Below are 72,089 nucleotides of genomic sequence, written 5' to 3'. Positions count from 1 at the left end.
CGCAACACGCCTGGGCACCCTTCCAAGGGCGCTGAGCACCACTCCTCTCACAAGCTCGCCCGGTTTCCCTAAGTAGGGGCGTTTTGCGCCAGTGTTATTGGGCTTGGACTTTATTTTTGCTCTATTTAAGAACTTGCACGCCCTAGGGTTGGTATCTCTTGATGGCTTGAGCACAGAAACACACGTTTTGCCTCTTTTGAGGCAGATTTGGGGATGCGGAAGCTCTCCTCTTCAGTTTATAGGGTTTTTCTATCTCTTTCATTCCATTGTACACCTAGTTTCTTCATGACGATGGAGAACTAATCTTATTTGTTGTTGGGGAAGATGTAACCTCTAAACTCTCATGTATTTGAATTTGTTCTGAATTATTATATGCTTATTTCATTAATTGTTAGGGATTTTCTCCTTTGCTCTATGCTTATTATATTTGGCTTTCTTTGTTATTGGGAAATACCTAGAAACCAGGATCTGGAGAATTTCTCCAAAAAGCAATATTGTCCAGGGATGGGGATAGGAAGTTTGGTTGTCTTAAGCTTTTGTTCGTAATGCAGAATTAATTATTACGAATGCAAGGGATTGTGGTGTAATAATTAAGGATAGGCTTTCTTTGCCGTGGGATCGGGTTTTAAGTAATTTAGAGAGTGACGTTAACAATTTAATGAAGAAGATGAATTCTTATATGCATGAAAGTAAGGATGGTGAAATCTAAACCCCAACAACATAATCATCTCATATCATCAACACCATCCATTCATTTGTGTTTTAGCCTCAATCGATCAATTTGCATTCATATTTACTTTTGTTACATTTGCATTTAAAAATCAACAAAATAGCTTTTTAGTCTTAATTAGTTAAGTAATTACACGATTGTTTAGTGTCGTGAGTCTTCTAGGATACGATACTTGGTCTTACCATTTTATATTACTTGATACGATTTGGTACACTTGCCAATGAGTTAACAATTTCCACCAAAACAGAATTTACATATCAAGTACCTTCCTAGACCAACACCTTTAGAATTCCATTAATCAAAAACCCCAATTTTAGACTAGAAACCAACCATAATTCCCACTTTTCATTCTACCAACATCTAACAACAATTTTCACCCATATACCATAAAATTTATCAGCATAAAGGATCAAAACAAGTAACAATTATCTAGCACTTACAACAATACTTTTCCAATCTATATAACACATACAATTCAATTTCAAGCAATTATACCACAACACAACATAATCTCAAACAAACTCAATCTCTTAATCAAACTCAAGCATACCAATTCAAATAATCAAAGCAATAAAATAATTACAACCCTTACCTGATAGGAGCTTAAACAACTCAAAAGGACCTAAAACCACTTCCTCAGCTCAAAGAGCTCTCTATCTACATCTACCAACCACAAAACTCATTATCAGTGTACGCGATTATAACCATTGATCATTAGAGAATATATTAGAAAACTAAGAAGACACATACGACAAACCAAACCTCACATGCATGGAAGATACGTATAACTCAAGAAAAAATAGTAGAAACTAACTTACTTCTCTAAGAAAACTGATCGACTAGATTAGAAAACTTTACAGTAGTGATAACTTTGACACCCTCTGATCTTCAAACAGATAACTCAGGAAGTAAAATATATAGAAAAAAGAATGAGCTCTAGAGGAAAGGTTTTTAGAGAGATAGTATGACTTGAAATAATGAAACTCGTCTTATATAACATTTATTTATACTTTAAACGTTTAACATTAAAATATTCTAATCTCACTAAGAACAATTTTAAAATTGTATGGATTCTTACATTCATTCTTCTTTCTTTTTCATTTTGGAGAGAGAGCGTGTGTGTGACACCCGGGCACAGAGACGAGGGCGGGGAGTGACGCCGGTGCAAGAAGCATGGTGCAGGGGGCACAGACAAGGAGCGGCTCCTGACAGCTTCGGGTGGAAGGGGTACATGGACGAATCGAACATACACCGGAATGAGAGGGATCTGGAGACTGTATAGGTATGGGACTATACGGTTGAAGGATAGCTTAAAGGAATTGATTTGACTACTCATATCACCAAATGCATTTGCTTTTCGGTAGCCTGACTCATAAGAACTCCGTGGTTAAGCGTGCTTAGCTTGGAGCAATTCTGGGATGGGTGTCCTTCTGGGAAGTTTTCCCGGAAAGTGTGCGAGTGAGGACAAAGCACACTGGAAAGCCTGGTGGTGATCTGTGGGGCAGTCGACGGTCCCTGTAGGCTGCCGGGGGGCGTTACAGATGGTATCAGAGCCTAGCCTCTCCCAGTACGGTGTGGTTCGAGGACGAACTAGAGCGGAAGCTGGTGGGCATGTGACACCCGGGCACGGAGACGAGGGCGGGGAGTGACGCCGGTGCAAGAGGCATGGTGCAGGGGGCACGAACAAGGAGCGGCTCCTGGCAGCTTCGGGTGGAAGGGGTACATGGACGAATCGAACATACACCGGAATGAGAGGGATCTGGAGACTGTATAGGTATGGGACTATACGGTTGAAGGATAGCTTAAAGGAATTGATTTGACTACTCATATCACCAAAATGCATTTGCTTTTCGGTAGCCTGACTCATAAGAATTCCATGGTTAAGCGTGCTTAGCCTGGAGAAATTCTGGGATGGGTGACCTTCTGGGAAGTTTTCCCGGAAAGTGTGCGAGTGAGGACAAAGCACATTGGAAAGCCTGGTGGTGATCTGTGGGGCAGTCGACGGTCCCTGTAGGCTGCCGGGGGGCGTTACAGATGGTATCAGAGCCTAGCCTCTCCTAGTACGGTGTGGTTCGAGGACGAACCAGAGCAAAAGCTGGTGGGCATGTGACACACGGGCACGGAGACGAGGGCAGGGGGAGACGAGGGCGGGGAGTCGACGGTCCCTGTAGGCTGCCGGGGGGCGTTACAGATGGTATCAGAGCCTAGCCTCTCCCAGTACGGTGTGGTTCGAGGACGAACCAGAGCAAAAGCTGGTGGGCATGTGACACACGGAGACGAGGGCGGGGAGTGACAGTGTGCATCCTCTTACATGGCTATTTCTTTTTTTTATCTTCCCTATTTTATATTTTAGATTCTACAATTTGAAAAATAAAATAATAAATATATTTTAAATTTTATAATAAAAAATATAAATATATTACGGAATTTAAAATATTGTATTTTGATTATACGTTCTGAAAAATAATTTCAATTGTATATTTTTAATATAAAAATTAGAATTTGAATTATAATTGGACATATAAAAATTTATGAAGTACATGAAAAAAATATATGGAGGTTTAGATAGAAGTTGTCTTTACATGTCAGAAAAAATAGGCTACGGTTTTTTATTTGTACAATGTATTTTAGACTGTTTGAAATATAAAATTTGTATTTCGCATTGTGAAATTGCATTCCGGAACTCTAAATGAAAAGGTGATAATTGAAATTTTACTTTTATTTTAAAATATATGAAGGTGTAAAAGAAATTATGGAGGTGCAGTATGAAACCTCATTTATTTATGATATACTCTCAAACTGGGTTTGGTCAAGTGGGTTTAGAACTTACAAAACTTACTTTCTGCACTTCCATGATTTTCTTATTATTATATCTTTCTAAGCTCTGAAAACTACATTTTTTGTGCTTCTTCTCCACTTATGTTCAGCAGATGCTTTGGACATTAAGGTTTTGGTAAAGGACATTTTTGAAGATTAAAAGTTTTGAAGAGCTTGAATGTAAATGATTTAATATGCATTATTTTAGTTTTTTTTCAAAACACTTTTGAATTATAGTGAGTTTGTTACTAATTGTTGTGAAAAAATGTTACAAATTTAACAATTTGGAATAGAAAATTTTAGTTATAGATTCTACTATCTGAAAGTCAAATAATATATTATGAATTTTATAATTTATAAGCAAATATTTAAAGTAAATTTGTTCTTTTAGATTTCTGAATTCAAAACATAAAATTTGTTCCCAGAAAACAAATGGATGATTGAATTTAAAATAAAATATAAGAAATTGATATGTTGCCTGGTATTAATAAAATTAAAAAATATCCTAAATAATGAGTTAACAAGAGATGAGTTAGATAAAAATGATTGAACTAGAAATAAATTACTCATCCATATACTCTTCCATGTAAACAAACTTAATAATTAAATAAAGTAAAACTTAAAACCCTTTTTACGTTTCCACATTTAATGCATACATATTTTAAAATTACTTTTATTATTTAACTACAAATTTAATTCAAAATAAACTGACTTCTGTCATTAATGTAAACTTAAGTTTTCAGTATGATTTTTATTATTTAACTACAAATTTAATTCAAAATAAACTGACTTCTGTCATTAATGTAAACTTAAGTTTTCAGTTAAATAACGTTATAAATAATTACCCATAGCTAAAAATTTTAAATAATTGTCTCCGATTATATCTTTTAACTAATTTCCAGTAACCTAAATTTTTATTTAAATTAATTTTTCCCTCAAATATTAAAAGATGATTGAAACGTGATGGAAAAGAAAATATGGAAAACACGTTCTATATGGTTGAGAGGAAAAGAAAAACTGAGCTCATATTTTGAATCAATTTTTTAAGTTAAATAATACAAATAGTTTTTAAGTTAAATAATACAAATAATTTTTAAGTGAAATAATACAAATTGGTTCGGTAGGGATATGTGTAGGGCTCATAGATGTACTTTTCTGATGTAATTTTCCTATTTTTCGATGCCTGAGTCGTGTGCATCACTCTGTTTCACTCTTGACATCGCTCAGCTGCACTCTTGACCGGGGAAGGTACCTATAAAAGGCACTCTGACACTCAAGTTAGGCGTAGTTTAGTGAATTGTTTATCACAATTGAGTATTTGAGTTATGGTCGAATGTACCTAGCTTTTGGCATTGACCTTATATTTATAAGTCATCTCATGAATCCTAAACTAGCACAGATCCAATAAAATAAAAACAAACTTACCTTTAGATTCGGTTATATACTCATAAACAGCTTATCAATATCTTTAATCAGATATCTTTGATTATTTTATCGTCTGTTGGACTATTGACCCAATAATAACTTAAACGTTGGCCTAATTCTGGCCCAACATTGTTGATGTAGCATACATATGTCCCCCAAGTCCTGAGTGTTAATCGTTCGGTCTACACTATATACCATACATATGCTCCCCAAGTCCGAGTTAACCGTTCGGCTTTAGTCAAGGTTAACTATAGGACTTATATGAGCTTGAGAGAGGTCATTCTCCTGGTGTTGGGGAGTTTGTTTTCAATATGCTTTTGGTTGTTGCTCATCTCTAAACCAAACGGCGGACTCTAGGAGATGGAAGTTCTTTCAAAAACCTTTTCCCATGTTGAGTAGTAGACGCTAAGATCCTGACCAAATCCTCCTGTACGAGATATTTCTATTCGTAGAAATGTGCGTTAAGTAAACCAATCGAATCAATGAAAAGTCATTAGAACCTGGCAAGGCTGAACCAAGTAGTGAGTGATAGGAGTTCGTTTGGAACTTTTTCCCATGTTGATTGGTGACTGATAATATCCTGTTTATCTGTTCTGAAGAAAAATAATGATCAAATTTGAATTGTCAAAAAAGAATGTAAACAATTAGACTAACCCATTTTATAAGGCCGAACAGCCAAGCAAGCGAGACTGTTCAGTTGAAGATGTTCGGATGAGAGTGATTGTTCCTCAACTCTTGCCTTTTGACCTAGGAGTTCCTGGAGAACTTCGCAGTACACGAGAATGAACATCCGTGACCTAAGAGTTCCTAGAGAACTTCCCAGTAGACGAGAATGACCGTCCGTGACCCAGGAGTTCCTGGAGAACTTCCTAGTAGACGAGAATGACCATATGTGATCCAGGAGTTCTTGGAGAACTTCCCAGTAGACGAGAATGATCGTACGTGACCCAGGAGTTCCTGGAGAACTTCCCAGTAGATAAGAATGACCGTCCATGACCCAAGAGTTCCTAGAGAACTTCCCAATAGACGAGAATGACCGTCCGTGACCAAGGAGTTCCTAGAGAACTTCCCAATCGACGAGAATGATTGTCTGTAACCTAGGAGTTCCTGAAGAACTTCCCAATAGACAAGAACGATTGTCCGTGACCCAGGAGTTCCTGGAGAACTTCCTAGTAGACGAGAATAATCGTCCGTTGGGGACGTTCTTCACTTCTTGGTTTTGGACCAGAAGTTCCTGGAGAACCTTCCCTGGGTTTTGTGAATGACCCGAACGATAAACTCTGGATTGGCCAAACGATTTGTATGCAAGATCCTGTCATTTGCACGGAAGAAATATAACAACTCGAATTTTACATGGTGAGAAAAAGAGTAGCCAATTAATCCAATGCATTTACAAGTTAATATCAAAATAGCTTCTGCTATGGGGCTGGACGGCCAAGCAAGTAAGACCGCTCGGTGTTCGGTTGAATGTTTGGAGACCAAAACTGAAATCCATATTAGGATGTTACGAATGAGCTTTTAGGTGTTTTACTACCTTCCATCCTATATAAAAGAATAAAAGAAGATTTTGAAGATTCACCTCGCCAAAGGTTTTCATATTTGTAAGATGTTAGTTGTCCCAAGTGCCTTTGTCTTGTCCGCTTGTCATCTGGACTGTGAGGCGGAATGGCCAAATGGTTGAATGGTTGAGGACTTAATGTCAAACTTGGCTAAAGTATCTGAGGCCATGGAAGGTTGAGTAGTTGAGGCCAAAGGGTCGAATACTTGTGATACCTATGAGGCCGAATGCCTGTGAGGCCGAATGGTCGAATGTTTGATCACTTGATTTGAATAAAAATTGTTCGACTTTATTTACTCCAACAAAAGACTTTAAACAACAAAAGTCTATGTCTTAAGAAATTGAAATAAAACGTCATAGTAGTGTTCAACTGAAGTAAAATTTGGGATGAGTCGCTTTCCAAGTGTTAGGGACAAATTTACCATTGAGTAACTCGAGCCAATAAGCTTTACTCGTCAAAACTTTCATGACGTAGAGCGCCATACGAGAACTCCTTCTTCGAAGCTTCTTGTTTTGACCTTGGTATCGAGGTTAACCTTTAGTTGTTTCCGCTCCTCTTCTCTTTCTAGGGGGAATGAAAGGTGTGACTTTTAAGCTAGCAATATGGAATTCTTGGGTTGTTCATTGATCCGCCCACACAGTACATACGGTTCCTCTATCCGATGGAAACTTCATAGTCAAATGAGGAGTAGATACCACAGCTCTGAAGGCATTCAAGCAGGGTCGTCCCAATAGAGCATTATACAGAGTATGTGCTTCTACTAGTAAGAATCTTATTCTAAGCTCTTTCGCCTCTCTCCCTGTTCCAAGCCAAGTCCTCAAGTCTAAATATCCACGAGTATCGACTCTGTCCCCTACAAAACCCATAATTTGTTCATTAAATGGGGCTATTATATCTTCGGACAAATCCATTCTCAGTATTATTTTCCAATATAGGATATTGATCGAGCTGCCTTGGTCAACCAAAACCTTATTGATACTGTAACAAGTTATCTCGGTTGTGATGACCATGGGATCATCCTGATCAAGGTCAAGAGCATGAAAGTTTGCATCCGTAAAGGTAATAGGTGGCCAAGATTGAGGCTTTCTCTCCACCATGTGAACATGTTGAAAATAGAATGGCTTAATTTCTCACACCAAGAGGGGGGGTGAATTGGTGAAATGTAAAAATAAAGTTTTCTTTAAATCTTTTTCGCACAGTGGATGCCTTTAAATGCTTTCTTAAAGTGCAAGGAAAAATATTTTTTTATGCAGCGGAAATTGAATCGATTAAGTATAGTAAGAAGTCGACTGAATAAAAGAATGTAGGGAGAGAAAGATAAAATGTTGAGTTTTTATACTGGTTCGACCAAGCCTACATCCAGTGTCCTTCCAACCACAAGAAGCCAATGCACTATAATGATCAAGGTTTTTACAACAAGGCTTTTATAACGGCCTCACGTCAAAAATATAAAACACCTCCCTAACCCTTTAATCAAAATATAGGCAGTATACAAACAAATTAGTAGAAAGAATCCCCTCTTCTGCAGTCCAAACCCTTTGAGCCACCCTCAAAGTCAAGAACGCAGCACGCTCTTCTTCCTGTAATCACAACAGGGAACCTCAATCCAATCTTCACAAGATTGTAGCCTCTGATATCTCAGTTACACCCAATGTGCAGATATGATCAGCCTTTGTAAGTGCAGTAAACTTGTTCTTCAAGAATCGACAAGTAGATGACACTAGTACAAAAATCGCGTTCAACGTCGAATATTTTGGACTTTTAACGGCGAATTTGCGAACAACGTCATATCAGGAGACGTTAAATTGACGTCGAATTTTAAAAAATTCAACGTTAAATTAACGTCGAATTTTGTCAATATATGACGTTAACTTAATGTCAAATTTTGTCAATATTCGATGTTAATCAATTTTTTTTTATTATTTTTAATTAATTGTGATCCTTTTTAACAACTCTACGAGATCTGAAAAGCAGAAAAATATCAAATTTCAAGTTTTTGGTATTTTATAAAGCATGAACTTTGATCAACAACAATCAACAATAACCAACAACAAACAAGTTCAACCAAACAACAACAACAAGTTCAACCAAACAACAACGACAAACAAGTTCAACCAAATAACAAACATTAACAAGTTCAAAAAAAAAATACAACAAACAAGTTCAACAAATAAGTTCTTCAAAACGAAAACAAAAACTAACCTTCAAAAGGTGAGTTCATCGAAATAAAGTGTCGTGACCCGTGAGAGAGAAAGCAGAATGCATCAATGAAGGACAAGAACACGAAAATAATTGGTTAAAACAAACGAAAATCATACATAAAGTAGTTAATGATCACCATGATCACTTCTTGTTTCTTGGAGCTCTTTCTCTCTTTCTGTAAGAATGCACTTTCTGCAAAAGATATGATAACTGTTAGATTCACAAAAGTTCTTACAGAAATCAAATTCGCGTCAATTTATAATAAACACAACTCTAACGCATTTTAATCGACTAAGCTACTAATATAGTCGAATACAATAATTCTGTTATTGCAGTTAGCAACAATCAATACAGTTAATTGAATGTACAATTAATGCAGTCGAATCTCATTTAATTCTTGGTCAACATATTTAAAAATATAGTCGTTGTACCATTTAATACAAGCATTAACAGAATTTCAAAACTGTAACAGACTTAGTCGAATGCACATTGCATGTAATTGACTATGTAACACAGTTAAACAAAGTTTTGAAAAACTTTCACTTTGAAAATCTCACAACACACTTTGAAAATGGTTTGTGCAAAGGCACGAGTTTTAATTGACTCACCCCATAATGAAGTCGACTTAAAACTGTTTGTTTGTCACACAATTAAAAGTTCAACATAAGTGCTGGTGATTTTCCTTTTTGAAAACATCAGACATGCATTCACCAATAAAATCAATTATATAGCATAGTGAAATGCAATGTATCAACACAATCATGTTTTCAATGCTATAAATAGATTTATACAATGATTAAAACATATAACATGTAAGCAATAGAACATGTAACACACATAATAACACATGTGTTATTAATTATGTTGTCATCATGAAAAACCAGAAGCTTTGAGATTGTAGGTTCAGCTAAACCAGTGCTCCCCTATCAACAATCTCAATAATCTCCCCCTTTTTTATCATGCACAACCATGATTAATAAACAACCATGTTGTACAAATCAAATCATATCAATGGTAACAATTTTAAAATTCCTTAGGTGCTTTTTGCGGGCCGAAGATGACGCCCCTCTTCTAGCAAAACCTGTAGAAATGGTATCGATACGCCCACGGACCAAGCGGTCACGTTCATGACTACGACTGTGACTACGATAGCCCCTTTGACTTTGGTCGTCCCTTTTTTATAATCGTTCGAGACTTCTGCGTAGAGATTTTGTTACCAATGAGGAGCATTAGTGCTTTGAAGATCAATGATTTTGATGATGCTGCAAGAAATAAACTCGAAGAATCAAGTTATAATTGTTTTAAAATCACTTTTGTAGTTTGCAAATGTATTAGGAAAGATTTAAAACATGTAAAACTTAGAAATCTCGTATCTTTAAGATAGTTACGTATATAATCGATTATGTGGTGGAATAATCGATTATCATGAGCTTTCCTAAAGAACCATTTCGCTCTGGAATAATCGATTATTACTTCAAATAATCGATTATCATTGGTCCTGATGAGAACTACCCAAGTCCCTAGAATAATCGATTGTTCCTCAGGATAATCGATTACCACTTTTTGAAAAACCTATAACGGACTTGAATAATCAATTATCACTAACAATAATAGATTATCACTGGTAGTTATAATGTGTCCTTTCAATTTCAAACTAGCTGTCTATATATAGTTGTTTTAAAACCCTTAGAGGGTTAACCTAAGCTTTTTGAGAGTACAGTGTAATCTGAGGAAATTCCAAAAAGTTATTTCATTGCTTTGTCTGGTCTTGTGAATAGGAGAAGCTCACGCTTTGTGTGTCAAAGGTCGGAGCGGTTCTCTTCAAGTTGGCAAAGCTGCTATCTTCTAGCTCGTTGGTTGAAGGAAGATTGTTTCTACGTTGTTCCGGTTCGTTGGTCAAAGGAAAGTGTAGGTTGTTCGCTTCTGATTTGTTGGTCGAAGAAAGCTCCCTTCCGGTTCGTTCTTCGAAGGAAGGTTTCATCTTTACATTCACTTTATTGTAATCTGTTGAACTAATTTTAGTGAAAACATTAATCACTTTTTATAGTGATTAACAACTAGACGTAAAATCTTTTTTATTCGAACCAGGATAAAAATTCGGTGTGTGAATTTTTATACTTCCTACACTCTTTATATTTTCCGCACATCAACTGTTCAATAAAATTTCTCAAAGAAAATAAATTTTCTAAAAACGGACTATCGTAACTTGATTTGTGACCGTAACACGCTTTCCGCTTATCTTATTCTATTGCGCGACTCGACGATACCGGTTGTCCTGATACTGACAAATTTTCCTCTAGGGGGGGCTTCTTATCTAGGCCACTTCTTCCTTTACGTACTGATGGAGATGGCCTGCCTGGATGAGCGTTTCTATTTCATCTTTCAATACTAGACACTCTTCCATAGTATGGTTGTGGTTTTGATGGAAACGATAACTTATTCTCTCGTCTGCATTCTTGGGAGTTGCCTTCCTCCGGAGTGTGAGAAGTTCAGTATTGAGAGCTTCCTCGAGAACCTTAGCCCTCGGTGCATTGAGGGTTATATAGTGATTGAACATGGGTATCCGAGGAAGATCCCTCAAATATTTACCTCTATTTTTGTCGTTGTTGCCAAATGATCGCTTTCCTTCCTTTTTGTTCCTTCCTACGGAAGTTTCCTGCTGTTGCTTTTTCCTTGAGTGTCTTACATCTTCAATACGGATAAATTCAACAACTCTCTTCTAGAGTTCGTCCATAGTTTTAGGCGGTCGCACGTATAAATTTTCAGCAAACGATCCTGTCTTTAGGCATGAAGACAAATTGTTGATGATGAAAGTGTTATTGATGTCTTTAACACGCCGTGCGGTTTTCATTATATCTTTTCATAAAGGCCTTCAAGGTTTCCCCCTCATCCTATTTAGTGTTTACCAATTCCGCTGATGTTAGTTCCTGTACCCGACTGGACGCGTACTGTCTTCTAAAAAGAGTTTCCACAGTAGTGAAACAATCTACTGTGTTTAGGGGGAGGGTATTGTACCATGCTAATGCCTCCCCCTTCAGTGATAATGAGAAAGCCCTACACATGATCAGGTCGTTGTTTGTGTAGAACGCTATTGTGTTAACGAACGCCCTAAGGTGATCATCTGGATCATTTGAGTCATCATATTTATCTAATGTAAGAGAAGTTTTTTCCGGCATTGGAGTTTGTATGATGGTCACCGTGAAGGGGAGTAAATTGGTAGGCCGAACGGTTTGTAGGGGCGTTGGTTCTCTTCCTCCTCGACCGTTCGGGTTGGTGTGATTATGGCTTGCTTCATTGTCATTCTCGCGGTTGTGATTCCGATTGGCTGTCGACACCAAGTGTTGAGCAGATTGCTCATAACGACCTCGTTTTGCCCTCAGTGTTGCAATCTCCTCTTCGTGCTTCCGTTGCATCTCCAAGAACTGTGCTTGCACTTGTGCCTACATCTCTCTAATCAGCTCCCTAGTGCTTTGTTGCTCCTCCATGTTTCTCGCGGTCACCATTGGATTTCTTCTGCTTCTTTCTCGGCCCCACGGTGGATGCCAAAATGTTTCGATAGGGATATGTGTAACGCTGAGAGATGTACCTTTCTGACGTAATCTTCTTGTCTTCCAATGTCTGAGTTGCCTGCACCACTCGGTTGCACTCTTGACACCGCTCGGCTGCACTCTTGACAGGGGGAGGTACCTGCAAAAGATTCTATGATGCTCAAATTAGGCGTAGTTTAGTGAATTGTTTATCACAATTGAGTATTTGAGTTCTAGTTGAACGTACCTGACTTTTGACCTTGACCTTATATTTATAAGTCATCTCATGGATCCTAAACTAGCATAAATCTAATAAAATAAAAACAAACTTACCTTTAGATTTGGTTAGTTACTCATAAACGGCTTATTAATATCTTTAATAAGATATCTTTGATTTTTTTATCGTCTGTTGAACAATTGGCTTAATAATAACTTAAATACTGACCCAATTATGACCCAATATTCTTGATGTAACATACATATACTCCTGAAGTCCTGAGTGTTAACCATTAAATCTATATACCATATACTATATATCATATAGTTTACAATATAGCTGTATCATTAAATGCAAGAAAGTAACGAATATTTTAAACTAAATTTAATTAATTATTAATTATTAAGTTATAATTGTTTTGATTGAAATTTTGTCTGGATCTGTGGTGATTGGTGTCACCTATTCTGTCTGGCTTCATGATAAAGGAGGAAAGAAATCTACGTGTATAACGGTTCCGACACTTAAACAGTAAATAATATTTTGTGGATGGGAAAGTAAAAATTAATTATTGAATTAGATTACTTTTTTACTGCAAGTATTTATATATTTTTATGATCTTAATATAAAAATAAATAAAATAAATTTAAGATATAATAAAAAATTAATAAATATAATATTAAGTTTGGTTTACTGTAATCTGAATTATATTTATATTATTATAAATATTATTTTTTTCTATTTTAAAGATATTAATATTTTATATAGATTTCATTATTTGATTTTATATTTATTGTGCTATTTTGAATTTGACAATAATATATTTTAAATTGAACATATGCAACTATCAATTATCTCTAAGAATGATGTGTTAAACAACATATTTTAATAAGATTTTATTTTATGATTATATATATATATATATATATATATATATATATATATAAATAATGAGTACTATCATTTAATTATTTGTTAATATATTAGGCATATGTATAATGTTTTTTTATCCCTCATACTCTTTAACAACTAATATATGAAATTGAAACTATAATGTAAAATATTAAGTTTTAAAATTTATAATTTAGAAGACCTTACTTAAATGTATTTTAAAAGAACCAAATTTATATTAAAATTTATTAATTTTTTATTTGAATTATATTTCTTCATGAATATTCAATAAGTAATTAAATAGATGATAAGACAGACTTTTTAAGATAGATAGATAAATGCTATCTATATCCATCATCCTAACTAATGATATATTTTGTTATAAAATTTGTTTAATAAATATTAAATAAATAGTTTATTTAGTATAATAAATGTTAAGATGTTTTATTTTAGAGTAATAAAAAGAAATTACAATCTTATTATAAAAAGCCTAATTTTATTAATTTATTATAAATTTTTTTAATAATTAAAATAATTAAACGTCTTTAATAATAATAAAGTGTATTTATTACATAAAAAATAAATTTTGTAAGAAGATCAACTAAAGTATTTCATGTTTATTTAAATATTAGTTATATATGGATATTAGTTTTCTTTTTAATAAATACATTAACAATAACTACAAATTAAACCTCTCTTTAATTATATTAATTATTAACAGAATTCAGACACAATTAAAATTATATAATTAAGAATGTAAATTTTTTTTTTAAATATATCAATTCTTTACCTTACTAAATGAAGTATTTACCAAAATGTTTTATATGATTATTGATATATTCTTTTTACTAACAATACTCTTCAAGTCTATTATGAACTTAGGTAGACAACCTTAGTAGTAATTATGAATTTTGGTACAATTCAGTTATATATTGTAAGAAAGAGATAAAAAAAAAATCTAATTTTGAAAGGTGGGGGTAACAAGTTCCAACAACCTTCAACAGCCTATGGTAGAGACGGCGTTGAAGTCAAACAAACCCTTCTCTCTTACAAATTCCAGGTCTTCTTTCTTTTTCCCTTACCTTCTACTCATTATATATACACATTTCTCTCTCTTTTGCATAAGTTCTAGAAAGATCCATTCCAATCCCAAATGGACGGTGCGCCACCATCCGCCGCCGCAGCAGCAGCAGCAGCAGCAGGAGGACCGGCGCCGTTTCTTCTGAAGACCTACGACATGGTTGACGATCCCTCCACCAACGACATCGTTTCGTGGAGCTCATGCAACACCAGCTTCGTCGTGTGGAATCCGCCGGAGTTCGCTCGCCTTCTTCTCCCCACCTATTTCAAGCACAACAACTTTTCCAGCTTCATCCGCCAGCTCAATACCTACGTGAGTTTCTTCGATTTCTGCTGCTGCCTCTGTTTTTCCTTCCGATTGATCATGCGCTTGCTTTGTTTATCTTGATTGTAATTACTCTTTGATTACTGCTTCTAGTTTAATTGTTTGATGCATTTATTGTTTGCTCAATTTGATTGTCCCCTTGTTAAAACTCATAGCCTGATTTGACGATTTTGTTTAGTCGTTGCTGTTGGATATTTGCGCTGTGCTGAATTGGAATGTTGCTTGTTTATTGTGAATGATGATGTTGTGAGATTGAGAAAATGTATTGTGAGATAGAGAGAGCTTCAATTTGGATCCGATCGAGCCTATATGGAGATGTAATTCGAGAGTTTTCTATATGCTCCTACTGAATGAGATATAAAATGCATTTACTACATGCCATGTAAAGCATGTACGAGGATGTTGTTGTAGGGTTCGAATTGTTCACAAGTTATTTAGGGTTAAAGAGACTGTCAAGCTTGAAAGACAGCGAAAGGTGTAGGATAGCGTTTTCTTTTTTGGTGTGAATTGGGGTATAGGGCACATCATTCATTCAGGAAGGTGATAAAAGAATCTTCTTCAAGTACTTTGAGCTATCTCTTGCTCAAATAAACTGCCAGAAAACTTAAGCCCTCTGCAGGAGGTATAAAACGGTTTTGACATATATACTATTTTCCCTTGGTTCTCCAAAAAATAATTTAATACCACCTAAGTTTCAAGGTCACCAGAAGCATGATTGGCTTGACAGTTTTCATGTATTGTCTTTTCAGAGTTTTAGGTGTTTTGTAAACCATTGGGAGTTTGATGAGCATGAGTGTTGTGTGAATTGTGATGAAAATATTTTAGTTGAATTACGTATAATCAAATAACCGAAAAATTCATGCTAGAGCATGTTTTGTTTATTTCGTGGAGAGGACATGTTACGCATGCTACCTTTAAACTCTCTTCCTCCATCATAAATGCTCTTTATCCAGAAAAGGATGTCTGGTGGAAGTTCATATCAGTTCAATATGACTATAATAATAAGAAATATAAAGCATTTTTGAAAAAATATATATGCTTTTCTTTTGGTCCTTCAAAACTGAATTTAGTAAACCCAACTTTCAAGTTTCCACATCTTGTTTTTACAGAGTGATATTTGTTAATGTTATATGTTCTGGAAACCATTGGGAATTTGAGGGCAAAGACTATTTTGTTGTGGTAAAAATATATGATCTGTTTCAGTGGAATTACTTATCATCAGATAGCCAAACTTGAAAAATTCATTCTTGAGCATGTTTGGTTTTCACTGGAGGATATATTACACTACCTCTGAACTTTCTTCCTCCATCATAAATGTTGTTCATCCAGAAAAGAGATGGGTGATGGAGATGCATATTAGTTCAACGACTTTTATATTATAGGAAAGTATAAAGATGTTTCAAAACACACACACACACACACACACACACATATATATATATATACACTTTTCTGTTGGTTCTCCAAAGATGAATTTAATACCACCCAAGTTTCATGGGTCACTTGATTGGTTTGTCAGTTTTCCTATGTTGCTTTCAGAGTGATTATGTTATATGTTTCGGGAACCATTGTGAATTTGTGGAGCACGAATATTGTGTGAATTGTGACAAAAACATGGTCTATTTCATTTGAAGTACTTATCATCAAATGACCAAACTTGAACAATTCATGCCAGAACATGGATAAGGACTAAAAGGATGATTTTTAAGTGTAAGGACTGAAAGGTAAATCTTTTCGGACCATATGATTAATTTACCGTATTTTTATTTGCAACTAATTCATTTTATTTTAAAAAACCCAATTCTTCCCTCATGTACCTTATTTGAGCTCTCCAATCCATGCTATAAATCATCATTTCCATCGAAGCTCATGCTACCATGAAGCTACTGCTTACTTGTTTGATAGCTGCTATTGTTATGCTTGTAGTTGAATGAATTATTTTCTTTATGAATAGACTCATAAAGGGACACTTGGTCGTTAGTTTTCTGTCTTGGGGAATACTGTGGCACCCTTCTAAAAGGCTCTATTTCTCATTCGGTGTTAGCTATGATGACTTTTTAAGTTCATTCAGGTTGCATTTTTAAGAGATCCATGATATTCTGTGGCTCTGTGCTATTATGGACAGTATTGAATTTCAACTTTGAATGCAATCAAACTCTAGAAAGTGTGTTGCTTTCTCTTGCTAGAATTGCTTCTTGTTTCCTAAATCCCTATTTTGTGTGAAGCTAGTAGTACTTCTATCATCGTGCTTCATTATTTTTATTGGTTGCCTTGGGGATGTAGTCCTCAGAATGTTTCCATATATTGTTCACCCTAACCATAATTTCGGTTCTTTAATTCTACTTTCCCTTTACGTTCTAAGCAACTCAAATACTTCATATTTAGAGGTTCTTTTTTGTAAAGATTATCATTTAAGGATTTAACAGTAAATTATTGAATGAAAGTTTTAGATCTTATTGCTAGGTCAATAAATTATTGTTTATGTGCATTTATTTTTCTGAATATATAATGTGTATTTCCTAGCTTTTAATAAACCATTTTTTGGTTATTTTTGTTTCGTTTATTGACACTCTTCTGTAATCAGGGTTTTCGAAAAATACACCCAGAGCGCTGGGAATTTGCAAATGATGAGTTTGTGAAAGATCAGAAGCATCTCCTTAAGAATATACATCGCAGGAAACCTATCCACAGTCATAGTCATCCTCCGGGTTCTATTGTAGATCCAGAGAGAGCAGCATTTGAGGAGGAAATTGAGAAACTTTCCCGCGAGAAAACTTCTCTTGAATCCAATATTCATAACTTCAAACAACATCAGTCAACAGCAAAGCTTCAACTAGAAGATTTTCTGCAGCGGTTAGACACTACTGAAAAGAGGCAGAAGCAATTGCTGAACTTCTTTGAGAAGGCTCTTCAGAATCCTAGTTTTGTTGAACATCTTTCACGCAAAATTGAATCCATGGATTTATCTGCGTATAATAAGAAGAGGCGATTGCCTCAAGCTGATCATGTTCAACCAGTTGCAGAAAGCAGCTTCGTGGACAGTCACAGCAATTTTAGAATGGAATTTGGAAATATTTTCCACCAGGATTTCTCGAATAAACTCAGACTGGAATTGTCACCTGCCGTGTCAGATATGAACTTGGTATCACGTAGCACACAGAGTTCAAATGAAGATGGGGAAAGTCCACAGAAAAAACTATCTGAAGTAGAACCAAAAGGAGTGCAGACAAGAACATCTCTTACATTTGCACCTGAAACATTAGAACTTGCGGATACGGGGGCTTCTTTTACTTTTAAGATGGATGCATGTTTGCCGCGAAAAGCAACAACTGCTGAGAACTCAAAACTGATCTCTTTGGAGCCAAGTAGTGAAGAAGGCGATAGTTGCCAGTTAAATTTAACCCTGGCATCTTGTCCAGTGCAAGTAAACAGAAATTCATACTCAGCCAGATCACCCCAAATCGACTGTCAAGAAATTGGAAAATTGGCAGAATCGAGATTTTTTGCAAGTGTAAAAGAATCTGAAAGTGGTGTTTCCTCAAACCAAAATCTAGCTGCTGAGGCCGCCAATTTAGCTTCACCACAGGAGGCTCCAAGTAACAACCAAGTTAATCCAGCTCCTCCGGACAGGGTGAATGATGTTTTCTGGGAACAGTTTCTTACCGAAAGGCCAGGCTGTTCTGACAATGAAGAGGCAATATCCAACTACCGAGCAAACCCATATGATGAGCAAGACGAAGGACGGTCAGTTCATGGAATATCTAAAAACATTAAGAACATGGATCAACTCACACTTTGAGTTCATCATGCCGTCTAGGACAACAGTTATATTATTGTTATATGAAATTTTCATGAATGATATACAACATTTTTCAAAATTTACTGCTGACGACAAATTGTGTCGCATAGGGCTGAAACTATACTTTCTGGCTTGCTACCTGATGGATACAAATGTTAATTAACTATTTGGCTGTGTTGTATATTTTCAAGTCATGATTAGCTTTCAAACGTACAACTGCAAACTCAGCTCTTGATTTTTGAGCTTTTCTTGGTTGAGTAGATCGAGTTTCATTACCTGATGGAAAGTTATGATAGAAATTATTTATTTAGAAACTACAATTGATATAATTGAGAAAGGTGGTTTTTAAACTTCTCAAGTAAGTACAGTGAATTATTTGGTTGAGGACAAAAGTTGTTTTGATTAAATGAAAACCAAGTTGATTGTTATTTGTTTAGTTTAGAAATAAATTCAATTTATACGCGTCTCTTCAAAGATAATTTATATTTCTTTATACATGCCTGTTTGATCCAAAGTTGGTTTTTATTTCGCCCTGAAAGTATGATTTAAGTTCTTCATTTTCTAGTAAAATTTGTTTTCATCTTTTAACTTTTAAAAGTATTATTTTTGTTTAAAAAATTTGGATTGATAATATTCTTTTTAAACAGTGATCGATTTGAGGGTTTGTTGGTTCTGGATGACGAAGATATTTTAGGTTTTGGCTAAAGGTTTTTGAAGGCATGGAGATTTTGGCTTTTGAAGGTTAAGTTCTTGATGCATTTAGATTTTTATGAAGGGTGAAAGGAGGGTTGAGGTCTTTTGCCTTTAGGTGGGGACTTTGGTTCTTTTGGTAAGAATTTTTGTATAGTCTTCCAATTGATTGGTATTAATAAATGTTATATAGGAAACACCTTTTTTAACATTAATTTTAGTGTGCTTAGCTTTGGAGCATTGAACACGATTTCCTAACAATTGTTTTAATGTTATATAGACCTGTTTTAATGTTAGACATAAATGATCGGGTCTCAAACAATTTTGGAATTTGTATGATCCTTACACTAATTATCTGATGATAATAAATACGATTAAATTATAAATTAAGATATATTCAAGTTATAACAAATATAAAGGATTTTTTTCAATTCAATTAAATACAACTAAACTAAAACTTTGCGTTAGTTGAAGTTTTATGCTCTAAAATAGAAAACTTTCTATTTTCCATACAAACGGGTTAAAAGCTCTTGACTTTAGATATAAATATAAATGTTTCATTCAACCTTCTATGTATGATGTTCTATTAACTTTATTGCTTACAAGATTTTGACTTTGATAGAAAGCATGCTTTTGTATGTAATGTGTGCATTTGTGTCAACTAAACATACTACACGTGTGCAAAATCACTTTTGCATCAGAAACAGGTTTATTTTCAAGGATAAAGTGTAATGCCGTGGCATAATGACCACTTTCTCTTCCTCTCTCTCTCTCTCTCTCTCTCTCTCATGAAACTGTTTTTTTGTTTTCTTTCCATTTTTTTCACTTTTTTCAATCTTTTCAAAATTTAATTGCATCACAGTACGATAAAATTGAGAAGCTAAGAAGTGTTTTTAACTGATCAAATTTTAAAATAAAATAGGTTTATATTTATTATATATCATCACTTTTCTAATTTTTATGGTTATCAACCTTAATAGAATAAGTTGAGAAAAGTGATTATCTTAATTTATCAAATTTTGTTTTTTTTGGATAATTTACTTTAGGTTTTTAGTTTTGAGTAACAATCCTTCTTAGGTTAAAGGAGTTTTACAATAAGAAAAACTAATTTTGGAGACTAGTGTTATTTTATATATGTTAATGTTTTGATTTAATAAACTGAAGTATGTTAGTGATATGCTGGTATGAATAAATTGTCGATAAGATTAGTTGAAAATAAATTGAAATTATGTAGGTATATTCAATTATTTGTGTATTGCTGGGATTGGAATAGTGGTGTAATTGTATTTGTACTAAGATAATTTGCCAAGTATAATTAAGAATATGAATTTGTATGATGACATGAGTTGTTGGTTCGTGAAATATTGATATTTTGTATGATTTGATTGTGAAATTTTTGATGGTTAGAGTTAATGATTTTATGTAACTAATGGTAACACTTGTGATGATGAAGAAACTGGAAAAATTTAATTATAAGGCTATCTTGATTCGGTTTTAAAATTTGACAAGGAACTCGTTATATTTTAAGTTAACTTGAGTAGTTTGTTCATCTGAGTTGAGATATCAATTTGGTAGATTAATTCTAATTGAGATTGTTTTGAACTAAAATGAAAGTCTTTTGGTACTAGAAAAAAGTTGAATTGCTCAGATAGAATTCCTTATATATGGTGTAGAAACTTTGCATTTGCATTGGGTGATATATTAGTGTTGTTGGGTAGTACTGGGAATTTGAATTCTAACGAGCTTCGGTGACCAATGCTAGGTGCCCACAAGTACGACTAGATGTCACATGGAAATTGAATTCTAGTAAGCCCTAGTAGTGAGTACTTGAAAAACACTAGAAGGGAGGTTGAATAGTGTTAATAGAAAAATATTTACGCAACCCTTATAATATAGCACGCCCGTCGAGTACAAGATTTATCAAGTAATTGTCAAATGCTCGACTTTATAAGTGATTATAAACGATAACTTTTTTTATGTGCTATTTAGAATATACACTGTAGTGTTAATAAGAACTCATTTCGTTAAAGAACAATCATTAAGTATGGGAAGTTTCTTGTATGTAAAACTAAAATACAACTACATGTTTTATAAAAGAAGTGTTTAGGCATAAGTAAATAATAAATGCAAAGATATTTTTTATACCCGTTCACTCCAATTGAGCTATGTCCAGTCTCTTCTATCCACAAAGGGTTCCATTATAATCTTCAACAAAATTCCAACTGAGTATTCTCACTACTCTTAGTATCCATATATACACTACCTAGTTGAGTTTCATATACTCTTGGTAGTGCAATATTTTTCACCATTCATAGTATCTCTAGTAAAAAATAACCTTTCGTTAGCCTAGACTAGTTGAGTATTCGCACCACTCTTGGTACTAGGCAATTATGATATCCTCTAATATGTTGCCTAGATTTCCTTAACTCCTTAGAGTTTCAACAACAAGTGTTTTAATTCTCTTCAAAATTGTAATCAATGATTGCTTACAAGTCCTTTAAACTGTTACTCTCATAGAGAAGATATATGTACAATACAATACAGTCTAGAGACTCACTAGTGTTTCTCTCTTTTCTCTTTTTTCTCTTCTTACAACAGTAAGCAAATACTACAATGAAACTCAAGAGTATTGCTTGACTTTTCTTCTTTCTCTGCTTAGATATTCTTTTTTTTTCTTGAGCTTTTATGTGCTTCTCTTCTAAACTCTTTTCGTAGGATTATATTTTCGTTGTAATCTTTTCTCTTGGGCTATCCTCTTTATTCTTCCTTTGAATGATCTTCTATTTAAAGGCTCCTTGAAAAGATATCCGTTAGACTAAGCTCTTGGCCTTGATTCTTGTGTCTTCTCTTTTCTTCGTGTAAAGCCGTTGTTGGTTAAATTCAACTTGTCAAAGCAAACTTGCTTTTTTAGTACTTTGCTTAAAGTAGATTGTACTTTCTTTCAAACACTTCTTTTTATGAAGATAACATTCCGTGAATGTCTCTTTTGTCTCTAACGTCCACTTCTGATATATTTCAAATAAAATAGTGAATGTGTTTAGTAGGCTATCTACATATAATAGAGTAGATTGTGCACGCAACATATATGTCTTATCTCTTATAATTTTTGTTGTTTTTGAATGTTAAGCATTTAATAACATTTAATGCTTGTTCAAAACAACAAAGTGATTTTTCCATTTTCTACCGTTAAGGTAGCATTTATCAATTAAGTTTTTTCTCTAGGATACTAAGCATTGAGTTTGAACTTCATCGTTGGACGAAGTAAAGGTTTTAGCTCATGGTATCATTTAGTCTGATGTAAACGCTTTTTGGGATATTGCTTTTTAGAGTTTGAGCATTTAGCATGTTTCTTTTTTTATAAGTTTTCAAGCTTTGTTTAAGGCTTTTAGAGGGTTTAGTCAAAGACATTGTCTCGACACCTTTTTCCTAAGAATTTTCTATGTTGATGGATGATTTGAGAATCTTGTTTCTAGCATTTGCATTTCTACTTATCCTATTCTTCAGGTTTAGGTGTTTTTATTCTTTAGGTTTAGGTGTTTTCAAATTCTTATCTCATTTTAATGTTATTTGATTAAACTTTAAAAAATGAAAGCGTTTAGATGTATAGACGATTTTTCCTTAACATATAGGTGCTACGCGCTAGTTGCCTAGACGTTGGGCACTAACCTTCCTGATGTTAGTCGTTGGTTCTTGGTGCTGAACATTAATTTGGAAATATGAACCTTTTGTTTTGATGAAAAGGTGTTTCATATGTTATTTTCTTGAAGTAATGATAAATGTGATATGTGAATTGTGTAGTGATTTCTTGAGAAATGAAAATTTTTAAAGATAAAGGATTTTATACAATGTGAATTAAGTGTGAATGTGAATAGAATCAAGGTTTTTTTGTGATATAAAATTACTGGTTTGAACTATTATATTTTATGAATGGACATATTGTATGAATGAGAATAGAAAAATGATATTCAAGTGGTGAAAGTGATTATTTCCTGATTATAAGAGGATTGCAAATGAAGATTTTGGTTTATTTATGAATTGTATGAATGTAGTTAATTCTCTAGTGTTAGGATATGTATTATGAGTCTCAATACTCATAAAAAACAAGGTTTAGGTGGTGAGAGTTGAATGTTTCTATAGCGATATTTACTGTGGGAGAACACATTTTTAGCTAGACTATAGCGAGTTAATCTTGTCATGAGGAATTATATAGACCTAGCAAAACTAGAATTGATCACTACAATGCTTTACAAGGTTACATGATAGGTAGGGTGGGAAGAGCTAGAGTAGGAAGAGCTAGAGTAGGGTTCACGCTCCCTCCTGGGATTTTCCTTAGGGTAGGAAGCGCTAGAGTAGTCTCTTTTTGAAGAAGTTTTCCTCTTTAATTGTTGTTCTAGCTTAATGCTTAATTGAACCAAGTCATTAAGATCTCTAAATGTCAAGAGTTATACTTTATCTCTTATTTCATAATTAAGCCACTTTGAAACCTCGCAATTGTTATTCTTGGTTCCTTCCTAATCCCAACCCTTAACATTAATAGCTCCATATTTTGCCTATACTCTTCTACACCCATATTATTTTGGTGGAGTCTTTGGAGCTTGTCCAGACATGCCTATTTCTAAGGACAATGGCTAGCTCATTCCAATAATGGATTTGAGGAAGGTTATTAAGACGCCTATCTTGCACCAAGGTAGTCCACCAATATAAGGCTGATTGTTGGAAGCTAAGGGTGGCTAAAGTAACCTTCCTCTCTTCACTAATCTTGTATCACTCAAGCAATTACTCTATCTTCATTTCCCAATCTAAATATTCTTCAACTCTCTCTACCATAGAATGGGAGAGGGTCAAGTTTAGGTTCCTTAGGAATATGCTATTTTTCCCTTTAATGTCTCCTAGGTAGGGATTGGTAGGAATCTTCATTTTGGTCTTCAATAAAACTAGGTGAGGGGGTCCTATTGTACCTTCTCCTTATGGATGATTCGGCATGTTATTTCCCTTTGTTTTGATCTAACACTAATTTGGTTAACAACTCCTTAATCTCACTTATTTCCTTCTTTTGTTAATTAAGTTCATTCCTAAGCTGTAAACCTTCTTGACTATCCTTCACACTACCATGAACACTAGAATGGTGTAATTGATCACTCATGTTGTAAAGTTTCAAAGTATTTTCACAAGGTTTTCAAAACACTCTACAATTATGAATGAGAAAAGATTTCCACAATTAAGCTTTTGTTTTTGGTCAAGGATTTCAAAAGAGAAACAATAGAGTAAAGATCTTTCAAGTAACTCCCAGGAAAGAGAGGTGAGTCACAATAGACAAGCTTATAAACTAAGTCTTTCTTAGACAGAGTGTCCTTGAGTTAGCCTTACCTAAGCTTCTAAGAAAAAATCTTCTAAAACTTTTTTAAATGTTTATGAAAGAATTCTCCTAAAAACCAAATAAAGGTTTACTTAAATGCTTTCAAATGTCCGAAGTACCACACAGACTTAAAAAGGAATAATAAAACAATGTATAAAAGGAAAGTAGAAAGGAATTGAATGTTATGGAAGTAAGTAATGCTAGCGGCCCTATGTGACTATGTAAATGACACTTAAGAGTCACTTGACACACTTATAAAAGTAGGAAATAGACTATTACACAAAATTAGCAATGGCGTTAAATTTGCTATCTGGTGGCATGCTGAGCAAACAACTATTTGTGATGTGACATAGTGAGGTCACCTTAGGTGGAATTATTTTATTTTAAGTTTTAAATAAGTTTTAAATTTAATGAAAAGACAATGTTTTATTTATTTCTCGAAATGAAAATAAAACGTATTAGGGATAACTTAGGGATTTTGTGGTTAAATTGTTGAATGTGTGCAAAGTTAGGGAAAATTAAGGAAAAATAGGGTTTTAGTGGGTTCCATGTTCTAGTTCGAAATTGGGGAAAATAGGGTTTTACGATTTTGGCGTCATCTATCGGTGGTTTTTCGGTGGAATCGGCAAGTTGTTGGCGGTGAATCACGTATCGTGAAGTTGTTCGTGGTGAATCATGTGTTAAGTTTAGTAAATGCTCTGTTGATTTAATTCTTTGATGATTTTGTCCGTTTATGGTTTTTCCATTTTGCAAACGTCGATGTGGGGATATTGGGGTTGTCTCACAATGTTGCATGCTCATTCCTATGTCCTTGTTGATTGTAATGTGGTCCCCCATGTAACATCCCATTTTAGAATGTCATGAGTCAATAATTTAATAACTTAAAAGAACATTCATATAATTCTTAGACTGAGAAATTAAATAACAGTCCATTAAAATACCAATAAAAAGACTTTTAATAAATCAAATTAACCCAAAATGTTTGAAAGTAAAACAAAAGAAATCTTTCCCAATTTCTTCCCAATCTCTTGCCGCTCTAATCATCAACTAGAACACCTGTAACGTATGCTCCCGTATAACAACACAAATTATACAATCATTGCATTCACACACACAAACAATAAGGGTAAGCTATCATATTCAACATCTAATAACACATCAATTGTTAGTCAACAAGTAATATTGTTAACATGTACATTCAATCAAGTATACCATAACCAAAAGAGTCCAAAAAGACACACATTGTCCTTTTGTACTTTACTATATGAAACTTGTTCACCAAAACAGGACACCTGTTCACCAAAACAGGACAGTTCGAGTCATCCTCCATCGCAGTTTTCAGATCTATCTCTCTTGCTCCTCAAGACTTATGAGTAAAAACTCCGCTACTTTCACAACGGCACTATACTCAGCTTGATTGAAAACCTACGGGCGAGACATCCTACCCTTTCTACCCCTCGAAAGAAGAAAGAGTGGCACTCAAACCTTGTCTCTTCTACCGCCTCTTAAAGAGGAAGAGACTTACCTTTCTACCCTCTCGCAAAAGGAAAGATACTCAGTAAGAGTACATGTTTCAAATATTTCAATAATACTTATGATACCGCTAATATAATATTATCACACATTTTTAATCACCATAAAATGCATTTGTGCCAAACCTCTGATATTTTATCATAGCCAAGATTATATTAAAAGATTAAGCAGTACTCGCGCTACTGATCTAAAAAAACCGATACCAAGCAAGTCGGTATGTGGAAAATTCATGGACGTATACATACACCAGCCCGCAAAAGTTTCCGAATTGGCCACATCTTTATTCTCTCTAATCTGCGTACCACCTTTCAAATTTTAAGGCACCTAACCCATACTTTATTTGGCCATTATTATTAAAGAATTAAAATAATGTGTGAAGAAAAGGAATTTGTTACGTCAACATACTCTGTACCACTTCAGAAAATACCCTTTATATATCCTTCTCATATAATATCTAATATCATTCTTACACTTACCTAATATAATATTATTTATATAACCTATATAACATTAATTATAAACTAACCTACGCAACGTGTGATATTATGATTTAACCTAATATTATATAACGTCAATCATATATCGTCAAATCATAAACTAATCTAATAACCATCATTCACAAATTAACTTAATATAACATTATCTATAAATTCATCCAATATAATATCATTTCAAAGACTAACTTTCACATGCATTAATTCAATGGTGGAACCCAAGTAACTCAATCCTAGGAAAGAAGGCTATTGCACCCAAAACATATTATGCATTATCTTCCAAGAATTTCATTATAGTCTCACTTTATACATTCAAAACTGATAAATATTAGCTTCCAAGATTTACTTGCAGACCCACATTGATTATATGTTCTTTCATGTTAGTAAGTTAAAATCACGTTCTCTCAACTAATTTAATCACTAGAAACAAAAACAGTGCAACCCAATAGAATTGTCTAAACTTTTTTGACATAGCATTTCTTCCCAGCCTTCAAACCATCTCCCATGTAACACCCACATCAGGTTCTTAAATCACTACTGTCAAACCAAATAATAACATGGCATGTACCTCATCACTACACGCAGGCAAGGCATATACATTGCATCTTGATAACACAACAAGTAACATCTTGATAACGCAGGCAGGCAAAGAGTCACAATAATAATATCAATCACCAAACACATAATAATGTTAAGCTTCCCTTACCTTTTAAACCGCTGGTTAGTTTGACCTTTTCGTGCTTCTACAACACAATCCAAGTTTTTCTTCTTCTTTCTCACTCTGTGACCACCCTAACCAAAGTTCACTGTTTTTCTTCTTTAATTCTTACTGTAGGTTCTTTTTGGTGTAAAGAATGGAACTCCCTGGTTACCCTCTTATCTAAGCTAACATGAAACCCTTAACTGCCCACAAATCCTTGCTTTTAGGAAAAGAAACTACTCCCTTCAGTTTTAGATATTTCTTTCCCGAAAATCCAGGTTTCAGTTGCCTATCTTTTCTCCTCTCTAGTTAGTGCTTATTTTAAAATTAACCAAAAGCCTAAAATGTGACGTGGCAAAACATATCAGCCACACTGAAAAATAAAACACAAGCAAATATGCACCTAGTAGGGTTTGAACACAACACAACCGGCTCACCCACCAAGAGCTTTTACCAATTGGGTTACACAACATCTTGTGAAAGCACGTTTTCTCATAAAAATAAAACATTTAGCAATATCAACATCATTCTCTTATTACATTTGAATTTCTCGGGTCTTACACTCCATGTTTAAAGTATTGTTGGAGTGTCTTTTTCAGTGGATTGTGTTTTAAATTTGTTTAATTTTTGTTGTCGTTGTTTTATAGGATAAATATTTTATACTGTCCTACATCATGGAGGATCATTTTAAAGTTGCTTTCCACTAGAGGGGAAAGTTCTTAAATGATGGACCACTTAAGTATGAGGAAGAAACTACAACTTTATCTTTTTGACCCACACATGTGGAGCTACTTCCTTGTAGTCAGTGTAGTTAAAAGGTTGGGATATGATAGGTTTAAGGACTTGTGGTACTGTGTAGGAGGGGATTCTATGTTAGATAATAGGTTAGAGCCTTTGTGTGATGACAGAGGAGCCACACACATGATTAACTTAACTAGCCTAAATGGTCAGGTTCATTTATTTATTGTTCACATAGTCTCTGAACCTAAGGTTATACACTTGTTAGAATATGTTCCTCATAATAGATTTGAAGTACAAGTTGAAGTTGTGATGCCTGATAGTGGTGAGACTGTAGGTATAGGTGATGGTGAATGTCAATAGGAGAATGGAATACAATCTGAGGTGCCTAGCATTGAAGGTGAGAGAGGTGAATGTCATGGCCATGATGAAGGTAAGAGTGAAAGACATGGTCAGGAGGGTGACTGTGAAGAAATTGTTGTTGTTTCAGAAGAAAGAGGTGAGGGTGATCATGTTGTTGAAGGTGAAATTGAAACATAGGTTGATGTGGGTGAGTGTGAAGGAGATGGTGTTGATGTTTGTAGTTGGAGTTGTAGTGGTGAGGATGGAAATGTTGATGGCAATGTTGATGTTAATGATGATTGTATGGAAGGCCTGGTTGATATAAATGTTGACTATGATATAGAAGAGGAGGTAGGAGATGGAGTTGGAGATTGGTTTGGTAATGTCAAAGTTGATGTGCAATATGATGGACCATCATGGACTCAGATGTCTGATAGTGATCTTGATGATGGCATAAATAGTGATGATGATAGATGTTGTCCGATGATGAATGAGAATCCGAAGAATTAGTTAATGGAGCAGAAAGTGATGGAGAAGATGATGAAGAAGAAGGTTATGGGAATTTTGTAACATTTTGTATGCCTAAAACAATGGTGGATTACGAATGAGATTTAAGCACTTATTTTGCTCAGAAGCAAGATTTTTTGGATGCCATAAAAAGTATGCAGTAGAAAATGGTAGAAATATAAGATTTCTTTAAAATGATAAGAGAATTAGGCTAAAGTGTTTGGGTGCTAAAGGAAAATGCCCCTGGATGACATATTTTGCTTATATGGATGCAATACATACATGGTAATCAAAGACTATTGTTGACAACCACAGTTATAGTAGAGAGCACAAAGTAAAATTACTTAATCCAAAATGGCTGAGTAAGAGGTTGGAGAAAACTATTAGAGAAAATCCGAAAGTAAAAGGAGTGGAAATTCGTGAGAAGATAAATAAAAATGGAATGTAGGTATATCCAGATGCATGGCTTATAGGGAAAAAGCCATTGCTTCAAACCATGTTGATGGGTCTTTCAAAGACCAATATAAAAGGATATATGATTATGCAAATGAGCTACTAGCTCGTAATCCAGGATCCACAGTTAATGGAGGAGCCTAAACATTAATGAGGATGAGCCTTTAACTAACTAGCCTAGCATTTAATGCAAATTCTCCATATAACTAACTCCTTTAAAAACCCATTTTTAACCCATTTCTAACCTATTTAGGCATTATTTTTTTTCTAAGGTCTTATTGGTGCATAAATTCCATTTTTAACCCATTTCTAACCCATTTAGGCACTAGTTTTGAGAGGTTATACTTTATGTTTTGGTTTAATCATTCACTAAGTCCCTATTTTCGCATGGAATCTCAATTTTGTCCCTTTCTTTCTGAAAATATCAATTGGGTCCCAATTTTATGAAAATTGCAACAAATGGATCCTTTCCGTTAAATAGTGTCAAACGGCGTTACGGTGTGTTTGACGTGGCACGCTGTTGTGGACGTGTTATCTGACGTGGTTGATTCAAGAAGGAGCAGTGGGGCACGTGGAAATTGAATATTTTATAAGTAAAAAGAAAAGAATTGTTTTAAACGAAATTGGGGATTGAGGTTTCGTGCAGATCGGATTAGGGATTCTTCTCAGTACTTCTAGGGTTCGGTTCGTCCAAAGTTGATTTCATTTCAGAAAATTGGGGTATCAATTTGGGTATTTAGGGTTGAATCGAGGTTACCTTCAGAGAGTGTGCAGTTGTCGTCCTCATCGGAGTTGTGGGACCTTCTTCAGTTGCAATCTGGAGTGGCCAGGTCAGTAAAAGTTTGGTTTTGTTAGAAACCTTTATTTTGCGATGTTTGGTGGTGGTCCCCGTCTATGTATTGTGTTTTATTTTTTATTGCAATGTTGTGGTCCCCTTGGTCGGATTGTGTTCCATTTTTTATTGCAATGTTGTGGTCCCCCCATGCCCCCCATGTTTAAAGTGATAATTTTCTGTGTGTGTGAGTGTGTTTTGGTTACGGTTTTAATACATGTTTTGTCGTGAATTGATTATATTATAGGTGTACAAATACTTATATATAGTGTTTTGCATCATGGACGAGGATATTGAGGTTGTCTTTCACCATGGAGGGAAATTAGTTAACGATGGGAAGCTTAAGTATGAAGGGGGGGAGACATCTAGGTTTATGTTTGACCCAGATGTTTGGAGTTATTTCGTGATTGTTAGTGTAGTGAAGTCTTTGGGATACGATGGGCTTAAAGATATGTGGTACTCTGTAGGAGGGGCTTCAATTTTGGATGATAAGTTAGAGCGTCTGTGTGATGACACTGGTGCCATGCATATGGTTAATTTAGCTAGGCTGAATGATGAGGTCCATGTGTTTTTGATACACCCTGTTTCTGAACCCGAAGTCATACATATGGTCGAATATGTTGGTAATGATGAAGGAGAAGTTGAAGAGAGGGGTGAAGAAGTGGAAGTTGAGGCTGTAATGGAGGAAGAGGTTGATGGACTTCAACAAGTTGAGGAAGTTGGTGGTGATGGTGAAGAAGTGGAAGTTGAGGCTGTTATGGAGGAAGAGGATGTTAGAGTTGAACAAGTTGGTTGTGTGTTGGAAGAGATGGGTGAACAAGTGGAAGTTGAGGCTGTTATGGAGGAAGAGGTTGTTGGAGTTGAATAAGTTGGTTGTGTGTTGGAAGAGATGGGTGAACAAGTTGAAGTTGAGGCTGTTATGGAGGAAGAGGTTGTTGGAGTTGAACAAGTTCAGGAAGTTGGTGGGGATGGTGAAGAAGTGGAAGTTGAGGCTGTTATGGAGGAAGAGGTTGATGGTGATGGTGAACATGAAGGTGTAGAACAGAATGAAGTTGAAGAAGATGTGGAAATTTGAAGTTGGAATTCCTCTTTTGAGAATGGTAGTGGTGATGGAAATAATGAGTGGTTGGAGGGGCTTGTTGATATCAATGTTGGTTGTGATATAGATGACGATATGCATGTAGACTTCGAGGGAAATGTGGAAGTGGAAGTCCAAAGTATGTCAAATGACTCTAGTGGACCATTAATTAGTGGAGCAGAAAGTATGTCAAATGTTGGTTGTGATAGAGGTTTATCAGATGATGAGTGGGAATCTGAACAATTAATTAGTGGAGCAGAAAGTTACTCTAGTGGACCATGTTCTAGTGTAAAGGGTTATGGGAGTTTTCCAACATTTGTGTTGCCAAAAAGTATGGTTGACTTTAAGTGGGAAGTTGGGATATATTTTGCTGAAAAGCAAGACATTTTGGAGGCTATAAAAGATTATGCGTTGGATAATGGAAGAAATATACACTTTGTTAAGAATGATAAACAAAGAATCAGGTTGAAGTGTGTGGGTGCAAAAGGTAAATGCCCTTGGAAGTTATATTTTGGTTATATGAAGGCAGTGAAAACATGGCAGTTGAGAACAATGGTGGACAACCATACCTGTAGCAGGGAGTTCAACCTTAAATTAATTGATGCCAAGTGGTTGAGCAAAAAGATACACAAAACTATTACAGATAATCCTACAGTTAAGGGTGTGGATATAAGGGAAAAAATTCAAAGGAAATGGAACATTGGTATTTCTAGGTGTATGGCCTATAGGGCCAAAAACATAGCAACAGAGCAAATTGATGGCTCTTTCAAAGAACAATATAAAAGGTTATATGATTATGCCCATGAGTTGGTGGCCAAAAATCCTGGGTCAACAGTGAAACTAAAGGTTGAGGATGTGGGGGGTAAAGTCATTTTCAAGAGATTTTATGTATGTTTAAAGGCTTGCAAAGACAGTTTTATGTCATGCAGGCCAATTATTGGTTTAGATGGAGCATTTTTGAAAGGTAAGTACGGTGGTGAGTTGTTAACAGCTGTTGGCCGAGATGGGAATGAGCAGATGTTGCCAATTGCATACTGTGTTGTTGAAGTTGAGAACAAGGAGTCATGGAAGTGGTTCCTGGAACTGTTGGTAGATGACCTTGGAGGGGCTGAAATTTGTTCCACATTTACCTTTATATCAAACCAGCAGAAGGTAATATTAATTTGTACATTTTAATTTGAGGTTGTTAAGTATTTGTTGCCTGTATTCATTACTTGTATATTGTTTGCAGGGTCTACTTCATGCAATAGATGAATTGCTTCCTAGAGTTGATCAAAGGTTTTGTGTGAGGCATATGTATGCCAACTTCAGGAAGAAATACCCTGGTAAAAACCTGAAGCGTTTAATGTGGAAGGCAGCTACAGCCACACATCCACAAACATGGGAGATGGAAATGAGAAACATAAGAGCAGTAAACGAAGATGCTTATAAGCATTTGATTGCCATCCCTCCAAGGTTAGTCTTCAAAAGTATAACATATTTCCTTATTCATATAATGTTAATAATAATTCTATTATTTGTTGTAGGTATTGGTCAAGATCAAGGTTCACTAAAAGAGCTAAATCTGACACCTTAGTAAACAATATGAGTGAGGGCTTCAACAATGTCCTCATTTCTGCCAGGAGTAAACCCATCATTACGATGTTGGAGACGATACGACTTTACCTCATGCAAAGATGGGCAAAGAACAGATCAAGCCTATCATCATTTACTGGATCCATCTGTCCCAAGATTCTATCCAGATTTAGAAAGGAATGTCATTTAACTAAAAATTGGATTCCTAGGTAAATTTCAGTAATCACTTCTATGTTATATATTAATTTACTACTGTGCCTAATAATTATTGTTGTCTTCTTGTACACAGTTGGTCAGGCAACAAGCTATTCGAAGTTCGTCACATGTCTAACAATGGAGATAAGTTTGTAGTCAACCTAGATGAGTCCTCATGCACATGCAGAACTTGGATGATGACTGGAATCCCCTGTTGTCATTCATTGGCTGCAATGAAGTTCCTCAACATTGATGGAGAACAATTTATTAAGTCTTGCTACATGAAGTCCAAATATGAGGAGACATATTCAACAATCATATATCCCTTTTTAAATGGAGCCAACATGTGGAACATTACTCCATATCCTGATGTGTCTCCACCACACAAAAAGAGTAATGCCTGGACGACCAAAGAGAAAACGAAGGCTAGAGCAATGGGAAATGAGGAAGGATGAATCAAGAATGACCAAATCTGGCTTGCAAAAGAGATGTGGCATATGTAGAGAACATGGCCATAACAGAACTCATTGCCCATCAGCAACCCAACCAGGAACTGTGCCCAGTACATCAGCAACCCAAGCAACTCCATCCACTGAACAATCTGAAATATTCTGTACATCAGCACATCAGCCTAGTACATCAGCACATCACTCTGGGAATCAACCGTAGTAGACAGTAGGAATTAAATTTTGTAATATTTTTTGTCTACAAAACAATATGTAGAAAAGCAGTAGATGCTGCAAATTTGTAATATTTCTGGTACTGCAGTTGATAACTGATGGAACTTCAAGTTGATAACTGTTGTAATATTCTGGTCTGTATGACAGCACTTTTATGTACTACTTCAGCTTAATTAAATTTCAGTAGATATGCTTCATTAGGTTCCATTTATCTGTTGTGTGCATTGATGTTATGTTGATATTAAAGAACTGTTTTGCTGTGCATTGATGTACTACTTTAGATTAATGAAGGTGATGATATTGGCCCTGTGTGAATATGGAGTATCCAGCAATAAGGATGATGGTTAGTTACTCGAGTCTGTCGAACGTTACAATCACTAGTATAACAAAACGTCAAAACCGAACGCTCACAAACACTACCACACAGACCGAACGCTTTAAGATTCAACCCAAATTAAAACCGAACGGACGCTCGCTAACTGACAAAACATGCAAAATCAACATCACATATAAGGAACGAACGCCTAAAAGTTACTCGAGTCTGCCGAACGTTACAATCACTAGTATAACAAAACGCCAAAACCGAACGCTCACAAACTCTACCACACAGACCGAACGCTTTAAGATTCAACCCAAATTAAAACCGAACGGACGCTCGCTAACTGACAAAACATGCAAAATCAACATCACATATAAGGAACGAACGCCTAAAAGTTACTCGAGTTTGCCGAACGTTACAATCACTAGTATAACAAAACGCCAAAACCGAACGCTCACAAACACTACCACACAGACCGAACCTTTAAGATTCAACCCAAATTAAAACCGAACGGACGCTCGCTAACTGACAAAACATGCAAAATCAACATCACATATAAGGAACGAACGCCTAAAAGTTACTTGAGTCTGCCGAACGTTACAATCTCTAGTATAACAAAACGCCAAAACCGAACGCTCACAAACTCTACCACACAGACCGAACGCTTTAAGATTCAACCCAAATTAAAACCGAACGCTACATACGAACGCTCGCTAACTGACAAAACATGCAAAATCAACATGAAGTACATTCCATCATAAGAACGAGCGTCACATATATGACCAAAAATTACAAACAATACAAACTTTTATAGTCAAAATAACTTTGGTTCATTGCATTCTAAGTACATTCCATCATAAGTACAATGAAATCATGGTGATGGTGAACGAAAAAACACTATTGTAAGTACAATAATGTTCACCACAAGAACACAGACAATCCCTAACAGTACATTAAGCCTATTTCCCAATTTCTTCACAGAGCAGTCCAAATCACTTATAATCTTCCATCCACCTTCCATTGCTTCTCTGTTCAGCAAACACTTAGACTTGCCTTCACACTTTGCACTGGTTTCCATTTCAATAACCCCATGATCTGCACACCATGTTAAATAATTGCAACCATCATCTTCACCACCATTCTGTACAACAAAACACCAATCAAGGCACCCTCGAACTGAAAATAAGAACAACGAAAAACCCAACAAAAAACCTTACCTTGAACTTAGGGTAACCCCAAAATTGCTTGCCTATGTTCTTGACTCTTCTTGCATTTCTGATAACACAGTTCATCCCACAATAGCACAACGGACTACCATTGTTGTTCTTAACTCCTCGAGCACCACCACAGACCACATTACTATCTTGCTTCCGCCACCCGCTGCATGACGAAGACGAGCAGGGATGCATCTTCAACCGCAACTTCGATTAAATCGTAGAAGTACTCAAAAGAATTCGATCTGCACGAAACCTCAATCCCTAATTCGATCTGCACGAACCGAACCCTAGAAGTACTGAGAAGAATCCCTAATTCGATCTGCACGAAACCTCAATCCCCAATTTCGTTTAAAACAATTCTTTTCTTTTTATTTATAAAATATTCAATTTCCACGTGCCCCACTGCTCCTGCTTGAATCAACCACGTCAGATAACACGTCCACAACAGCGTGCCACGTCAAACACACCGTAACGCCGTTTGACACTATTTAACGAAAAGGATCCATTTGTTGCAATTTTCATAAAATTGGGACCCAATTGATATTTTCAGAAAGAAAGGGACGAAATTGAGATTCCATGCGAAAATAGGGACTTAGTGAATGATTAAACCTTATGTTTTTATCCGTAAATTCCCTTTATTTTGTAGCTAATAATGTGCTTTGAAGAATCTCCAATAACATATAGAGCTGTATAAAGCTGAATCAGCCATAAAAGCAAGGAAAACAACAAAAAAAGTGAGTTTTGGAATGCTACCCCCAAGGTTGAGTGCCCCTAAAGGGGGCTGAGCGCTAGTTTTCTTCCCGCACCACGCTCGGGCGCCCTTGCAGGGGCGCTGAGGGTCAGCGACGTGGATTTGGACCCATTTTTTGTTATTATTTTGATCTATTTAAGGCCTTCGACGTCCTAGGGAATGTATCTCTCGATGGTTTGAGCACAGAAACACACTTTTCACCGCTTCGGGGTAGATTTAGGGATGTGACAACTCTCCTCTTCTCTTTCTAGGGTTATTCTATCTCTTTCATTCTATTGTTCATCTAGTTTCCCCATGACAAGGGGGAACTAAATTCAATTTTTTGTTAGGGAAGATGTAACATTTAAACTCTCATGTGTTTGAATTGGTTTTAATTATATATGCTTCTTTCATTAATTGTTAGGGTAATTCTTCTTCGCTCAATGCTTGTTATGTTTAACTCATTCATGGCATGATGTATGATTTGCATGAGTACCGGGAGGTATCTTACAATTCATGTTATGAAGAATTTCTCCCAAAAGCAGTATTGCTTATTCATCTCATATTATCAACTTCATCCATCCATTCTAGTGTTTAGCCTTAATTGATCAAATTGAATTCATGTTTATTTTTATTGCATTTACATTACAAAAACCCAAATATTGTTCTTAAGTCTTAATTAGTTAAGTAATTACATAACTGTCTAGTGCCGTGAGTCTTTTGGGGGGTCTTACTATTTATTATTACTTGATACGATTCGGTACACTTGCCGACATCTTAACTAGTTTCCCCATGACAAGGGGAACTAAATTCAATTTGTTGTTAAGGAAGATGTAACATTTAAACTCTCATGTGTTTGAATTGGTTTTAATTATATATGTTTCTTTCATTAATTGTTAGGGTAATTCTTCTTCACTCAATGCTTGTTATTTTTAACTCATTCATGGCATGATGTATGATTTGCATGAGTACCGGGAGGTATCTTACAATTCATGTTATGAAGAATTTCTCCTAAAATTAGTATTGCTTATTCATCTCATATTATCAACTTCATCCATCCATTCTAGTGTTTAGGCTCAATTGATCAAATTGCTTTCATGTTTATTTTTATTGCATTTACATTCAAAAACCCCAAAAATTGTTCTTAAGTCTTAATTAGTTAAGTAATTACATAACTGTCTAGTGTCATGAGTCTCTTGGGGGGTCTTACCATTTATTATTACTTGATATAATTCGGTACACTTGCCGACATCTTAACTAGTTTTCCCATGACAAGGGGGAACTAAATTCAATTTGTTGTTAGGGAAGATGTAACATTTAAACTCTCATGTGTTTGAATTTGTTTTAATTATATATGCTTCTTTCATTAATTGTTAGGATAATTCTTCTTCGCTCAACGCTTGTTATGTTTAACTCATTCATGGCATGCTGTATGATTTGCATAAGCACCGGGAGGTATCTTACAATTCATGTTATGAAGAATTTCTCCTGAAAGCTGTATTGCTTATTCATCTCATGTTATCAACTTCATCCATCCATTTTAGTGTTTAGCCTCAATTGATCAAATTGCATTCATGTTTATTTTTATTGCATTTACATTCAAAAACCCCAAAAATTGTTCTTAAGTCTTAATTAGTTAAGTAATTACATAACTGTCTAGTGCCGTGAGTCTCTTGGGGGTCTTACCATTTATTATTACTTGATACGATTCGGTACACTTGCCGACATCTTAACAAGTTTTTGGCGCTGTTGTTGGGGACTCATGGTTTAAACTATACTTTTGTGTAATTCTTAACCGATTAGACTTTATCTTTAATTTTATCTTTTTATCTTTAATTTTATCTTTTTGTTTTTAATTTTTGTTTTATCTTTCATTTTATCTTTTTATCTGTTTGTGCTAATTGGGTGCTGTAATGCAGTGTTCTTTAGTGTCTGCAGGATTAAATCCGAAAGTTTGTCCTAGGAGCATAAGATCATGAAAAAAATAAGAAGACTGAAGAAGGTCGCAGGGCGCCTGATTGCCCCTTTAACAGCCCTCAGCGCAGGATTTCACGCATCATCGCTTGGGCGCCCCATTGAGGGCGTTGAGCGCCATACTTCAAGTGCAATTAGAATCTTTCTTTTTAGGTCTGGAAGTAGAGAAGACTGCCAATAGTAGATGAATAAGGTAAATAATGAAGAGAAACTAGTTCATCGAGACTCTATGCATGAAAATAATGAACCCTACCTTGGCAAACCAGTGAAATTCAAGAACAGGTTATGGGTGATTAAAGATATTAAAGATAATGGAGTTATTCAGATTGAGACTCCTTATTCAAGGAGAGTAAAGATGGTGACTAGGAATTTGTTGAAGTTATGTTGGTATGATGAAAGAGAGAAAAGCACCAATATCAAAAATTTGAATTGTTCTTAATGGTGTCAGGTTCGTGACGTTAAACAAGCGCTTATTGAGAGGCAACCCAATTTCTGACTTTTTCTTTTTAATTGATTATTTGTGTGGTTTGGATTTGATTTTGCTTTGCAGTAATGACAACATCTATTGATGGATGTTGGACAACATCTACTAAGGGATGCTAGGAGGTCTCAAATGATAGCATCTACTGATGGATGCTGCTATGAGGAGCATCATCTACTAATGGATGCTACTAGATTAAAGCATCTACTGATTGATGCTATGATGATGAAGATTCAGATGAGAGCATCTACTGATGAATGCTACTAGATTAAGCATATACTGATGGATGCTACTAAATTAAGCATCTACTGATGGATGCTATGTGATTAAGCGTCTATTGATGGATGCTACTGGCGACATCTACTGATGGATGACGATGAAGATGAGAAAGATCAACATCTACTGATGGATGCTGGAAGATTCAGATGAAAGCATCTACTGATGGATGTTGCTGGATCAAGAGTTTTATGTTTTTGTTTTATTTTTATGCTTATTTGAATTTTATTTATTTTGTTTTTATGTTAGATTGTTTATGTACTTGGTTTAATGAATTGTGCTGTAATGGTTTGGTATGATGTGATAAATTGTTGTTTGTGATGAGTAATATTCTTGTGTTTGTTCTATTGTTCTATGATGTATGTTGAGTTAATGATTGGTGAGGCTTTTAAGCATAAATGGTGGTTGCTCATAATTGTTAAAAAAGATGCATGGTTTCAATTGTGATTAATATGCTAGGCAGGATATTTATCAAATTGTGGAACTTGATTTAGCCTGTGAGAGATTGGGCTCCAAAGTTTTTGATTGATTGAATGTTATTGCTTTGGAAGCATGGTTGATTTTGCCTAATTTTCTATGATTGAACCAATTGCTTGCTTGTTACACATGATCAAGGCCATGTTTTCTTTTTCCTTAGAGCCAATGCCAATAGGTGAACCCATCAAAGAACAATGTTTCTCTTTATCCTTTGAACCTTGAGCCTAAAGTTGAAAGTTAAAAATCCCTTTTTGAAATCCTTACCTTGAGTTAAGTAAAGTATGTTTATATGGTAATGGAGAATGGTTCAAGTTTGGGGTTGTGAGAAACCGGAAAGAACTTTGTGAAATTCATTAAAGAGCATTGAGAAAGAGCAAAAAAAGCAAAAGAAAAAGAAAAGAGAAGAAAAGAAATGAAAAAAAAAGGTTAAGCTCAATGAAAGGAAAGTTGGGAATGAGTTGAATATTGGTTTCTCACATAAAAGAAGAAAGAGAGATTATTATTAATGTGAATAAATGAATTATGCACTCTCTTAACTCAAGGATTTTGTTTTCTAAAAAAACCAATTTTCTTCTTAGCCCGACCATGTTACAAGCCTTGAAAAGTCCTTGTGATGATAACTTGCTTGTGAGTGTGTTTGATATGCAGTTAAATGAAAGGCAAAGTTTATTCATATGACATTGTGATGGTAGAGTGTAAGAGTGTCACCTCACTATACACCTTTGAGTTTGAGTGAAACACTTTTGAGTGCTTGAGTGAATCACTATCTTTGGTGAGGAATAGTTCCATGCATATAGGGTAACATTCTTGCTTGATTATTGATTATTCATGAGGTTTGCATCTGTTGTGCATGTCTTGATTATGTGAGCACCACAGTTGAAGCTTGATTGGCTAAAGCATCATTATATCTTGACTAATATTTCAATGATGAGCATTCATGAGTGATTTACTTATCTAAAAAGAAAATGCTTTTTGATATGCTTGACCATTGTAGTATGATTATTTTGTTTAAGCAAAGTTACATTTTGCTTGAGGACAAACAAAGCTTCAAGTTTGGGATTGTGATAACGGTTAAATATACCATTATTTGTGATTCAATTTTGATATCAAACGCACCTTTTTTGACTTAAAACTTGCTTGAACTCATATTTTTGCTTTAGTTTAGAGAATAAGTGAGTAAAGGTTATACTTTATGATTTTATCACTAAATTCCCTTTATTTTGTAGCTAATAATGTGCCTCGAAGAATCTCCAACAATATATAGAGTTGTATAGAGTTGAATCAGCCATAAAAGCAAGCAAAACAGCAAATAAGAAAGTGAGTTTTGGAATGCTACCGCTAGGGCTGAGCGCCCCTAAGGGGGGCTAAGCGCCAGTTTTCTTCCCGCATCATGCCTGGGCGTCCTTCCAGGGGCGTTGAGCGCCAGCGACGTGGAATTGGACCTGTTTTCTGTTATTATTTTGATTTGTTTAAGGACTTGGACGTCCTAGGGATTGTATCTCTTGATGGCTTGAGCACAAAAACACATTTTTCACCCCTTGGGGGTATATTTGGGGATGTGACAACTCTCCTCTTCTCTTTCTAGGGTTTTTCTATCTCTTTCATTCCATTGTTCATCTAGTTTCCCCATGACAAGGGAGAGCTAAATTCAATTTGTTGTTGGGGAAGATGTAACCTTTAAACTCTCATGTATTTCAATTGGTTTTAATTATATATGCTTCTTTCATTAATTGTTAGGGTAATTCTTCTTTGCTCAATGCTTGTTATGTTTAACTCATTCATAGCATGATGTAAGATTTGCATGAGTACCGGGAGGTATCTTACAATTCAGGTTCTAGAGAATTGCTCCCAAAAGCAGTATTGCTCAGGGATGGGGATATGAGTTTTGGTCATCTTAAGCTCCTAATCGTTATGCATAATTAATTATTAGGGATGCAAGGGATTGTGGTCTAGTAATTAAGGATAGACTTTCTTCGTCGAGGGATCGAGTTTTAAGTAATTTAGAGAGTGACGTTAACAATTGAATGAAGAAGACAAATTCATATATTCGTGAGAGTAAACTAGGTAAAATCTAAACCCCAACAACATATTCATCTCATATTATTAATTTCATCTATCCATTCTAGTGTTTAGCCTCAATTGATCAAATTTGTAAGACCCATGAAAAATATTTACAATTTTATTACTAGTAGAAATGAATTTCTTTGTGAATGGAAAATATAATAAGTTTATGTGAAAAGTTAAATAAGGAATTTTGGTAGCTTAATTGGTAGAAAATTTGTGGTGATGGGTTCAAACTCTTTTCTACCTTTTTGTTAAAAAAAATACTAAAAAATAAAATAAAATTTAAAATATTGATAGTGGATAAAGCACTCAGATTTTAAGGCATTATTGAGAGATCAAATAGGCCAAGTGGTGATTAAAATATTAATATAATAAGATAATACTAAAATAATAAATAATATTAAAAAATTGTTAAATAGTAAAATTTTTGTACTATAAATAGCCATGAGAGGAGAGGTTATTCTGCACAAAGAGAAGAAGAATCAAGTGAGAGCTTGAGAAATAGAGAAGAAAGAGTTAGGGAGAAATTTTTAGTTGCAAGAAGAGTAGAGGTTTTGAAGGGTTTTCGGGGAAACAAATTCGGAATAAGAGAAGTCTGGAATAGAGGTAGGGGAGCTAACCCTTCTAAGCTTTTATATTATGATTTAGTACTGTTTTATTACTATTCATGTCTTGAAGTTCTATGTGAATACTGTTAATGCTTACTGTATATCTATCTATATTGAATTTCTGTGTTAATATTATATGTTGTTGTTTTGAATATGTAAATAAGAAATTTGTTAAAACTAGTTGAGGAACACTTTGGCTAAGGAAAGACTTGGTACTTAAGTTATCCATTGTGACGCACCTCTCTTTCTTGGAAGTCTACTCGACAAGTTTTTAACTTAAATCTTGTTGAACAGATTATGTATTGTTAAACTATTGTGCAATATATCTCGTTGGAATGAATTCATGTTATTGTGATAGATACGAAATTATGAATTATAATTGTGATGGTAGGATAGAGGAATCTTAAAAACCGGAGTTGGTACATCCCTAATCATAGAGCAGCTCTGGTCCAATCCAGTAAGTTGTGACTAGTCATATGTACTGGCGTTTATGGTGAGTTTGATTCGTCAAACATTTGATTCTTCTTCAGTGACCATTTATAGTGATATTTTAGTATTGTTAATTTATTTATACATTCATTTTGTATGATTTCTGTGATGATTGTATTTTATTATATTGGATTTGAATTTATGCATCTGAATATGATATGAGTATTATGGGGAGATTTCGTAATGGTATAATATGAGTTGAGGAATGTGAGCATGATATGAGTCTCGTGGAGAGATTCTGTAATGATATGGTATTTGTGTATATGTTGATGTTGAGGGTCCTGTTGTTGGAGGTTATCCTGATACTCTAATAATCATCCAGTCTCAAGTAGAGAAGGATGAATTATGAGGTGAGAGGGGCAGGAGGTCCTGGTCTATGTATCGGTTTTGGACATAGTGTTGAGGACTAACCTTGTGAATGGTATGGAGTATTTTGAAAGTGTATTTGTAAGAAGAAGTAGAAGTCATTACAAGTACATAACCTCTCATGACCGCTCATCAACGTATAATCCGGATGAGTGTCTATTGGGTATTGTGGAACGAGTTTCTATTGAGTATTATGGGATGAGTGTTTATTGTGTATTGTGGGACGAGTGTCTAATAGGAATTGTGGTATGATGGTATGAGGGTGTCTGACATAATTATTATATAATGTTTGTATCAAAGTAATTATGCATGTTTTATAAATGATTTGTTGCATGTTAGCTCACCCTACTTGTTTGTGTTTGTGTATGTGTGATGATCGTATAATTCGTTATACGGGAGCAGATGAAGGAATGTCGTCTGATCCAGTGCCAATGAAGAAAGAGATAGAAGAATAAATTAAAAGAATTCGAGTTATATTTATGAGTTTGTAGTTGAAATCTGAGTTTAAAACATATGTATAGATATATATCAACTATAAATTTTCAAGTGTGAGTTTACGGGATGTTACCGTAAATGTAATGTTACAATATATAAATTATGAATTATCAAGTGTGAGATTATGGGATGTTACAAAATTGCATTCATGTTTATTTTTATCTCATTTGCATTCAAAACCCCCAAAAATTGTTCTTAAGTCTTAATTAGTTAAGTAATTACATAATTGTCTAGTGTTGTGAGTCTCTTGAGAAACGATATTTGGTCTTACCATTTATTATTACTTGATACGATTCGATACACTTGCCGACATCTTAACAGTATTCTAAGATGACTCTTGAAACAATAAAAGATGCATGTGATGTTGCTCACTTATTTTTCAAAGAAGTGGCTAGATTGTATGAATTTTCTATAATTATTGTATCTCACTGTAATTCCAAATTTCTTTGTCACTTCTGGAAGACTTTGTAGTGTAATATTGGAACTAAATTTTTGTTTTCAATAACATGCCACCCGTAGACAAATGGAAAAATCTAGTTGGTAAATAAAACCTTTTTTACTCTTATTAAAGCTATAGTTAAGAAAAATCTTAGAACTAGGAAAGAATGTTTAACTCATGTTGAATTTTCTTACAATAGAGTTGTACACATTATTATTCCCCTTTGAAATTGTTTATGATTTTCATCATTTAACTCGTTTGGGTTTGTTACCATTACTATCATTTCTCAATAAATTTAATAGAATAAGTTTGGGCAGGATATGTCAAGAAGTTATATGGGAAAGTCAGGGCCTAAATTGAGAAGAAAATGAAAGATGCAAAATATGTTAACAAAGGAAGGAAAAATATCACATTTAAAGCAAGTAATTGAATACGTACATTTCTTAAAAGAGTGTTTTCCATCACAAAATATGTCTAAGGTTATGCAAAGATGTGATGATACTTTTCAAGTATTGGCCAAGATAAAGGATAATACCTAAAAACTACATGTCTCAGGTGAGTATGGTGTAAGTAATATTTTTAATGTGGCTAATCTCTTGTTTCTTTTGTTGGTATCCTTTAATCGAATTTGAGAACAAAACATTTTGAAGAGGAAGGGAATGATGTGGAAATCATTGACCAAGTTCAAGTGCATGAGTCATGAAGCCTATACCCAAAACCAAATGGAAGCTTGAGACCAATACAAGATTTAAGAGGGCTCATCACAAGAGTCGGAGCTAAATTGCCCCAAGAAACCTTGCAAATGATGGCTAATCTAATGGAGGTACAATTACATGATGATGCTTAACATGTGGAGGCTCACATGAGAGAAATGCTACTTATATGTGTTGTTTGCTTGAATGAGAATAGAATGTCCACTTGTTAAACTTTGAATAAAAAATTTACAAACTTAGTTATGTTGTTTTTTCTGTAAAAGAGGTATAAATACTTTGTGAATGAATGGAATAGAGAGATGTTTAGTTATCATTTAAGGGGAGAGAAATTCTCTATTAAAGTTCTTCTATGAACAATTTGATAAAATTTGTTATTTTTTATGTTGAACTTTAAGATTTATCAAGCCTTTTGTGGTACCCAATAATTTTATGTCTTTTTTCTTTTAATTGCAACTATGCAAGTCAAAATTTCTATTTATAAATTCTACAAGTTTTAGATTTCATCATTAATAACATCATCTTCTAAATTTTATATCTTTTCCTATTTGTTGATATAATTTAATCGGTCTTATCATAAATAACTAATCTCTTTATTCCAGAAACTTTCGTACGCAAAAAGTTTGACATGACTAATTTGACTAGGTTGTTGGTTGGTTCAACTAATCTTATTTTAACAATTCTTCATTACCAACGACAAGTCTATACGTAACATTTTATATCTGAATAAGAAATTTTATAATTTTCAAGAAATTTAAATTATTTTATGTTAAATTTTTTAATTTTTAAATAATGCATTTAAATAAAATAATATTAATTTGTAAAATTTTAATTTCTTATTTAGATATAGCACTTCTTTTAATAATAAATACAAAACTTTTACATAACATATAATATTAATTAATGACGAAAATAGAGAAAAAAAAATTAAACTAATAAGTGACATCAATTAAAAAATAACCTCACCAAAAATTCTAACAAATAATTTTGATATACATTAATTCATAAATAATTTTAATAATGTCATGAAAATAACTTTCATTAACATCACCACAAATTCGAACTTAATTATTTCAACAACAAAAAAAGTCTCATTTCACTGTAATAAAAAATAATACTTGATATCATGATGACCCAAGAAATACTCATATCACTGATGGTAAAACATAACTAACTTAAAAACACTAATAAATGACATCAATAGAAGACATCACTGAAAAAATTAGTAAATTTGAAGACAAAATAATCATACTGACTAAGTTATTTATAAATTTAAAATTATTAATATCTAAAATAATATTTATAATTAATAAAAAGTTATAATTAATTTGCTAATTAAAGTTTAAATTAGTCTTTAATGTTAGTTACTAAAATATTAATTATTTTTTATTATTGATTCTAAATTAGTTTCTATATAAATTGAAGATTATTTTAAATTCTAATCATTTTTATTTTATAAAAGAATATTTAGTTTAGTTAATATGATAATTAATTTTTATTTTTATTTATATTTGATTGCTATTTAATAATTTTATGGTAGGGCATAAAAAATTATTTTTAACCTTAGTCAAACAATAATTGATATTGACGAGTAAATCCTTAATTAACAAATTATATAATAACATTGGCAAAGACAATAACAAAATCGAATTTAATTTAAAGAACTTTGTCAACATTGGAGAATAAGCTAAAGAAAAAAATTCACAAAGAAAAAACATAGATTTATAAAAAGAAGAAAATGTAAAATATTTCAAATATTTTTACGTGAAATTCGATTTTTTTTTTATTTTATACTAAGTAATATAATTACTACCAGGAATTCATAAAAATTTCACTTTTAAATAACATTTTACTCTGAAGTATTTAACTTTTTTGAAAAAAATAAATTATTTCTAAAATATTTTTATCTAAAACAATATTAGAATGATGAAAAATATAAAAGAGTGAAATGGTAGATTTACAAAAGGTATGAAATGATAAGAAAAGAAAAAGAAAATAAATATCAACATATGTATCCAAATACAAAAGTTAGGGTGAAATCTTTTAAGCCATCTAATACATCCAAATATATAAATAACTAACTTAGATTATATCAGAAGCATAATATGCAAGGGTCTCAATCACACACAATTATTATTAATTAAAAATACATAATTAAGCATTATATATATAGTATGAAATAATGGTCCAAAATGATGGTTCATTTTTAGTTCACAGTTTGATAACCTTTAGAAGTATATTCTAAAGGCACTATATATAATATGGTTCTGGAAACACAGGCATGTGACATTATTGGATCTCCACTATGTAAACACTACAACTATTACAGTAGTTAGCAAGATTATCATAATTAACCCATAAACACTGTGCCACAACTTCCACTGTAGCTTTAATTTTCAACCATGTCTTCAGCTGCATTCAAATACATATAAAAAAAAAACTGGAAGGTTAATTAATTACTTTTGTAAAATTGTTAATTACTTGGAGGTTGATTCTAATTTTTTTTTCACACCATAAATTTTATGTCTACACATATGTAATCTCTCTTCTTTTGATAAGGCTTGAAAAAAATAAAATTAGGATAAAATCCAAAGAAAGACAGTTAATGTAAAAGTGTTCAAAGAAAGGTTTATAATTAATGAATAATTAGGACTAATTAATATGCATGGTAGATTATTAAAGAATATGGAAGCTTTTTCATGTGTATTGTTCAATTTATAAACAGTTATGCGGACAAAATTGTCTCCTTTTAGTATAAAAAGAATTTGAAGGAACAAATTAGTTTACTTGCTTATAAATTTTTGTAATGTTCTAGTATTGGAGTATGCTTTTACTTTTATATTGTACTTATAAATATCAGATTCAGTAACTTTTGTAAGTGTGTTGGAAGTGATTGAGAATGAAGGAACTGTGTTTAGAATCCAAAGTTGAATGTAAAAATAAAAATGACTTAAAGTAGTTTCAGTTTGCATGTAGATCGTATATATTCACGTTTGACTTGATTTCACGTTAAACCAAACATGCAGAGTCTCATTTAAGCTGTTAGGTCTTGATTTATTTTGAAGCAATCTTCAAAGCTAATAACTTAAAAGAAAATGCATCTGAGATGTGAAAAATGAACAACCAAACACAGTATTAGTAGAAGGTGATGAATGCTTACACGAGTTGGAGAGCAGTTTGGTCTTGACGTGAATATTGTTGATCAGAACCTATGAGATTTACAGGGAAAAAGTTCCTGTCATAAGATTGTGAAGGAAGTGACTCACACAGTGTTCCTTGCATCATATTTGTTTGCTGTTGTTGCTGTTGTTGAGCTCTCTCATGTTCAGCTATCTGCATCAATATTCAACCATCATTCAATAATAATGACACCGTGTTTATGTGTTTCTGCATATACATTCTTGGACTGTGTGTGCTAATAGAATAATGAGAGTACCTTAGCTCGCAGATAATTGTTATGGTTTTGCAGCTCAATTTCCTGCATAATATCAGCAAACTTACACTTCAGAATTTGGTTACTCATGCAGACAAACCTTGATGTGAAATCAAATGGCAAGTAAAATGAAACCAATTAATCAACAAAGAAAAATAAAAGCATGAGAAGTTTGATATACAATATATAAAATCATTGTAGAAGAGAAGAAAAGGTAAACCCTAATCAGATTATACTTACCTCATCTTCTTCTTTATTCTGTTCATGAAACTTGCTATATATGGTAGCTTTGGTATATAAAAAGCAAAAACAAGTAAAACATAAATTAACAACGCCAAAGAAAAGTTATTAGTACCCGCTTTTGCATGAACTCGACATCAGCAAACAGTGTTTCATGCTGCAAAATTTTTAGTGCATCAGTCTATAGGAATAAAGATATAAAGACATACAAACAGGATTTATACATACATACATATATATGCATACATATATATATATATATTAATTATATACCTTTCTAGACCTAACCCTACTTAATCCTTTCTCCAATCTACCCTCGAGGTTCTTCAGTTCCTTAAGACTCAGAGAACCGAGAGCTTCCCCAAGGATGTGCCTACAAAGAAAAATTGATGTGAGCTATTCACTGGAGAGAGTATATTAAAAGTATGTACAAAAAATCTAAGAAACTTACCTGTTTAGGTTCTGAATATCCCGAATTTGTCTTCTCAATTTGGATGATTCTTGCTGGTAAAACTGATGTTCTCAGTGTTAATACGTGAAGAAGAAGATATATAAAATAGTATATCATCAAAAATAATCTTTTGGAATGAAGAATTAGGATACAAGGTATGCTATGATGAAATATGAATTAATAATTTAAAAAGATTTTATTCTTAACTCAAATACAATAAAAAAAAGAATAATAACATTTACCAATTCAAAAAAGTTTTTTTTTTCTTAATAAAGTGCATAAATAATGACATTAATATTGTTTTAAGAAAAAGCAATGACATAAAATAAATTTAATTAGCTGGAAATTCATATTAAAGTCCACGAAACATTGTTTTTTCTTATTAATTGCGTGCTAGATATGTTATATTTTTAGTATGCTAGATATATTATTAAGAAAAGATGAATATATATTAGTGATTATTTTACTATTATTAAAAGATTAAATACACATGAGCGATTTGACTATAAAAACATTTTGGTTCAAAAAGGTTGTAATTGAGAAATTATAGTGCATTTGTTATCTGCTAATAACCAAAAGAAAACATTGTTTTTGTGCAGTATGATTTATTTTTTTATATTTCTTTATAAATTTACCTGCGTATTAACTTCAGATACAGATTCTGCGTTTGTGGAAGCAGCACTTGCCTTTTTGTACCTTTCAATAGTTGCCCTAACACTGCAAAGTGAAAACAATTCAAGCAAGCGTAAAACTTTGTGGATCAGTTCCACAAATCTACGAACAATATTGGCAAAAGTGCAAAAAATATGTTTACTATCATAAATATTTTCCTTAATTTGCTGACACATACCATTTACAACAGTAAATATAAGCATCAAGATCATCTGAGCAACTCAATTAAATTCACGTATACGAGTTTTACATATATGATTAAGCTTTCAACTTGAAAATGATAATTTATTGGAGAAACAAGAATATTTTAAATTGAGTTTATCTCGGAAGATGATATTATATATATATATATATATATATATATATATATATATATATATATATATATATATATATATATATATATATATATATATATATATATATATATATATATATATATATATATATATATATATATATATATATATATATATATTGTATATGTGATTCAAAGTCTAAAACAATATTCGTTTGTCTTATAAAGGCAGTTTTCTGTCAGTATAAAAGTCAAAGAAATTGAAGAGACATACAAGTCACGATGCAGTTCTTCCACTAAAACTGTCATATGTATATCCTCCATAAAACTCAATCTATATAAATGATTTTTCTATATTAAAGGGTGTTTCATTTTCTGAATAAATATATGAAAATATTAAATATTATAATGCAAAAATACATAAATAAGATTAAATGTTACCATTTCTTTACTTTTGATTCTTAAATACCACTCTTGAAAATTATGACATGAAAAATAATATTATGATCAAGAATAAACATTCTTGTTATTCTGCAAATGATCCATCTATAGTAATAGAAATAATACTCTCTTTAACCAATAATAAGTATCATTTTTTAAGTTTTCTCACACAAATAAAAAATCATAATAAATAGATGATTAACATAACAATTTTACAAAATTAACTTTATGATTACTCATTTATTTTTCAGTTCGTGTTGTCTCTCTTAATCTTGTTTAGAGTACAAATAAAAACAGATAATTAATATTATATTCAAAAGTTGAAATGAGACTTATTTTCAAACTTTTCTTTTCTCATAGTTGTGAGGAAAATAAAGTATATTATAACTCTTTTTTTTCTCTGCAACACGATCATTTGAATGTCAAAAACTTTCTGCTATATCTCAATCTTGATAAAAAATTTCATTTACGTCTACTTATTTCACTTTTTATTTTTTCTATAAAAACTAAATTTTTTACTTTTATAATGACCATATCATTTTAAGAAATAAATATTGGTGAAGTGTCAAAAGATAATTTCTCCCCAAATAAATATAACACTTGAAAACTTCAGAAAACATCGGAAAACACCATAAATCCCTTTGAAGATTGCTCCTGTAGTTCTAGTGTGTGTCAGTAAACTTTGAAAGCTAAGAAATGAAGGTCATCAAGTCTCAGAACTTCTCATTGGATCGTACTCTCTTTGTTTCTTCTCCCTCTTCAGACACCCTTCTTTCTCACAAATTTTTCTAAGGACACAAACCAGCTGAAGCAGAAATCGTTTATATATATAAAAACTCTCATCTGTTTGAAATATACTAAGGAATATAATGTGAAACCCCTCTCTCCCTTTTTGAAAACTTGCTAAAGTTTAAAGTTCGAATGGAAATAGTTAATGAGATGAGTAGGAAGAAGCCGATTAGCTATGATCATCTGGCCATAATGTAAATGTAAGTTTCCCTTTTTATTGAAATTTCCAAAACACATAATTGAGAGTAGGTAGAAGATTGACGTCGAGTGAAGAAGCTTTATTTCCTCAAAGATGAAAGAAATGAAAAAAGATGAAAGAGAGAGGGGTGCTTTGCTTTTAGCCATTCTTAGAATCTGATATCATGCTGTTACTTTTAGCAACGCAGGGTAAAAAACAAACCATCCACAAAGAATAACATCAAAACACCATAATATCTAACTTCTTTAGGATACTAATTTCTTTCAAAATTCTACCAAATCGGATAGAAAATGAACTTATAATTATATATATAAAAAGATGAACCAAACACCCTGCAGAAGAATAAATGCCACTGTGCCCTGTTGTCCTTACTCAAGAACTAAGAAATAATAAGAACTTCACGTGACCAGTGAATCGTATTTTCTTAACCCTTTCTTACAGAACAAATTGTATTTCATTCATTTCAAAAAAAGCAATTAATGAATAGTAATTTATATTCTATATGTATTCAAGAAATGTAAATATCCACCCTAGAGAGGAGTTCTTCTAGCTTAAGTTAATTGTGTCTGTGGGTGTTTTGGAAATGGGATTTTGTGAGAAAAAAAAAAGAAAAAGTGAGTACATTCTTTTATTTTTAAATTAAAAAATATCAAATAATAATCATAAAAATAAACAGAAGATTGCTATATTAAATTTATGTGGACTATCATTTTATTTTTATTTTATAATTATTAAATAAAAATATTTGAGAAACAAAAATAAATCTCCTTTTTCTATCCTCACAAAAACCTTACTTCACATATATTCTAACAAAAAAACAAGTAGCCCCTAATTCCATGAATATTTCAAAATCCCCTCTGCAAAAAAAAAAAATTATTTGTGGAAGGCGTAGAGAGTTTTTGACATTGATAACACCACACAAGATGGGAAACCCTAACTGTACCATGTTTCCTTGACCCTATGGTAAAGGACAAAAATGGGAAATGAATTTATGATGAGAAAAAAAAAAACTGTTTGAACTGTAAGAGCAATCTGAAATCTTTGACCACAGAAACCCTAATATTTTGGGTTTTGGAAGGTTCACCTTCATAACTACCTTGTACGGTGAGAAATTCAATAAAAGAGTTTTTAAACATTCTTTTACTGTTCACTTTTTCACAATGAGGTTATCAAATTAGTAGATACACATCGTTGATTTGACTACCCTAAAGACTTAGACATGAATGGATTTAGGTGTGACTAAAGAAAAATCGAAACCCTAGATAAGTTGAAATTTTGATCAGCTGACAAGTTAATTAGGAGTGTGAAGAAAAAGTGATGATGATGATGAAGAGAAGAGAAGAGAAGAAGTTCAATAATGAGTGCTTGCAGCTTTATGTGGCAGACTTTTGTAGGTTTTATGGTTGACATGTTTAGGGAAAGAGAGAGAGAAAGGAAAAGGATTGGAAAAAGATCAAGAGCATGGGAGAATATACACAAAGAAGCTAAGATCTCTGACTTGCAAATCTTTGTAACCCTATTCAAAGCTGTTCCTCTTCTTCATCTATCAAGTGCTATACTCCTAGTATCTATCACCTTAACTCCTATTTCTATCTCTCACCACAGATCTGCAACCTTTCAAACAAACAGTTGGGGGACAAGAATAAAAGGGCAATAGGTTTGTGAGATAAACAATGCACATACACCACAAAGCTCATTAAGGAAAGTAACATTATCATTAAAAAACACAAACAAACAAAAGGGACAAAATTAAAAGTGTTGGGGGAGAAAGGAAATTGACCCTTAGAACCGGGAAATCCAACTTGGTCCTATCTTAAAACCTCATGACAGATTAAAAAAGAGAAACTGGGATTAACATATCAGTTTCATTTGTTCAAACAAGTTGCAGACATTCTGAGACAAAATCGGCGAGCATTATTTGGATATTAGTAAACAAATCAAAAGAGCACCTTGAAGATTTGGGAGAAATTTAAGAAGGGTTTGAGCGTTGGTATATAACCTGTTGTTGGCATACTCATACAAACGGCCACGGCTTGAGAAGACAACAAGGGCAACTTCAGCATCACACAGAACTGACAATTCATAAGCTTTCTTCAGCAAACCGTTGCGGCGTTTGCAGAAGGTGACTTGCCTATTTGTGGTGTTCTCGATCCGTTTGATTTCAATCTTCCCTCTTCCCATCTTCTTTTGAGAAGAGCCTTCTTGAGCTTGATTTGGAAGCTCCATGGTTTGAAGCTAAAAGTGATTAAGCAGCATATACCAAAACCAGATAAATTAGTCAGTACGAGTTGGATCATTGAAAAACAAAATATATATGAAAATCAAATGATGAAATAGGTTGAAGACAAAGGGAAAGAAAACAAAAGGAAAGATATATGTGATGATAATTGTATGTATGTGAACAAGGGTTTGGTGTGATCTGGATTTTGGCATGCTATAAGGTAGTGACTAACCATGAAATTAGATAGCAATATGCAGAAACAATAGTTAGGGTAAGAGGGTGCAAACAAACAAGTCCACTATGTGATCTAACCTTAGGAATCTGCACTATATGTAGTTCTTTGGTGTAAACCTTGAACTCAGGTACAAAGGATGCAAAATATGGAAGTGAGTTGGCCTAGCAGACAGGTATTTATGGACTGAAAATAGACCCTCCAACAATTACCCAACTCACACTAAAATTTAACTTCTCGTGTTTGAGAATTAAAGCATGAGAGAGAGAGAGAGAGAGTGTTTGTGTGTGTGTGTGTGTATGTGTGTGTGTGAGTGGCTTGAGGTTCACCTTTCATGCTCCATAAACCATCCATTTCTTCATGTATGGGGAAAAGGAGAGGGAGATAATGAAAGGGTCTTTTCGAAAGTGACTTTAATTTGTTAATGTGGGGTTTGATTCAATTTCAATGAGAGGGACATCAACATAAAAGTTTGCACGCAAAATTCTCAAGCTTCAAATTTTTAACTCATCAAAGAACAAAACCATTTTGCTTCTTCGATTTTTAGTTTTTGGCATTTTACTTCAAATATGCCTTTGCTTTCACTTATAGAAAAAAGAAAGTAAAACAACCCAATATTTCTTAATGATTAATATTAACATTTATGCTTTAGTTTTTGAAGAAACAAAAAGTTAAAATATAAGTATATAAGAAGGGTTTTTTTCTTTTTTTCTCCTTTAATTGATCCTTTTTACATTTAATTATTTTTCTGTATTTTAAAATTGAAAAACCTGAGAGTTTCCAATGACTTGTGACCCTCTCTCTTGAATTATTACAATTTTAACTAAGAAGGGTTCCCACGTGATGTCTGATCATAATCTTCAATTCTTCTACTTATATTTCAGATAGTCTTTGTGGGAATGGGAAAGTTGGTTTGAATTTTTCACTTGAAAATTTTCTTCCTTTCCCTTTTCTGCATTTCGATTTTGATGGCCGGGTTAATATATCAAGAACCCTAATTAAACATTTAGATTTTGAAAACAATTAGGCATAGTGTATGTAAAATAGGTGACACTTTTATCTGAAGGATTGCTTTTCCCACAGTATAATAAACATTTTCACAGTTTTTGGGGTTTATACCACCATTTATACTAACAAATATGGATTAAATTGCAAATGGATGATGGAACTTGTAGTGGAAAAGAAAAGAAAAGACAATGACTGATAAAAGTGTAAGAGTCATCACAAAGAGTTCTCTAAAAATAATGGTTGAAGATTCAATAATTAGAAAACTTTAATTTATTGAAACATGGGAAGAAGAATATAGTCATACTATTTTTCTCATTTTCTTTTTACTTTTAATTTCTTCAATAGTGTCCTATAAAAATGCCAGTTTTTTTCAAAGTATGGAGGTGGTGGGAAAAAGTGCGTACAACAAATCAGCATTAACATCACCATCATGTATATTTAAATATTAAAGATTGTATTAACTATCTATAAATTCAGTAGTACTTTCATTTCTAAATTCTAAGAAACGATTGTGGAAAAAAAAGTACTGATTATTTAACATCAACTTCATGTATATTCAAATATTAAATGATATTAATTAATATATCGTTCACTATACAATTACGTAAATTTATAATAAAAGTTACTCAAGAAACAGGGTCCAGTAATGAATACAAGATAAAATAAACTTTTGTTGTGTATATGAATTCAGCATAAGCCAGTGTATATAAAAGCCAACCGAGAAGTAACATTTGAAATTTGACGATAAATTTGACGATAGTTTGAAAACGGCTAAACATTACTTGAACGTTTTTATTATCTATCATGGTGAACATCTCATATTGTCTAGTAAACAAATTGAGCTTGTTTCTTTTAACTTTGTTGGAACCTTCATAAGTGACCACCAACAAATGTATGTTTAAAATATCCAGAATCACTCCTGAATATCTAGAAACAAATGTATGTTTAAAATAAGTACAGATGAAAAAGTCTTTTAGAGAGGATACAATATAAACAACATAGATATGAAAAAATTGTTACAAAGATATGTTTTTAATAAAGAATCAATTAAAAATATTTAAATTTATTAAATAATTAAAACTTGATTAATCCTTATAAATATTATTTTGAAAACGATAATTTTCCTCAACGTTGTGTCCGTTAATTATTATTAGGTAATGTGAAAGATGTATCTACTGAGAATTCAAAGTCTCCCCACTTGACCACATGAAACCATCACTCATAATTCCACCATTAATTCACGACGAGACCAGTCTTTTTTCAACTGCGTGTTTCAGGGAGTATTATTTTAAAAATAGTTTTTATTAAAATAATTTCATAATATTCTTATAGATGAGTTTAACCTCTAATAACTCCTTTGTACTCGTATTTTGTTTTTCATGAAATAATATACTTAGGTATTAGAATATCACAATAGCAATATACACACAATAGAAAATAGAAAATGATGTCTTGTAAAGAAAAAATATAATAATAAATAAGAGTAAATAAAATCACAAAAAAAATGTAATGTGATTATTACTTAAATGAGTTGGTTTACTAAAAAGTAGCATATAATCCAAATATAATTCAAAATCAAACACAAAAGGCAAATAAATAAGTTTTTAATATTGATAATTTTTGTGTCATTTATTCATTTATAATATTATAGTTTTGAATGGATAAATCCATAATATTTTGCTCTCTTGAAACATTTTCTTTATCTCCATCTACAATAGAATAAAAAAGTTTTAACTAATAATATTGAAACACAAAGTAAAAAATAATTAAATTAAATTTGGTGGGTTAGTGAGCCAACCCAACTCACCACGGTTGAACCCGAATGAGTCGGGTTCTTAGTAGACCAAGTTGAAAATTGACCCATATAAACTAATTACATTTTTTTCAAACCCAACCTTAACTCATTGTAGACCGAGTTAGCCCGTGGGTTCTAACCTCATTCGACAACACTAGTTGTAGATTCAAATATCAATTATTTTATGGTGTACAAGTGAATCAAGTTACAATATTCAAATCATGGTTCTTCGGTTACTAAGCTCTAAGTAAAAAAAGTTGCACCCTAGTTGACAGTCAAAGCTTTAGCTAAATTTTAAACTCTCAATTAAATAGATAACAGCTTCAACAGTTGCAGGACATGGCAATAGCACAAAGATATGTCTCAAATAGGGATTAGATGTAGGTGCATAGGCAACCTCGTAGCATTGGATGTTGTATTTGTTTGCATGGTTGTTTTAACTGAAAAATTTATTTTAATAGTATGTAATGTGTGCCAAATGTGATGGCTTTTATTACTGAGTATAAGGAAATATTTCATTATCTTAAATGGGAAGGGTTTGGTTTTATTAGGTTATAGTTGTTTAATTTTGGATTATTAGGGTTTGGTTCTATTAGGTTATAGATGTTTAAGTTTGGATGTTTTTTTCATATCAGAGATACTATTGAAAGTCTTTCTATTCAAATACTTGTCATACACTTGTTGTACTAGATCAAACACTATAACTTGAACTTTATGGACTCATTTTTGGCTTTCCATCTTCAAGCTTGCTAATTATTATAAAACATGACACACTAATTGATATGGAACAACATGTCTAGATAAAAATACAACTAAGAACTAAACAAGAACAATTAAGAAATGAAATTAAAATACTAAAAATGTAAAAGAGAACGAAGAGGAAACTTATGATTTAAAGACATGCCACTTGGAAGGATCCAAGATAAGTGCTAATAAGGATCGCAACTTGTTCTTCACAAGATAAGACCCAAATTTAGACTAAGAGACAAAATGTTATCTCAAAGAAGTAATGCAATTGAATGCAAAACTCTTTATATTCAACTTTGAAGGTGTGTAAGGTGTATGTACAAAGGAGACTTTAGGTTGCTTATATAGCACTAGGAGATGAAGTAGGTGGAGAAAACTAAAGGATGTGGAACTTGAAGGCCTACAAGTATGGACAACAACTCTCAAGGCTATTTTAAGTCCTACATTTCTTAATTCTACAACCTCCTAAGGATATATAAGCTACCTAACTAGTCTAAAGATCAAAACTAAAACTATACATGAAGTAACTTGCATTACAAGCAACTAAAAGGAGAAATGACTTATTTATTCTTCTTTCTTTTTTAAGTCTAAGCTATATGAAGTCTCACATTGCTTACACCTTAAAGAAAAGAAGAATATATAAGTTTCTTTACAACCAAACTAAGAAAAAGAAACTAGAAACTATAATAGTCAAAATACAAGCCTAAGAAAACCTACTATGTTATTTTATTTTATAGTTTTTATCACTCTTTAAACTCTTCATCCTTGCCCTATGTATGATTATATAACTAATGACCATTAATAACACAATAAACTCTTGACATTTTCATTTTATAACTGACAAAACAAACAAAACACCCAACACCCATTTTAGTTTACCCAACTAAGACACCCTAAGATCTCTTGTATATATAATTAATAATATTCTTTCTTGATAAGAAAAAACAAAACTTGCATACTTATCTCAAAGCAATGCATCAAAAAGATTAATATCATTTTCAACAAATACACAAACATCATCTCCTTCTTCTTTATGCTCTAATGTAAACATCTTGTTAATAAATTTTCTCTTGGCACCTTGCACATTATACATGAGATTCACATTTCATGTCATTGCTATAACAACTCATCATTATTTTAGGTGACATTCATCATCAACACCGTCTTGGTCAAGTCAGATCTCACCACACATGCATCAATGAAGTGATTGCATAACTATAAGAATGATTTACATTAATCTTTCTCTAATGATGCAACACAACATTTACTCTATTCAACACATCAAACTCTTCATCTTTTTCTATTGATTAGTGTTGCAACCAAAATCGCAACGAGATTAGAATTAGACTTTGGTACCTCTGTTAAATATAACAATAAAAAATAGTTTCTTATGACATAAGCATGCAACGAGATTAGAATTAGACTTGATATCTCTATTAAACATAATAAGAAATAGTTTCTTCTAGTAAAACCACACATTTAAATAAAAACACATAAAATGTGATTTGACATTCCAAGTCCTACATTACAAATACCAAAAAATATATTATTATTCAATATACAATTTTACTCATAAAAATTGCAAATATTCTTACACAATTTTTACAAGGATAAAAATGTAAACTCTTTCATATAATGTTTACAAGAATATAATTGCAAACTTTATCATAATACACAATTGTACAAGTATTTTATACATCAAGTTAAGAAGTGGACTTTAAACCTAACTCAACCCAACAAAACCGACTTGTAAGATGAGGTTTGCACCCACTTATATACTATAAATTGGTCTTATCTCTAGTCGATGTGGGACTTCCAACACCTCCCCCTCACACCGAGGTATATACATGTCCAGCCTGAGACTAGTCGATATGGGACTTCCAATACACTCCCTTCGCGCCGATGTATATACATCTTGAGCCTAAGACTAAACATTAATGAGTGGTCCGATAGTGTTCGATAGCGGGTGGAACAATATGTCTACACAGATCCCGCTAGGATATGCTCTAACCTAGCTTTGATACCATGTTAAGAAGTGGACTTTAAGCCTAACTCAACCCTACAAAACTAGTTTATAAAGTGAGTTTTGCACTGTCAGAACCATTTAAATTCCCCATCTTAATGGGAAACGTGTGTCTGCAAGAGGGGAACAAGACTCAGGAAGTGGAAGACAGGTGGCTGCAAGAGAGTGGACGATCGGTTTTTTGAGGGAATATATAAGCTAAAATTTCAAAAGCTGGTTCCACTTTTTGCATGCGATCTTCTCCTCCAAACCTTCTGAACTCGTTTCTCCTCCTTCTCTCTAACTTCTCTTTAAAATTATCATCTTTTCCTCCATTAAATCTCACGTTTTCTTCCATCTGATCATCCACCAGAGTGTATGTAAGGTTGCTGGTGGCAAGGATCCTCCTTTCAACCGATCGTTTAGTGGTTTGAACTGGTAGGTCTTCCTGATTCTAATAAAGTCTAGTTTGGGGCTCATGCAAACCAAGTTTATGTTGCATGAGTTTATCTTCTTCTTCTAAGGTACTGATCACATTTCTGGTCTTTTGGGTTGGTTCGTTTCTCTAAACAGTGAATCTGGGCATTTGAGTGTTGGTCGTGGTGCAAAGTTTGTATTGTGAGCGATCGGTCTGTTAAGAGGTAAGGGAAGCTATTAAATTTAATTATGCATGTGATGATTTTGTGTATGTATGGAATGAATTGATTGATGATTTGTATATGAGTGTATGAAATGCATGTTTCTAGGTTTTGGGTGGTTCTGTATAAGTCTATAAGGATTCTACAAAATTATGTAGAATAGTTGGGTGTTCGGTCTCAACCATTCGGTTATGGTCAGGGAATAAGTTATCAATAGAGTTAGCATTTTAGCCTTACCAGGGTATAATCGTTCGGTTTATAGGAAGTGATTAATATATCACGTGTTGATGGTTATATACCTTTATAATCAGTCTAATTGGATTAGGTATTTTAGTTTGTGATAGCTCATATATTATTATTAGTAGACTTCGTACTTAGACTAGGCTTAAATTACGTTTGTTTATGATCAGATAGAAGTTTATGGGTATTTCAGCTAAAATGTCTTAACGTTCGGTTTCCTTAAAAGTACTAGGTTTGATGAATAGTTTGTAGGAGTAATTATAAGTGTTCGGTAGAAGCTCTAGGCGTTCGGTTTTGTAAAATAAGTAAAATACCGTTCGGTCTTACACCAAGGATCAGTAGTTATAAGTGTTTGATATAAGCTCTAAGGGTTAGGTTTTGTCAGATAGTGAAATAACGTTCGTTCTTGTTTTGAGTATAGTAGAATATCGTTCGTTATTACTTTGAGGATATTGAAATACCGTTCGTTCGAGTATTGAGGATAGTTAAATATGGTTCAATCTTATATTAAGTATTTGGTTTAATTAGAGTGTTCTATTCTTAAGCTGTGTTCGGCTCATGTCAAAGTCATATCTATTCAATAAACGTTCGGTTATATTCGTCTGTTGTTTAGATCCTTTCTGTTTATTGGTAACTAAGGGTGGTGTTATTTGAGCGTTCGATCTTCTTATGTCAAATGTTGTTTGATCTTTCAATACTGATGTTATGGCTTGGTGCTGGTTGTTTATTACAACAATGATCTATTATGTATGGGAAGTATTATTGGTATTCAAGTAAAAGTTTATGTTTCAAGTAATGTGGAAGAGAATTCCGGGGAGGAATGTCTCAGTATAAGGATAATGTGGTGGTAAAGTATGAATATGGATAGTGAAATTCACGGAGTTCATCCTGATATTCTGATGATTACTAGTTCTCAAGTAGATATGCGTAAGTCATTGTGTAAGAATGGCAGGAGGTCCTAGCCCATAGGTTCTTGGGTGAGTTATAACGGACTAACCTCGAGTGGCAACTGATGGTTTTCCAGTTACTCCACCACCCGAGTGCATGAACAGCCTCAAGTTACGTATTCATACAATCCGGATGGTCAAGTCAAGTGTTAGTCGTACGTGAATTATGATATTCAAGTTATGTGTGACATCTATGTTGGCTCTTGTATGCTATAGTGTATTCGGTGTGTAATGATTTGTAGTTTTATTTCATGTACGAATGCATGCTTAATTGAATTATAGTACCTTACCCTTATTTTATGTTTTTATCCATGTTGTCGTTTGGTTTTCTATTGCAATGATCATCCTTGTTGGATGTGAGCATAAGAGGAAGGGCTTACGTTGGAACAGGAGTTGGACGGTGAGACTCCTGCTGAATAGGAGATGACCGTTCGGTTATATAATGAATGTTCGATAGTAGTATAGGAAGCTCTTGTAAAGTTCAAAAAATTTTATGGTTATTTTTGTAATAACTGTAAGTTTGACTTTAATATTGTAGTAATTGTTCTATCATATTATTAAATGTTGACACTTGTATATAGTTGTGTGCTATATTTCTGGGATCTTACATGCACCCACTTATATACTATAAATTGGCCTTATCTCTAGTCGATGTGGGACTTCCAACACCCCCCCTCACGCTGAGATATATACATCTCGAGTGTGAGACTAGACATTAATTGGTGGTCTAATAGTGGCCCGATAGTGGGTGGAACAATATGTCCACACAAATCTCGCTAGGATAGGCTCTAACCTGACTCTAATATCATACTAAGAAGTGGACTTTAACCCTAACTCAACCCTACAAAACCGGCTTGTAAGGTGATGTCTGCACCCATTTATATACTATAAATTGACATTATTTCTAGTCGATGTGCGACTTCCAACACATTAAAAAAATACTTATTAATTTACTAAAATCATGAGTACACTCCATTGAATAGAGTGTAATAATTATAAATTTTCAATAAACAATAGCACGATTAAAATTGTTAAGAAATATATTACTAATTAATATTTTTCATGTATCCAATGTCTCCCATCACTTAACTCACTTTATAGCAACTTTTTTTTTTGCATAACACACCATGAATATATTGTTAATTAACATTTTCATTTTTTTATCAGCAATAATATTTTACAATGAAAATTTCACTGGACTTTACTTTTCCTTTTACTATTCTTTCAAAACTTGAAAATCTTGTTAGAAAAATAATTGACTAAAGCTATATGATTTTAGAAGTTTCACTCACTCCATTTATTTTTTTATTATATATATATATATAATATTTTGGAATGATACAATTTATATACAATCCTATTTATATGCAATAATCTTAAAATAAAAAAGATATTATTGGTATTTTTCTAGTTTGCAAAATAAAATCTAAATAGACTTATTAATTTAGCTCAGTTTACGAGATGTGATAAATTCATATGAGAAAAAGTTAAAATAGTAACAAAAGTCCTATATCTCGGTTTGTGTGAGTTGGTCTTAGGTCAAGATAGGTTGGATTCAAGATGTCTCGACTCTATCATTCATTCTAAGTTGATCCAATTCATTTCTTTGGCTTAGGCTGACTTAACTAAACCAATTGTCGAGGCTTGATCAGACTATCGATTTGGGATGACTCGACTCAAAATACAGATTATATATTTAAGAATTAGTTAACACTTTGTAATAGAATATAAAACTATTTCTCCCTTATCCTAACTCGTTCTAAGAACGTGCTTTAAGGGCTTTTTAAAATCTCTCATTTAGTATTTAGTATGACAAAAAAATTAAACTTATTTAGAAATGGATTGAGAGTGATCCATAGGCCACAACAAAATTAACACCTCTATCAATGAAGTGATAAAGAAATAGATTAACTCGTCTATTAAACCGTCCTTTAGTATTAGTTAATGTTACTATGGGCTCATTTTCAATCGAACGGTAAGGGTGCAAGAGAGCTTCTACCTTACTTTGGGCTCATATATTATCGATGGTTAGGACGACACACGACCCTAAGGAACCGAACGGTCAACATGCAGGAAAGATCCTCTCAACCGTTCGGCCCCGACAACCGTTGAGCAGAGTTAATGCAAAAATAAATGTGATAACGGCTACCGTTAAACAGTTAAGGTTTGCATTAATGACCATTAAGAGGTAAATTAATTGGTCAAATTTCTTTAAAATCTATAAATAAGGGTTTAGGTTCGAGGTAAACTCACGTTTTACTCACTACTAAATTATAAAAGGCCTATAGAGAAAATTTCTGACTTGAGCGTCGAAGTGTCTTCTGCAGGTTGCCCCCCTTTCGGTGTTCGGATAACTGGAGCTTGGAGAGGCAGGATGCTCAACAGCGACAACAAAACGCTCGGCAACGACAGGAGGACGTTCGACGTTATCCTCGTCCCCATGCAGGCTGCAATTGAAACTCTAAGGGTCGAGCGGGATGCAACACGTAGGGACCATGATGCAGAGCGGAGGGCCCCGTCTAATCAAAGGCCGGTTGCACCCACCAGGAGGGGTCCTGACCATCTGGTTCATGGCGCTCATGCAAGGGCACTTCATCCCTTTACGACTGCAGTCATGGAAGAGCAAATGCCGGAAAGGGTGCTCCTGGTTCTGGAAAGGTATGATGGATCGGGGGACTTGGAGGAGCACTTGAGGTCATTTGTTGACGCTAAGGCAATCTATTCACCCAGTGAGAGGATTTGGTGTAGGGTTTTTTCCCTGTCGGTTAAAGGATGTACTGACTCCCCAGGTGTTAATTTGGAGTTGTTTCACTCTCTTCCTTCCAAGATTGTTAATAGTTTTGCGACTTTGAGACACCTGTTTGAACGAAAGTTCGCTTCAAGTAAGACGCAAGACCTTACCTACATGGAGCTTACTAAAATCAAACAGGAAACAGATGAATACCTGAGGGACTTCATGGACCGGTTCAACCGGATCGCACGACAGGTGAAGGGTGTTAACAAGAACTTCATCATCAGCACCCTATCAACAGCCTTAAGGCCATGCGACTTTGCGGATAGCCTATTTGCTCAGACACCTTCAACCATGGGAGAAGTGTAGGAAAAGGCTGCTGAGTTCATTCGAATCAGGAAGATGCGGGCTGTCCAAAAAAGACAGCACGAAGAGAATGATTCACCCTCAGTAGGTCGGGAGCGAAAGGAGGGCAAGCGAGTGTGCACGAGGGACCGAACGACATAGTCGTGGTAAGAATAGAGTTAAGCTTTCTATTTGCTTTTTTCCAGTTTAAAAAGTGTGATGTAATTTGCAAATCTGATATTACTATCAAATGATTTCCATCAAAATTTTGAGCAAGTTATGTCAACCGTCCGGCTCAAAGAAAGGGTTCTAAAAAGAACTTCAATCAACCGTCCAGCTCAAAGAAAAGGTTCTAAAAAGAACTAAGAAAACTCTTCTCAACCGCTCACATTGGCATCTTCGACCTAGGGAACGTTTTCAAGTGAACATCTCACATTGATCTTAGGGAACACTCCTAGTGAACTCCTAAGATCTAAATCGAATGATGAGGAACGCTCCTCCTGAACTCTTACTTTGATATTAGGGCACGCTCCTAGTGAATTCTTAAGATCTAAACCGAATGGTGAGGAACGCTCACTAGTGTAGAAAGGGCATTTAACGTCTGTTATTTTGGCCTTTTAACGTCAACTCTAGAACCGACGTCTTTATGGGTGACGTTAACCAAACGTCGGACTCAAACAGGTCCGACGTCTTTATAGACGTCCGTTACTACATGACCCCGACGTCTAAGGGGCGCCATAGACGTCGGTTAATGCAATGTACGATGTCTAAGGGACTCCATAGACGTCAGACAATGCAATGTCCGACGTCTGTGGGCCTCTTAGACATCGGACATTGCATTAACCGACGTCTACTACAGCTCGTGTCTTTGGGTAGAGTAGTGTAGCACCTTTTTCCCTTTGCTAATTTCGTCAAAGAACAGGTTGCATCTTTTGGATCTCTTATGGCATTTCAACCGAAAACCGAATCTGAGTCCTTACCTAGTTCCATTAAAACCGACAATGAAAACGAACGGTGACAATAGAACTAGGCAAGGACCAAAGTTCGATTTTGGGTTGAAACGCTATAAGACATCCAAAAGACGCAAGCTTTTCTTACGAGGAAACTAGCAAAGGAAGAATGCGGTACAACGCTACCCAAAGACACGAGAAAAACTACACCAAAACATAACAAAAACTCATTTTAATCGGTTCAAATGAAAGATAATCAACCAAAGACTAATATAATCGGAATAAAAGTACGTTTAAACAGTTCAAAAGAGACAAAAACGCACCTGGAAAAGCAATGCCGCGGAGAGAAAAGGTAAGAAGGAAGACGATGAAGTACTCGTAACAACGGGTTTGATGTATTATTTAACAGCAAACTATACGTCGACTCCCCAGGTATACCGACATCTATTCTAAACTAGACGTCAAGGCCCTCACTAATATGATGTCTAAAACAACTTTCACAGGCCATCTAGACATCAGTTGGAGTGATCAGACGTTTGTACGGCTGAAAAAAATAACTTTCCATCTACCTGTCAGACATATACACGTCTGTTAAGAGGGGCACCGACGTCTATAATCGAATATAGACGTCGGGGTGGCGGAATCGAACGTCACAAAGGCGGAAAAAATGACTTTTCACCTACTTGTCAGGCATTAAGACATCTGGTAGGAGGGGCCCCGACGTCTATAATATTATAAACGTCGGGGCCCCTCCTAACAGACGTCTATATGCCCACTTATTTACGAAAATGCCACCGATCAATAATTTACGTTGGTTATTTTGTTGTCTGACCTCTATGGGGTAACGTTAAAGCCTAATTTTGCACTAGTGGCTCCTCGTGAACTCTCACCTTGATCTTAGGGCATACTCCTAGTGAACTCCTAAGATCTAAACCGAACGGTGAGGAACGCTCCTTGTGAACTCTCACGTTAATCTTAGGGCACACTCCTAGTGAACTCCTAAGATCTAAACCGAACGGTGAGGGACGCTCCTCGTGAACTCTCACCTTGATCTTGGGGCACGCTCTTAGTGAACTCCTAAGATCTAAACCGAACGGTGAGGAAGCTCTTCGTGAACTCTCACCTTGATCTTAGGGCACGCTCCTAGTGAACTCCTAAGATCTAAACCGAATGGTCAGCAACGCTCCTCGTGAACTCTCACCTTGATCTTGGCGCACACTCTTAGTGAACTCATAAGATCGAAACCGAATAGTGAGGAAGCTCTTTGGGAAATCTCATATTGATCTTTGGGAATGCTCCTCGTGGACTCCTAAGATCTAAACCGAACGGTAAGGAACGCTCCTCGTGAACTCTCACCTTTATTTTGGGGCACGCTCTTAGTGAACTCCTAAGATCTAAACCGAACGGTGAGGAAGCTCTTCGGTAATTCTCACCTTGTTCTTAGGGAACGCTCCAAGTGAACTCATAAGATCTAAACCGAACGGTGACGAATGCTCCTCCTGAACTCTCACCTTGATCTTGGGGCATGCTCTTAGTGAACTCGTAAGATCTAAACCGAATAGTGACGAAGCTCTTTGGGAACTCCCACCTTGATCTTAGAGAACACTCCAAGTGAACTCCTAAGATCTAAACCGAACGGTGAGAAAGCTCCTCACGAACTCTCACCTTGATCTTTGGGCACGGTCTTAGTGAACTCCTAAGATCTAAACCAAACGGTGAGGAAGCTCCTCGGGAACTCTCACCTTGATCTTAGGGAACGCTCCAAGTGAACTCCTAAGATCTAAACCGAACGGTGAGGAATGCTCCTCGTGAACTCTCACCTTGATCTTAGGGCATGCTCCTACTGAACTCCTAAGATCTAAACTGAACGGTGAGGAACGTTCTTCGTGAACTCTAACCTTGATCTTAGGGAATGCTCCTCGTGAACTCCTAAGATCTAAACCGAACAGTGAGGAACGCTCCTCGTGAACTCTCACCTTGATATTAGGGCACGCTTCTAGTGAACTTCTAAGATCTAAATCGAACGGTGAGGAACGCTCCTCGGGAACTCTCACCTTGATCTCAAGGAACGATCCAAGTGAGCTCCTAAGATCTAAACAGCTCGGTTACGGACGCTTCCGTAACTCTCCCCCAAGCATCTTTGATCTTGGGAAATTTGTAAGCGAACTCATAGATCCCTAGCTCGGTAAGGAAAGTTTCCATAGTGCTCACCCGAGCGTTTTCGATCTTTGAAAATTTCGGGCTCCTAGATCCCCTGTTCGGTGAGAGATGCTTCTGGGGCTCTCACCTTAGTAATTTTGATCTAGTGTAAAAACCTCTCAATCGGTAAGGAACGCATTTGTATGAATTGTCATGACCCCTGTGCCGATCGGTATAAGTTGACAACCCAACGCAATATCAAAGATTTTGCTAAGGCTTGGGGGCTTATGTTACTATGAACTGTTTTTCGACCGAACGGTAAGGGTGCAGGAGAGCTTCTACCTCACTTTGGGCTCATATATTACTGATTAGTTAAGACGGTACACGATCCTAAGGAATCGAACGATCAACATGCAGGAAAGATTCTCTCAACCGTTTGGTCCCCGACAACCGTTGAGCAGAGTTAATGCACAAATAAATGTGATAACGACTACCGTTAAACAATTAAGGTTTGCATTAATGACCATTAATAGGTAAATTAATTGGTCAGATTGCTTTAAACTCTATAAATAGGGGTTTAGGTTCGAGGTAAACTCACGTTTTACTCACTACTAAATTATAAAAGGCCTACAGAGAAAATTTATGACTTGAGCATTAGAGTGTTTTTTGCAAGTCGCTCCCCTTTCGGTATTCGGATAATTGGAGCTTGGAGAAGCGGGACGCTCGGCAGTGACTGCAAGACGCTTGGCAGCGATAGTAAGACGCTCGACAGTGACAGTAAAACGCTCGACAGCGACAGGAGGACGTCCGACATTATCCTTATTCTATTTCAGCAGAAAAAGTTAAAGAAAACATTTAACGAATTAAAGGTGCAAGGAGCAACTAATCCCATGTACAAACAACAATTTACACTATTTTTTTTAAATGTATTATAGAATATGAAGATTATTAATTAGTAAAAAACATTCAACTTTTCCGTTGACCAATATTATGACCTAAATTTTATAGGTTCTATCTCAAAATAAAATATTTTAAAGCAAACAATTAATTAAGAGCTTATAAGTAAAATGGCTAAAAAAATTAGGAGAAATTAAACTCACCTCTGTTTAGGTTTAATTTAATAGTAACATATTCACTAAATTTTAAACAAAAAAACATTATAAAAAATTAAAAATTAAGTTTTAAAATAAAAATTAAATATATTTTATGAAATGAAAATGAATGATTTAATTTGTAATCATAATATAATTAAAAAAAATCACCCTTAATGTCTTTGGTAAAATCAAAATAGTACTGCTTTTATCACTCCGTCCACACACACGTGTGTATATATATATATATATATATATATATATATATATATATATATATGTATGTATGTATGTAATGTTCAAAAGGATGACGAAGGAAACTAAAAATCTAAAAAGAAAGTAGGGAAATGTTTTAGAAAAAGATTCTACATATTTATAAAATAAAACTTAATTAATAAAATTTCTTTTTATTGATCTTTTGTTAATAAAATAATTAAGAATTGTCTTTAAATATCACTATTACTCCAAAATTATTTTCTAATTCTTTAGATTAATCCTATTGAATATTATTTTTCATCTTCCAACCATGAACCATGTATAGTGATCGTTATTTCAATGATATGTTATTAATTCTTGAGGTTTCATACACAAAACTCATACTAAATAGAATTAAATCACAAAAAAATTATTTTATTTTTTATTCACAAATACTTTTTTTGTGATTGTCACATGTTAATTGTCGTATAAAAGGTGATAGAAAATTTTCTAAGGCGTGTAGATTCATTGTCCTTAAGTACTTATCCACGGTGTATCGCGCAAGTTCCCCGAGATATAACAGGAACTTCCCAAAATATCTCTGAGGATCTCAGAACTAGCAAGGATATCTAAAAAGACTACAAAATAAACCCAGAATAATTTTAGAAGAGGAAAAAAATAAAGGAGAATGAGAAAAAACTAATTTGGGATATGTTTTAGAATGGAGAAAAAACTCTCTATTTATAGAGCTAGGAAGAAAAAAACAATAAAAGACAATAAAAGTAATAAATAATTTGATCGTTGCAACACTTAAAAATTTGACTCTTGCTAATTAATAAAAATATTAACGTTGTCAATTAATAAAAGAATATTAACATTGTAAATCGTTCAAACACCAACGTTTAACTTTTGCAATATTACAACAATCTCCCACATATTGCAAAAGAGAGTTGAAAGAAAAGATAAGAAACTTTTATTCTGGGTCTCAAAGGATGTAATGCATCAGAGCTGGTATAACAAGCTATATGAACCAGTCTTAGATTTAGAAACTTAACACACAGTGTAGTTGGTATAACAAGCTATATGAACTAAAGACACTTAACGTGTGTTAGAGGTTTATCAATCACAATACACCCCCACAATCCTTGATGTCATCGCTGTGTTGCGCTTACTAGGCCATGCGCGTGCCTGATATTCATGAGTGCTCTAGAGATCATGCCAAGATCTCTTGCAAGTAGCCCCACTCGACACTCATATAGGTGATTTCATCAAGTATATGCTGCAAATCATACATTACACATAAGGGATATGAAAATCATTAAAAACTTTGTTTATGCTAAAATTCTTTCACCACATAGAATTTTAATGACAAAGTTTAGCCTTTCAAAAATGCAGTCTCTAGCACTTTCACACACCATAGGAAGGGACATAATTGATTAAAATCAATTTAGTGCTATCACGACTAACAAGTGACTTCTTTTTAGCCATATGAACCTTATTCATGGGATCTCCAATCATAAAGGTTGGGCTACCATCACTTGTTTGTTTGCAAGTGGCTTAAGTTCTATTCCCCTCAATGTTTCTAATATTATTTGTCTTTTTAGGGGTTTTGTTAGAGGATCTACTAGATTCTATTTTGACTTCACATAATCAATGGAAATAGTTACACTCTTTAGCAGTTGCTTCACCAAATTGTGTCTCTATTCTTTCCATTGTAATTCTTGTTTTTAGCTATAGCTATTGCCAATTGACAATCACAGTGTATTGATACCGATGAGGTTGGTTTCATTCCTAGTGGAATTTTTGCTAAGAAGTTTTTCAACCACTCTGCCTCATTATCAACCATCTCAAGAGCAACAAACTCAGATTCCATCGATCTTGCAATAATTGTTTGTCTGGCTGATCTTCATGTAATCGCACCACCCCCAAGTGTGAATACATAACCACTAGTGGATTTTGTCTCATCTGAATCAGAGATCCAGTTAGCATCATTGTACCCTTCTAATATAGTGGGAAATCCACTATATTCAATGGAATAATCCATTGAACCTCTTAAGTATCTCATAAGCCTAGAAAGTGCATCCCAATGTTCTTGATTTGGACATTGAGTGTGTAACACCCCAAATAATTTAAGGGGTATTACTAGTAGTAAAGACTAAATTAATTTGATATCTGATATAATCAATCAAACTTTATTTCAATTCTTCCAAAGTACAATTCCAAACTTACAAACTTTAAACAATATAGTCTTCACCACTTAACATAAATTCATCATTTAACATATAAGTCTTACACAACATATTTTTCCAATGCAAATTTATTCTTTTTATAAAAAGCCCTCAAAGTTTTTCCCTGCATCTCTCTCAACATCTCTAAGATTTTTCAACCGCATCTGCAACATTATCTACTCACATATAACATGAGTTATATGATCATAGCACAAACAAATAAGGGTAAGCCAACCATCTCATACAATCATTAAATTTACTTATAATATAAATGTTTCAATCATGTATTTCTGTAATTTATAAATACCATCATCCTGATGTTATTAATTCATTTTTTTTTAACTTCTTCAAAATCATCTTTCTCATTTTCATAGACTTTACAAGTATACCATGCTTACTCACGAAGTCTTATGGTCAGACCGCTCTCTGCCTGCTTCCTTAAGCCTTACTTGTATACTATGTCTTACTTTCTGAAGTCTTATGGTCAGACCTCTATCTACCTGCTTCTATAAAACTTACGAATCATATGTTTATGTCAAAGCCTTATGGTCAGACCACTTTCTGCCTGCTTTCATAAAACTTACGAATCATATGTTTATTTCAACACCTTCTGGTCAAACCACTTTCTGTCTGCTTTCATAAACCTCGAGTGTTACTTTGCTCATATCAAGCTCTCATGGTATAAACCAAACATACTACTCCCAGTAGTAAACGTCATTTCACAAGTAATGATTTCTTATATCCACTCCAACATCTCATAAAATCAACAATTCATACCCTCTTATCCACCTAACACAATCATGTTCATTCTTTAATCATAAATTGACAATAACCCATTTTGGTGTCAATAAATTAAACATATTGCCAGATATCATACTTCATATCATAAACTCAATTTTCCCATAACGAGTGTAACTTAACAGATTTTCACCAATCAAAGGTCATATATCAGCCAAAATACATCAACACATCTTAGGAACTACATATTAAAGTTTGGGCTCAATGTAATGGTAAATGAAATATATATGAAGTTTTTACCATGTTAACTCAAGAACAAAAATATAGTGTTCATCATACTTTTCAAAATTTCGAAATTTATTTCTCAACACATAGACTTCTAATTACAAATCCAAACGGTCATATTATAGCAATATATCTTAGGAATCATATATAAACTTTTCAGGTTAATCTAACGGTCAAATAGAACAAAATTTATATTTTACCGAGAGGACTTAGTAACACAATAACAGGGGTAATTAATTTACTCAAACATGCAGAACTTATTTCTCCAAGTACAGACTCTTAATTAATGATCCGAACGGTCAAATTATAGAAATATATCTTAGGAATCCTATATCAACTTTTCAGCTTAATCAAACGGTCAAATAGAAAAAAATCTATATTTTACCGAGAGGACTCAGTAACATAATCACAGGGGTACTTAATTTACTCAAACATGCAGAACTTATTTCTCAAAGTAAAGACTGTTAATTAATTATCCTAACGGTCAAATTATAGAAATATATCTTAGGAATCATATATCAAATTTTCAGGTTAATCTAACGGTCAAATAGAACAGAATCTATATTTTACCGAGACAACTTAGTAACAGAACTACAGGGGTAACTAATTTACTCAAACATGTAGGATTTATAATCATGAAAACCAAA

At 33.9% G+C, this 72,089-nt stretch overlaps 3 protein-coding genes across 4 annotated transcripts; 2 read left to right on the top strand and 1 right to left on the bottom strand.

The window, feature by feature from the left end:
• The first annotated feature begins 14,342 nt into the window (after positions 1–14,342).
• LOC108341038 (heat stress transcription factor A-5) lies at positions 14,343–18,779 on the top strand. Its single transcript, XM_017578645.2, has 2 exons — positions 14,343–14,758; positions 17,355–18,779. Exons 1-2 carry the CDS (start codon positions 14,519–14,521, stop codon positions 18,567–18,569), a joined length of 1,455 nt encoding a protein of 484 aa, XP_017434134.1. The 5' UTR covers positions 14,343–14,518; the 3' UTR covers positions 18,570–18,779.
• Positions 18,780–31,388: 12,609 nt separating this feature from the next.
• LOC108341416 (uncharacterized) lies at positions 31,389–33,517 on the top strand. The gene is made up of 4 exons (XM_052879519.1): positions 31,389–32,444; positions 32,524–32,747; positions 32,819–33,076; positions 33,157–33,517. Exons 1-4 carry the CDS (start codon positions 31,389–31,391, stop codon positions 33,515–33,517), a joined length of 1,899 nt encoding a protein of 632 aa, XP_052735479.1.
• Positions 33,518–46,503: 12,986 nt separating this feature from the next.
• Positions 46,504–53,443, bottom strand: LOC108343227 (agamous-like MADS-box protein MADS1). 2 transcript variants are annotated; one of them, XM_017581362.1, is made up of 9 exons: positions 53,364–53,443; positions 52,910–53,145; positions 49,147–49,228; positions 48,512–48,573; positions 48,334–48,433; positions 48,176–48,217; positions 47,824–47,865; positions 47,548–47,720; positions 46,504–46,799 (listed from the first exon to the last, which is right to left on the bottom strand). In XM_017581362.1, the coding sequence occupies exons 1-9, from the start codon at positions 53,364–53,366 to the stop codon at positions 46,796–46,798; spliced, it is 744 nt and encodes a 247-aa protein (XP_017436851.1). In that variant the 5' UTR covers positions 53,367–53,443; the 3' UTR covers positions 46,504–46,795. The 2 variants fall into 2 exon arrangements, with proteins under 2 accessions (XP_017436851.1, XP_017436852.1); XM_017581363.1 differs by lacking the exon at positions 46,504–46,799 and having other exon boundaries at positions 47,544–47,720.
• Between the last annotated feature and the right edge of the window lie 18,646 nt (positions 53,444–72,089).

This window comes from Vigna angularis, chromosome 6 (genome assembly GCF_016808095.1).
Source record: "Vigna angularis cultivar LongXiaoDou No.4 chromosome 6, ASM1680809v1, whole genome shotgun sequence".
NCBI classification, from domain to species: Eukaryota; Viridiplantae; Streptophyta; class Magnoliopsida; order Fabales; family Fabaceae; genus Vigna; species Vigna angularis.
Note: the sequence above shows the minus strand (reverse complement) of the source record. Positions and strands in the feature narration are given on the sequence as shown.

Bases quoted from the DNA above. Each gene is read 5' to 3' on its own strand.
- LOC108341038 (XM_017578645.2), top strand. From the start codon at position 14,519: ATGGACGGTGCGCCACCATCCGCCGCCGCAGCAGCAGCAGCAGCAGCA. The intron at 14,759-17,354 runs GTGAGTTTCTTC...TTCTGTAATCAG, and splicing joins TCCGCCAGCTCAATACCTAC to GGTTTTCGAAAAATACACCC.
- LOC108341416 (XM_052879519.1), top strand. From the start codon at position 31,389: ATGCATGTAGACTTCGAGGGAAATGTGGAAGTGGAAGTCCAAAGTATG. The intron at 32,445-32,523 runs GTAATATTAATT...TATTGTTTGCAG, and splicing joins TTATATCAAACCAGCAGAAG to GGTCTACTTCATGCAATAGA. The intron at 33,077-33,156 runs GTAAATTTCAGT...TCTTGTACACAG, and splicing joins ACTAAAAATTGGATTCCTAG to TTGGTCAGGCAACAAGCTAT.
- LOC108343227 (XM_017581362.1), bottom strand. The intron at 48,218-48,333 runs GTATATAATTAA...AAAATTTTGCAG, and splicing joins GTAGGGTTAGGTCTAGAAAG to CATGAAACACTGTTTGCTGA. The intron at 47,721-47,823 runs GTACTCTCATTA...ATATTGATGCAG, and splicing joins ACAATTATCTGCGAGCTAAG to ATAGCTGAACATGAGAGAGC.